The following is a 72,089-nucleotide window of genomic DNA, read 5'->3' on the forward strand; positions in this document are numbered from 1 at the left end:
CTGGGGGCTCTCTCCCTCCCCATCGGGGGGCTGCAAAGGCACAGCAGCCCCCCGATGGGAGAGGGAGGGAGCTCCCTGCGCTGTTAACCTTTTCCATACAGCGGTCCGTACGGACCGCTGTATGGAAAGGGTTAAACGGCTGACATCGCATCGCAGATGTCAGCCGTTTATACCAGGGTGCCAGCAATGTGCTGGCACCCTGGTATCCCCACTAGACACCAACGATTATACAAGGGGAGGCGGGCGGGGGATCGCGATCCCGCCTGCCGCACCGCCCGCCTCCCGCACCGCCCACACCGCCCGCAACCCTCCCCCTGCACCTCCCGCCACCATAAAAATCATTCGGGGGTGCAGGGGGGGGGTGAATAAAACTTTTTTTTTAGGCATATAAAGTTTCTGAAACTTGACCTGCGGTTTGCCGCGATCGCCGACATGGGGGGGTCACGGGACCCCCCCGCGCATTTAGCCTAGGTGCCTGCTCAATGATTTGAGCAGGCACCGGGTTCCGATCACTGCCAGCCGCACGGCAGTGATCGAAAATACACAGGGCGTACATGTACGCCCTGTGTCCTTAAGTACCAGGGCACAAGGGCGTACCTGTACGCCCTATGTCCTTAAGAGGTTAATGTAATGTACAGTAATGTGTTTTAATAGTACACACTTGGGCAAAGTTGGCATGGATCCGCAAAAAACGGATGACATGCGGATGTGTTCCGTACGTATTCCGTATTTTTTGCGGACCCATTGACTTGAATGCAGCCAATGACCGTTATTTGCGGGCAATAATAGGCCAAGTTCTATCCTTCAGGGAACGGATATACGGAAACGGAATGCATATGGAGTACATTCAGTTTTTTTTGCGGTAACATTGAAATGAATGGACCGCAAACGAAATCCGCAGAACCGGAACGGAAACGGAAAAAAAAAACGTTTGTATGCAAGAGGCCTAAGAGAGCTTCCTTGCTGTCTTACATTTAGACCATTTTCTATGCCGGCCCGTCATAGAAAATTATGAATGCCAGCCCGTCCCCTTCCCTGTCCACTTTTAGACTTGGCATGAGTGGGGAAAGGTCGCAGATTGCGATACAAATAACCTTTGCGCCATAATCTGCGCCTGAAATACACCTAATATAGGTGTATTTCTGGATAGTAAATAACCCCCACACTATGGGATTAGATTTGTCTCGGGTGTTTCTTATCATGCTGGAGGATCCAGACATATATACTGGAAGCCTTAGGTATGATCACTGTACCTGAAGTTCTGAGTTTGCTTTTATTCACCCTGAAAAATAGTGTGACCTTGGGCTAAGGTGAAACATTTTCAAAGGTACATCTATCACAGTGACTTGACCCAAACAGGGTGGCTACTTAAAGAGGACCTGTCACATGAATTTTCCACATAATAATAATAATAATAATAATAATAATAATAATAATAATAATTCTGGAACATCTATTTTTATGACTCTGTTATGTGCCATTCCTTTATTACTGCTGCTAGTAGTCCTGAATTAGTTACTATCAGTTTGCAGCGAAGGTCCAGATGGGTGTTACCAGTTGGCGGTGTGTGTCCTTTGACAGTCTCACTGGCAGCACTGATTTCATAGTTTCACACTATGCAGGGACACACTCTCAACTGGTAACACCCATCTGGACCTTCACTGCAATTCATTCACAACTTCTAGCAGGAATAATAAAGGAATGGAAAGTAACAGAGTCATAACAATAGATGAATTGTTATTATAAGAGGAATGCAAGTAGTTACTAAAACAGGCAAGTCGGGAGAGGTGACAGCTCCTATTTAATTACATGGGCACGATTTGGAAAGAGAAGTTTTATTTTCTCACAGCTAAAACTATGAAATGACAATCATTTTACAAATAAGGGCTGCCGGAGTTTTCTATGTGTAGCAGAATCAAGCAATTCTACTAAATAATATGCATGTATTTAAAAGTTCTACATTTAAGTTTTCAGCCCCCTCCTCTCCGGATGACATGTACTTTTTTAATTAATTGGACAGGGAAATTGGAGCTCATTAAATTATACTAGCTCCACTTCATCGATACCAATTAGAGATGAGTGAATTTCATGTGATGAAATTCGTTCACGCTTCGTTTGGTGGTAAAAGCAGAATTGCGTTATGGATTCCGTTACCACGGACTAAAACGCAATTCTATGACGGAATGTGTAGTGTCCACACATATGTGTGTAAGGGCCACTCCAAATTGCTATATGCCCTTTTTTTGCCATATTGCATAAATCACTGTAATTTCCTTTGTAACTGCTGCTAAATTCCTATCACAGGCTGTTAAAATGCATTACACACTACCAACACTAGAGGTCACTATAACATCATATATATATGTCAGCAACAGGAAGTTAGATAGGAGAGGAGTTGAGGGAGGAGAGGAGTGAGGAGTCTAGGAGACAGACTCTGTCTCTGTTCTCCTGGGCCTTGCCCCAGGAATTAATCTACTTGAACTTGTGGAGATTAGAGCAGTCCCAGTTTATGGACTCCACAGCACCAAGTGACCGGGAGAAGCCTAAAAGCACCTGGACACAGCCTGACAACTAAGTACAACGTTGTGAGTTATCATTTCTTTATGGACTATAGTTCAGACAACCCTTTTAAAGAAAGGAGCGGAAGACTGATGCCTGTCATGAGGGAGACCGCCCTTGGGTTGTATACTATTAGTACCAGAGAATCCATAGTATTGCAAGACTAAAAAGCCTCAGCAAGATCAGGAACCAAGTAGAGTATCCCTACCACTCCTGCATAAGTTGAGCTGGAACCTACATATTGCACCTCACAAAGCCTGCTGATTGGGATTTGCAGCTTTATCATCTTTGTCAACTTCATGTAACTCAAAGTACTGTTATCAATTGCCATTTACTGCAAGACTACAACTGACAAGTAAAGTTCCTGTTTGGTTAAACTACTGCCTCCCTCATCATTCCATTTCATCTCCTCATTGCACCTTGCGGTGCTGGCGTCACGAACACAGGGGCCCAGCCGCCAAAGCACCCTAAGCATACACATTACCATCAAGGCCACCTCAACCAACATCTGGCTGGTGTTCCCTGCAATAGAGATTGCCCCGGGGGATTTAGTGTTGTCTTCCTATCCACTGCACGCCGGCCCCAGGGGACAACTGAAATGTGAGTACTACTATCCTCGGCTTATCATCAACAGTACACTCACTCACCACACCATACCCCTAGGGTGTCCGGTTCGCTGCAAATGCATAACGGAATGCCTTTAGAGGCATTCCGTTATTCATTCCTTCATAATAGAAGTCTATGGGCTGCAAAACGGATCCGTCCAGTTTCCGTTATGCAGGGGAGACCTGCGTTATGGTCCGTGGTAATGGAATCCATAACACAATTCTGCTTTTACCAGTAAACGAAGCGTGAACGAATTTCAAAATATGAAATTCGCTCATCTCTAATACCAATATCACTGCTGTTTTGTATGGATGATAATAACAACTTAAATTACCTAGGAGCAAAAGATTCATACAGTTTCCTTGACAACAAAGTATAGAATATAAAAGTAAAGCGATACATTTGTTTAACTATTCTTATGCTTATTTAAACCAGAAATGACAGGACAAACACAATCTTTACTTTGACATGCATGCTTAGTTCTAATCCACACTGGAGATGACGCTTTGTGTAACCGTGTATTTCAATGTACAGTTTTCCTCATGAAACCTATTAGAAGAACTAAGGCAATGTCAGCACGATCCTTGCCAAGATAAATACAGCACTTACAATGCATCAATGGAAGCTTATTTGTCACCTACAAACACAATAAACTTTTGTCATGCCCTATAGATTATTATACTGTAAGTTATTAAGAGTTTATGCAGTGATTCAAATAGTTCTGTCCAACAGTTTTTTGTGTGGCTTCATTAACCCCATTTTAGTTTTTTGCATTTTCATGTTGTACTCCCCACATTCCAATAGCCATGTTTAAAAAATTTCGTTCACATATCCATATTAGGGCTTATTTTCTTCTTATTATTAATAATGATAATAATAATAATAATAATCATAATCATAATAATAATCTTTATTTTTGCAAGATACGTTTTTTTTTAAGACACCATTTAATTTACCATATATTTTAGCGAAAAACTGGAAAAAAATTCTATGTAGGGTGAAATTGAAAGAACACACACACTTTAGACAAGATGTGCTGAAATTGAGATAACGTTCTTATTCTGCAGGTCAATGCGATTAGGGCGATACCAAAACTGTATAGTTTTTATTTTGTTTTACTACTTTTAAAAAATAAAAACCTTTGAAAAAAAAAATCTTTGCATAGCCATTTTCTGACAGCCACATCTATTTTCAATTTCCATCTACAGAGCTGTGTGAGGGCTTGTTTTTTTGTGGGATGAACTGTAGGTTTTTATTGGTATTAAAAAAAAAATTGGGGGGGGGGGGACAAAAGTGAAGAAAAAATGGCAAATCACATGTTTTTATATATTTTTTCTGTTACAGCATACTCCATGCTGGAAAAATATTTTAATATTTCAGACATTTTTGACCATAATAAAGTACTAGTATGGACTATGGGATTCTGAAACTTTCTTGCACGGCTTTACAAGCAGTTAGCCATGACAGCCCTGAGAACCTTCAGCAGGCCTAGGTTTGTCAAGGTAACCGTCCAGAGCCCCGGGATTTTGCTGCAGGGGCACCGGCATCTATTTACCATGGCCTCTGAGGGGTTAAATGACCAGGCTCCGAGTGATTGCCAATCCAGGTCATTGCAGCTGGGTGCCAACTGTATTATACAGCATGCACCCCCCATGTATGGAGTGGGCTCAGCGCAGCAGTGGGGTACAACCGATCGGGGGGGTGGGGTTCCATGCCCACCACCCCTACTTATTAGCTGTTTGAAAAGGCTGGGGGGCTCCAGTGAGCACGGCACAGCTTACAGTACACTGTATAGTGGCTGTGCTTAGAATCGCAGCCCTGGCCCATTACTGAGCTGCACATAGGTCATGTGACCAATGAATGTGACATCACTGGCCTAGGAAGAGGCCGCAGTTCTCAAATTCTGCAGCCTTTTCAAACAGTTGATCGGCAGGGGCACCAGGCTCTTGTTCTATTTTTTTGCAGTGTAGATGGATCACAGACCCTTTCAAGTTGAATTGGTTTGGATCCGTTGTGGCAGCCACACGGATGGTGCCCGTGCATTGCAGTCCCCAATGCACTGAATGGCCGAGCAACGACCGTGTGGAAGAAAGAAGGAGATGCTGTACAAATTCCTTTTCAGCCTAGCAGTGAACGTTGAAAATGGATAACACACAGAGAGCAAAAAATGGATGTACAGACTTAGGCCTCCCACACACGAACGTGTGAACCCCGCGGTCGAGTTGAGGCCCGCAAAATGCGGGCCACAGTGCACGAACACCGACCGTGGGGCAGCCGTGGTGGATCACGGACCCATTCACTTTAATGGGTCCACGATCCGGCCGTTCCGCAAAAAGATAGGACATGTTCTATCTTTTTGCGGAACGGAATTACGGGACGAAACCCCACGGAAGCACTCCGTAGTGCTTCTGTAGGGTTCCGTTCCGTGCTTCCGTTTCGCATCTCCGGATTTGCGGACCCATTGAAGTGAATGGGTCCGCGATCCGGCCGTTCCGCAAAAAGATAGGACATGTTCTATCTTTTTGCGGAACGGAAGTACGGGACAAAACCCCACGGAAGCACTCTGTAGTGCTTCTGTAGGGTTCCGTTCCGCACCATTCCGCATCTCCGGATTTGCGGACCCATTAAAGTGAAGCGGAATGCACACGGAACGGTGCCTGTGTATTTTGGATCCGCAAATGCGGTCCGCAATACGGCAACGGGACACCTACGGTCGTGTGCAGGAGGCCTTACAAAGGACCCTTCACAGACATCTTCATGGATGAAATACTGACTATCTTGTCATGGATGTCATCACTGACACAGACAATTGAAAGAGGCCTTACTGTACTCTCCTAAAAATAGTAGGCACCATTAAAAAAATTTATGCGAGGGGACCTCATTTATCAAAACAGTAAAACTGACCAGGTTGCCCATAGCAACCAATCAGACTTCAGCTTCCATTTCTTAAATTGCTTAGGAAAAATGAAAGCTGCACTGTAATTGGTTACTATAGCTTTACTGTTAAACAGCTTTGATAAATGAGGTCAGCGGCAGGTTTTACATCCAGTGTGTGGAACCGTAAGAGCTCCCAGGCCTACGTATGCTGCCGTGCTGAAGGTGAACAGATGATGATCAGTAAATTGTGAAGAGGGTAATCCAAATTTACGTAAATAAAGCTTAATAGGATATATCAACCTTTAACATTTATGGCATACTGTAGACTATGCTATTATAAGCTGTAAGGCCCTCTGGAGCCTAGAAGTGCAGTTGTCTGAGGGGTTGTCTAAGCACTGGCCCAGGGAAGCAGAGTTACAGAAACTGCAAGCCCCAGGTACTCCGCTGTTTCTGTGAATCCCAAAGCCATGAATGGAGGCTACGCAAACAGGGCAGCACAGTTAGATGCGCCGTTTCTGTAATTCCTTAGGTCTCTTGCACACAAACGTTTTTTTTCCCGTTTATGTTGCGTTTTTTGGCGTTCCGTATACGGACCGTATACAGAACCATTTATTTCAATTGATCTGCAAAAAAAAAAAACGTAAGGTACTCCGTATTCCCTCCGTTTCCATATTTCGGTTTTTTCCGTTCCGTTAAAAGATAGAACATGTCCTATTTATTGTCCGCATAACGGACAAAGATAGTACAGTTCTATCAGGGGCCAGCTGTTCCGTTCCGCAAAAAATGGAATGCACACGAACGTCATCCGTATTTTTTGCGGATCCATTTTTTGAGGACCACAAAATACTGAAAAAGCCATATGGTCATGTGCAAAAGGTCTTAGGCTACTTTCACACTGGCGTTTTGGCTTTCCATTTGTGAGATCCGTTCAGGGCACTCACAAGCGGTCCAAAACGGATCAGTTTTTCCCTAATGCATTCTGAATGGAAAAGCATCCGCTCAGAATGCATCAGTTTGCCTCCGTTCCGTCTACATTCCGCTTTGGAGGCGCTTGCAGCGTTTTGGTGTCCGTCTGACGAAACGGAGCCAAACGAATAGAAAACGGATCCGTCCTCCATTGACTTTCAGTGGTGTTGAAGATGGATCAGTTTTGGCTATGTTAAAGATAATACAAACAGATCCGTTCTGAACAGATGCAGACGGTTGTATTATCTAAACGGATCCATCTGTGCAGATCCATGACGGATCCGCACCAAACGCGAGTGTGAAAGTAGCCTTAGGGTAGCTTGCTGTGTTATACGTTTGTGCAGCTTTCATTCACTACTATAGGAGTTACGGAAACAGAGGAGTGTTGGACACCCGGATGTTTCCGAAATTGCGTCCACCCCAGGCCAGCACTGTGGGTTGTTCCCAGCTCAAGTATGAAAGGCCGAGATGGGACAACCCCTTTAACAATAACGGCAAAACCAGGCTGTTACTTACTGTCTGTTGTTCGCATCTTGACCATAAAAGGCCGGGATGGGACAACCCCTTTAAAGATGTAAAGTAAGTAAAGTAGTAGTGCACATGGCTGGCCTGCTCTCTCATACTTTTCCTTCCTTTTTAGACTCCATTGGCCTGAAGTGAGACCCCACTTGTCAAACATGTATTCTGTATCCTAAAATTAATTTTAAATGGTAAAAAATAGGCAACTTTCTAATATAACATAGTTGTGTTGTTTTTTTTATTCCTTACCATTTAGATAATCTCTGCTTGCTGTGAATGAATGAAAACAATACTTTCCTTTAAAGATCAGGTTTTGGAAATTGTCTAGTTTTTAGTGTTTTTTTTCATCCTATTTTTTGTGTTTTAGTTGAACCCTTTCCTCTTTTGGTATCTACTTGTTTGAGCAATGGACAATATTGTCAAATTTAGCTGAGACCTTTCCTTTAGAAATGTTTGGGTTATAATAAAAATTATTTGACAGTGTTGGTAGGACCACGTCAACATCTTCTGTAAGTACTGTAAGGCCTCATGCACACGACTTTGCTTCAGTTGTGTTTCCTTTTTTTTTGTCTGACAGGGGGAAAAAAACAAAGGTTAATGAAAAGTGTAATTTTATTGCACCAAGGTCTTGTAGAAAAAAACGGACGCGGACACGGATGACATACCAACTGTGCATCCGTTTTTTTGAGTGACCCATTGACTTGAATGGGTCCGTCCTCCGTTTTCCACTGACAAGAATAGGACAGGTTATATTTTTTTGACGGACTGGAATCACGGATCACGGACGCGGAGAAAAATCTATCAGACTATCAGTTTTTTTTCACAGCTCCATAGAAATGAATGGGACCTCCGCTAAACTGTGAAAAATTACGGAACGGACGCGGATGCACACAACGGTCGTGTGCATGAGGCCTAAGACTGTGACACTACACATGCACTTTAGATAGCACTCATTCACTCAGTCCTCTTGACTCAAATAGCATCCTAAAGCATGCTGGGGTCAGCCAAGCATGCATGAGTTTTCAATGGGGAGAAGGGATTATTTTGCTGCCAGACTCCTCTGGCAATGGGTTATCTCTTGCACAAAGGATCAGGCATGTTGGAAATGACCATGCCCGATCCTGCCCCCAACGGGAAAGTCAGTATTAAATCAGAGAAGAGAAAAGTGATCTAGATACCGTTAGAAACTATAGGCATGTGTTCAGCATGGTCATTCTACATAGACTCTAAACTTCATGAAAACATCATCAGTTTTAAACTATTATGTTATAAAAATGTAAATGGAAAAAAGAACAAGACCATTGAGCCTGGCAAGGATTGAGATGTTTGGCAGCCTGAATGTACGTACGTTTATTGATCTGTAATTACTGCAGCCGGCGGCTCTGCCCTATTAAAGAAATATTACCATTTATTTAATATCCACTGGTGAGATGGCCATAAATTCCTTTCCCTCCAGTTTTTGGTCTATGTCTTGCAAGAAAGTAGATACAAGGAAGCGGTTTAGATTTCAGGTTCTTAAAGTGGTTGTTGGATTTCCCCATATTGCGAGCTATCTTCAGGATAGGTCATCAATGTCAGATCAGCAAGGGTCCAACACCCGGCACCCCTGCCGATCAGCTGGTTCAAGTGAACAGGACAAAGCAGCTGTAATTATACTGCAATGTCGAGGGCCTGCAGGTAAACAGTGAACAGAACGCAACGCACCTCAGAACGCCTGATCAGCGGGGGTGCCAGGAGTCCACCCCCCCCACCAATCGGATATTAATGACCTATCCTGATGATGGGAAAACTGGACAACCCCTTTAACCCTTTCAGTACCCGGCCACATTTCACCTTAAATCCCAGGCCGATGTTTTTGCAAATCTGACATGTGTCACTTTATGTGGTAATAACTTTGAAACGCTTTTACTTATCTAAGCCATTCTGAGATTGTTTTCTCATGACACATTGTATTTCGTGACAGTGGTAAATTTGAGTCGATATATTTCACCTTTTTTTATAAAATAATAATTACCAAAAATTTAGAAAAATTCACAATTTTCTAAATTTGAATTTCTCTACTTTTAAGGGATTGTTCACACGACCGTGTGCTGCCCGTGCTGTGGACGCAATGCACGCGCACCGACCGTAGGGCAGCCACATGTGAGTCCGTACGTTACGAAAAAATATATAGCAAGTTCTATCTTTTTGCGGTGCGGAGGCACGGAACGGAACCCACGAAAGCACTCCGTAGTGCTTCCATAGGGTTCGGTTCCGTGGTTTCGTTCCTCACCGCATCTCCGGATTTGCGGACCCATTCAAGTTTTTTGTTAGATTTTTTATGTTAATCCATTTTTTCTTGCAACACAGCAAGGGTTAACAGCAAAATAAACCTCAATATACTGTATATTTCTCTGATTCTGAAGTTTACATAAATACCCCATATGTGGCGGTAAAGTGCTCTATGGGCACGAGACAGGGGGCAGAGGGAAAGGAGCGCCATATGGAGGCAGATTTCGCTAGAATGGTTTTTAGGCACCATTTTGTATTTGAAGAGACCCTGACGTACCCCTACAGTGGAAACCCTCAAAAAGTGACCCCATTTTGGAAACTACACCCCTTAAAAAATATATTAAGGAGGATACTGAGCACTTTGACCCCCTAAGCATTTTATGGAATTTGGAAACACTTGGCTGTAAAAATGAAAAGTTTTGTTTCTTCCAATAAAATGTTGCTTTAGCCCCAAATTTTTCATTTTCAAAAGGGGTAACAGAATAAAAAGCACCCCAATATTTGTTATCCATTTTCTCCTGAATACAGCAACACCCCATATGTGGTGGTAAACTGCTGTGGGGGCACATGGCAGGACTCAGAACAGAAGGAACGCCATATGGCTTTTGAAGTGCAGATTTTGATGGATAGGTTTATGGGTGCCATTGGTTTTTATTTTTTAAGTGATTGTCTTATGTGGGGGCTCAATTTTTGAGGGATGAGGTGACGTTTTCATTGGTACCATTTTGGGGTACATAAGACTTTTTGGCATAGTTTTAAAAAAAAATGTTTTACCGCATTCACCTGAGGGGGCATATAATGTGATATTTTTATAGAACAGGTTGCTACAGACGCGGTGATACCTAATATGACTATCATTTTTATTTTTGTTAAGTTTTACACAGTGAAATCTTTTTTGAACAGAATAAAATCTTGTTTTTGTGTTGCCATTTTCTGAGAGCCCTATTTTTTTCTTTTTTTGGGAGATTGTATTTTGGTAGGGGTTCATTTTTTGTGGTATTACACTTTTTGTTTCCAGTGCCTGGTATCCTACAGGTTAACCACCTCAGGACCGCCGTACGCAGGATTGCGTCTTTGCGGCGGTCCTGTTGTTCTGGGTGGACGCGCCGGTGCGTCCTCTCGCGAGACGCGAGATTTCCTGTGAACGCGCGCACACAGGCGCGCGCGTTCACAGGATCGGAAGGTAAGCGAGTGGATCTCCAGCCTGCCAGCGGCGATCGTTCGCTGGCAGCCTGGAGATGTGATTTTTTTAACCCCTAACAGGTATATTAGACGCTGTTTTGATAACAGCGTCTAATATACCTGCTACCTGGTCCTCTGGTGGTCCCCTTTGTTTGGATCGACCACCAGAGGACACAGGCAGCTCAGTAATATGTTGCACCAAGCACCACTACACTACACCCCCCCCCCCGTCACTTATTAACCCCTTATTAGCCCTTGATCACCCCTGATCACCCCATATAGACTCCCTGATCACCCCCCTGTCATTGATTACCCCCCTGTCATTGATTACCCCCCCTGTAAAGCTCCATTCAGATGTCCGCATGATTTTTACGGATCCACTGATAGACTGATCGGATCCGTAAAAATCATACGGACGTCTGAATGCAGCCTTACAGGGGAGTGATAAATGACGGAGGTGATCACCCCATATAGACTCCCTGATCACCCCCTGTCATTGATCACCCCCCTGTAAAGCTCCATTCAGATGTCCGCATGATTTTTACGGATCCACTGATAGACTGATCGGATCCGTAAAAATCATACGGACGTCTGAATGGAGCCTTACAGGGGAGTGATCAATGACAGGGGGTTGATCACCCCATATAGACTCCCTGATCACCCCCCTGTCATTGATTACCCCTCTGTCATTGATCACCCCCCTGTAAAGCTCCATTCAGATGTCCGCATGATTTTTACGGATCCACTGATAGACTGATCGAATCCGTAAAAATCATACGGACGTCTGAATGGAGCCTTACAGGGGAGTGATCAATGACTGTGGTGATCACCCCATATAGACTCCCTGATCACCCCCCTGTCATTGATTACCCCCCTGTCATTGATCACCCCCCTGTAAAGCTCCATTCAGATGTCCGCATGATTTTTACGGATCCACTGATAGACTGATCGGATCCGTAAAAATCATACGGACGTCTGAATGCAGCCTTACAGGGGAGTGATCAATGACTGTGGTGATCACCCCATATAGACTCCCTGATCACCCCCCTGTCATTGATTACCCCTCTGTCATTGATCACCCCCCTGTAAAGCTCCATTCAGATGTCCGCATGATTTTTACGGATCCACTGATAGACTGATCGGATCCGTAAAAATCATACGGACGTCTGAATGCAGCCTTACAGGGGAGTGATCAATGACTGTGGTGATTACCCCATATAGACTCCCTGATCACCCCCCTGTCATTGATTACCCCTCTGTCATTGATCACCCCCCTGTAAAGCTCCATTCAGATGTCCGCATGATTTTTACGGATCCACTGATAGACTGATCGGATCCGTAAAAATCATACGGACGTCTGAATGCAGCCTTACAGGGGAGTGATCAATGACTGTGGTGATCACCCCATATAGACTCCCTGATCACCCCCCTGTCATTGATTACCCCTCTGTCATTGATCACCCCCCTGTAAAGCTCCATTCAGATGTCCGCATGATTTTTACGGATCCACTGATAGACTGATCGGATCCGTAAAAATCATACGGACGTCTGAATGCAGCCTTACAGGGGCGTGATCAATGACAGTTGGGTGATCACCCCATATAGACTCCCTGATCACCCCCCTGTCATTGATCACCCCCCCTGTCATTGATCACCCCCCTGTCATTGATCCCCCCCCCCCCTCTGTAAGGCTGCATTCAGTCTTTTTTTTGGCCCAAGTTAGCGGAATTTTTTTTTTTTTCTTACAAAGTCACATATTCCACTAACTTGTGACAAAAAATAAAATCTCACATGAACTCACCATACCCCTCACGGAATCCAAATGCGTAAAATTTTTTAGACATTTATATTCCAGACTTCTTCTCACGCTTTAGGACCCCTAGAATGCCAGGGCAGTATAAATACCCCACATGTGACCCCATTTCGGAAAGAAGACACCCCCAGGTATTCCGTGAGGGGCATATTGAGTCCATGAAAGATTGAAATTTTTGTCCCAAGTTAGCGGAACGGGAGACTTTGTGAGAAAAAAATAAAAAATATCAATTTCCGCTAACTTGTGCCAAAAAAAAAAAATTTCTATGAACTCGCCATGCCCCTCATTGAATACCTTGGGGTGTCTTCTTTCCAAAATGGGGTCACATGTGGGGTATTTATACTGCCCTGGCATTCTAGGGGCCCCAAAGCGTGAGAAGAAGTCTGGTATCCAAATGTCTAAAAATGCCCTCCTAAAAGGAATTTGGGCCCCTTTGCGCATCTAGGCTGCAAAAAAGTGTCACACATCTGGTATCGCCGTACTCAGGAGAAGTTGGGGAATGTGTTTTGGGGTGTCATTTTACATATACCCATGCTGGGTGAGATAAATATCTTGGTCAAATGCCAACTTTGTATAAAAAAATGGAAAAAGTTGTCTTTTGCCAAGATATTTCTCTCACCCAGCATGGGTATATGTAAAAAGACACCCCAAAACACATTCCCCAACGTCTCCTGAATACGGCGATACCAGATGTGTGACACTTTTTTGCAGCCTAGGTGGGCAAAGGGGCCCACATTCCAAAGAGCACCTTTCGGATTTCACTGGTCATTTACCTACTTACCACACATTAGGGCCCCTGGAAAATGCCAGGGCAGTATAACTACCCCACAAGTGACCCCATTTTGGAAAGAAGACACCCCAAGGTATTCCGTGAGGGGCATGGCGAGTTCCTCGAATTTTTTATTTTTTGTCACAAGTTAGTGGAAAATGATGATTTTTTTTTTTTTTTTTTTTTTCATACAAAGTCTCATATTCCACTAACTTGTGACAAAAAATAAAAACTTCCATGAACTCACTATGCCCATCAGCGAATACCCTGGGGTCTCTTCTTTCCAAAATGGGGTCACTTGTGGGGTAGTTATACTGCCCTGGCATTCTAGGGGCCCAAATGTGTGGTAAGGAGTTTGAAATCAAATTCTGTAAAAAATGACGAGTGAAATTCGAAAGGTGCTCTTTGGAATGTGGGCCCCTTTGCCCATCTAGGCTGCAAAAAAGTGTCACACATCTGGTATCTCCGTACTCAGGAGAAGGTGGGGAATGTGTTTTGGGTGTCTTTTTACATATACCCATGCTGGGTGAGAGAAATATCTTGGCAAAAGACAACTTTTCCCATTTTTTTATACAAAGTTGGCATTTGACCAAGATATTTATCTCACCCAGCATGGGTATATGTAAAAAGACACCCCAAAACACATTCCCCAACTTCTCCTGAGTACGGAGATACCAGATGTGTGACACTTTTTTGCAGCCTAGGTGGGCAAAGGGGCCCATATTCCAAAGAGCACCTTTCGGATTTCACTCGTCATTTTTTACAGAATTTGATTTCAAACTCCTTACCACACATTTGGGCCCCTAGAATGCCAGGGCAGTATAACTACCCCACAAGTGACCCCATTTTGGAAAGAAGAGACCCCAAGGTATTTCGTGATGGGCATAGTGAGTTCATGGAAGTTTTTATTTTTTGTCACAAGTTAGTGGAATATGAGACTTTGTAAGAAAAAAAAAAAAAAAGAAAAAAATCATCATTTTCCGCTAACTTGTGACAAAAAATAAAAAGTTCTATGAACTCACTATGCCCATCAGCGAATACCTTAGGGTGTGTATTTTCCGAAATGGGGTCATTTGTGGGGTGTTTGTACTGTCTGGCCATTGTAGAACCTCAGGAAACATGACAGGTGCTCAGAAAGTCAGAGCTGCTTCAAAAAGCGGAAATTCACATTTTTGTACCATAGTTTGTAAACGCTATAACTTTTACCCAAACCATTTTTTTTTTACCCAAACATTTTTTTTTAATCAAAGACATGTAGAACAATAAATTTAGAGCAAAATTTATATATGGATGTCGTTTTTTTTGCAAAATTTTACAACTGAAAGTGAAAAATGTCATTTTTTGCAAAAAAATCGTTAAATTTCGATTAATAACAAAAAAAGTAAAAATGTCAGCAGCAATGAAATACCACCAAATGAAAGCTCTATTAGTGAGAAGAAAAGGAGGTAAAATTCATTTGGGTGGTAAGTTGCATGACCGAGCAATAAACGGTGAAAGTAGTGTAGGTCAGAAGTGTAAAAAGTGGCCTGGTCTTTCAGGGTGTTTAAGCACTGGGGGCTGAGGTGGTTAAAGTGTAACTGCCATTTTTTTTTTTTGTTGCAATGTATAGGGGTAGTGATACTGACCATTTTTGTAATATACTTTAATTACTGAAATCGCACATTTCTATTAGAAAAATAGCTGTCAAGTGTCCCATTTTGAGCCTTAGTTAGGGTATTTTCACACTTGCGGCAGGACGGATCCGACAGGCTGTTCACCATGTCGGATCCGTCCTGCGGCTGTTTCGCCGTGCCCCCGGGCCGCCGCTCCGTCCCCATTGACTATAATGGGGATGGGGGCGGAGCTCCGGCGCAGCACGGCGGTGCACGGCTTAAGGCCGCCGGACTAAAATTACTGCATGTCAGGTTTTTTAGTCCGGCGGCTTTCTCCGTGCACCGCCGTGCTGCGCCGGAGCTCCACCCCCGTCCCCATTATAGTCAATGAGGACGGAGCGGGGGCACGGCGAACAGCCACAGGACGGATCCGACATGGTAAACAGCATGTCGGATCCGTCCTGCCGCAAGTGTGAAACTAGCCTTACACTCCTCGTCTTCTGTTTACATAACAGTCAGTGTTGAGCAAGTCTCCACTGTTATGTAAACAGAAGACAGAGGAGCTTTGCTAAGGCTAGTTTCACACTAGCGTTGTTTTAATCCGGCGTTCAATTCCGACACCGGAACTGCCCGCCGGATGCGGAAAAACGTGTGAAAACGGATTACATTTGAATCCTGATCAGGATTTTGATCACAATGAAAAAATGCATTGTAAAAAACGGATCCGCCATTTATGGACTTTAACTTTTTTTTAACATTTTTCGGGTTTAACATGCAAAAGCCAGATCCGGTTTCACTGAACACACAGCGCCAGATCCGGCGTTAATGCAAGTCAATGGGAAAAAGACCGGATCCGGCGTTCAGTCAAAGTGTTCAGGATTTTGGGCTGGAGGTAAAAATACAGCATGCTACGTTTTTCTGAAAAGCCTGATCAGTCAAAAAGACTGAACTGAAGACATCCTGATGCATCCTGAAGGACGGACTCTCCATTCAGAATGCATGGGGATAAAACTGATCAGTTCTTTTCCGGATTTGAGCCCCTAGGACGGAACTCAGCGCCGGAAAAGAAAAACGCTAGTGTGAAAGTGCCCTCAGGCTCAAAATGAGCCACTTTAGGCCTCTTGCACACGAACGTGTGTGCCCCGTGGCCCTGCTGCGGCCCGCAAATTGCAGGCCACAATGCACGAACACCCACCGTGGGGAAGACGCAGTGGATCGCATTCACTTTAATGGGTCCGCGATCCGGCCGTTCCGCAAAAAGATAGGACATGTTCTATCTTTTAGCGGAACGGAAGTACGGGACGAAACCCCACGGAAGCACTCCGTAGTGCTTCCGTAGAGTTCCGTTCCGTGCTTCCGTTCCACACCATTCCACATATCCGGATTTGCGGACCAATTGAAGTGAATGGGTCCGCATCCGTGATGCGGAATGCACATAGAATGGTGCCCGTGTATTGAGGATCCGCAAATGCGGTCCGCAATACGGCCACGGGGCGCACACGTTCGTGTGCAAGAAGCCTTAGGGCTATTTTTCTAATATAAATATATGATTTCAGTCATTAAAGTATATTACAAAAATGGTCAGTATCACTGCCCCTATACATTACACAAATAAAAAAAGACTGACAGTTACACTTAAACCCCTTAAGGACTCGGCCCTATTTCACCTTTTTGCAAATCTGACCAGTGTCACTTTTAAGTGCTGATAACTTTAAAACGCTTTGACTAATCCAGGCCATTCTGAGATTGTTTTTTCGTCACATATTGTACTTCATGACACTGGTAAAATGAAGTAAAAAAAACATTAATTTTTAATTTTTTAAAAAAATACCAAATCTACAAAAAATTTGTAAAAAATTGCAAATTTCCAAGTTTTAATTTCTGTACTTCTATAATACATAGTAATACCTCCAAAAATAGTTATTACTTTACATTCCCCATATGTCTACTTCATGTTTGGATCATTTTGGGAATTAAATTTTATTTTTTGCGGATGTTGCAAGACTTAGGCCCCTTTCACACGAGCGAGTATTCCGCGCGGATGCGATGCGGGAGGTGAACGCATTGCACCCGCACTGAATACCGACCCATTCATTTCTATGGGGCTGTGCACACGAGCAGTGATTTTCACGCATCACTTTTGCGTTGCGTGAAAATCGCAGCATGCTCCTCTTTGTGCGTTTTTCACGTAACGCAGGCCCCATAGAAATGAATGGGGTTGCGTGAAAATCGCAAGCATCCGCAAGCAAGTGCGGATGCGGTGCGATTTTCACGCACGGTTGCTAGGAGACGATCGGGATGGAGACCCGAACCTTATTATTTTCCCTTATAACATGGTTATAAGGGAAAATAATAGCATTCTGAATACAGAATGCTAAGTAAAACAGGGCTGGAGGGGTTAAAAAAAAAAAAAATCATTTAACTCACCTTAATCCACTTGCTCGCGATGCCCGGCATCTCCGTCTGACTCTTTTACTGTATAGGACCTGTGGAGAGCATTAACTATAGTTTAAGGACCTGGGATGACGTCACTCCGGTCATCACATGGTACGTCACATGATCTTTTACCATGGTGATTCACCATGGTAAAAGATCATGTGACGTACCATGTGATGACCGGAGTGACGTCATCGAAGGTCCTTTAGCCAGGTCCTAAAGAAAAGAATACAGAAGCAGATGCCGGCTGCGCTATCAAGTGGATTAAGGTGAGTTAAATTATTTTTTATTTTTTTTAACCCCTCCAGTGCTATTTTACTTTTCATTCTGTATTCAGAATGCTATTATTTTCCCTTATAACCATGTTATAAGGGAAAATAATACAATCCACAGAACACCGATCCCAAGCCCGAACTTCTGTGAAGAAGTTCGGGTTTGGGTACCAAACACGCACAATTTTTCTCACGCGAGTGCAAAACGCATTACAATGTATTGCACTCGCGCGGAAAAATCGCGGGTGTTCCCGCAACGCACCCGCGCATTTTTCAGCAACGCCCGTGTGAAAGAGGCCTTAGAAGTTTAGAAGCAGAAATTTTCAAAAACCCAATTTTTAGGGACCAGTTCAGGTCTGAAGTCACTTTGCGGGGCTTACATAATAGAAACCACCCAACAATGACCCCATTCTATAAACTACACCCCTCAAGGTATTCAAAACTGATTTTACAAACTTTGTTAACCCTTTAGGTGTTCCACAAGAATTAATGGAAAATAGAGATACAATTTAAAAATTTCACTTTTTTGGCAGATTTTCCATTTTTATATTTTTTTTCCAGTTACAAAGCAAGGGTTAACAGCCAAACAAAACTACGGTACGGGCACACGGCAGGGCGCAGAAGGAAAAGAATGCCATACGGTTTTTGGAAGGCAGATTTTGCTGGACTGGTTTTTTTGACACCATGTCCCATTTGAAGCCCCCCTGATGCACCCCTAGAGTAGAAACTCCAAAAAAGTGGCCCCATTTTAGAAACTACGGGATAGGGTGGCAGTATTGTTGGCACTAGTTTAGGGTACATATGATTTTTGGTGGCAAGATAACAAGAAATAGCTGTTTTGGCACCGTTTTTATTTTTTGTTATTTACAACATTCATCTGACAGGTTAGATCATGTGATATTTTTATAGACCAGGTTGTCACGGATGCGGCGATACCTAATATATATACTTTTTTTAAAATTTAAAAGTTTAAAGTTTTACACAATGATTTCTTTTTTGAAGCAAAAAAAAATCATGTTTTAGTGTTTCCATAGTCTGAAAGCCATAATTTTTTCAGCTTTTGGGCGATTAACTTGGGTAGGGTATGAGTTTTGCGGGATGAGATGACGGTTTTATTGGAACACTATTTGGGGGTGCGTGTGACTTTTTGATTGCTTGCTATTACACTTTTTGTGATGTAAGGTTACAAAAAATGGTTTATTTAGCACAGTTTTTATTTTAAAAGTTTTACGGTGTTCATCTGAGGGGTTAGGTCATGTAATATTTTTATAGAGCCGGTCGATACGAACGCGGCGATACCTAATATGTATACTTTTTTTCTATTTATGTACATTTTACACAATGGTTTCATTTTAGAAGAAAAAAAAATCATGTTTTAGTGTCTCCATATTCTGAGAGCCATAGTTTTTTCAGTTTTTGGGCGATTATCTTAGGTAGGGTCTAATTTTTTGCGGGATGAGATGACGGTTTGATTGGCACTATTTTGGGGTGCATATGACTTTTTGATCGCTGGCTATTACACTTTTTGTGATGTAAGGTGACAAAAAATTGTTTATTTAGCACAGTTTTTATTTTTTACGGTGTTCATCTGAGGGGTTAGGTCATGTAATATTTTTATAGAGCCGGTCGATATGAACGCGGCGATACCAAATATGTATACTTTTTTTTTATTTATGTAAGTTTTACACAATAACAGCTTTTTTAAAACAAAAAAAAAGATTTTTTAGTGTCTCCATATTCTGAGCCATAGTTTTTTTTTTTTTGGGTGATTGTCTCAGGTAGGGGCTCATTTTTTGTGGGATGAGGTGACGGTTAGATTAGTACTATTTTGGTGGGCAAACGCCTTTTTGATAGCTTGCTGTTGTACTTTTTGTGATGTAAGGTGACAAAAAAATTGTTTATTTAGCACAGTTTTTTATTTTTTATTTTTTACGGTGTTCATCTGAGGGGTTAGGTCATGTGATATGTTTATAGAGCCGGTCGATATGGACGCGGCGATACCTAATATGTATACTTTTTTTTTTTCCTATTTTTTACAAGAAAATTTTAACTTTATTTGGGGAAAATGAAGTTTTTGTTTATTTTTACTTGAAACTTTTAATATTTTTGGGGGGAAACTTTATTTTTTTAACTTTTTTTTCACTTTATTTTTTGTCCCATTTTGGGACTTGAACTTTTGGGGGTCTAATCCTTTACAATGCATTCCAATACTTCTGTATTGGAATGCATTGGCTGTATGAGTAATACTGTGTTTATTACTCATACAGCTTCTGGGGCCTGTGAGATCCAGGGGGCTGGATCTCACAGGCTCTTCACCGGAAGGCAGCGTGATGCCTCAGGAAGGCATCGCGCTGCCTTCCATGCCATCGGGTCCCCCCTACAACCCCATGGGGACCCGATGGCACCACCGCCACCGCCGCCGCCGCACCAGGTAAAAGCCGCAAACCGCAGGTCAATTCAGACCGCCGACACGGGGGATCATAGGACCCCCCGCGCATTTAGCCAAGGTGCCTGCTCAATGATTTGAGCAGGCGCAGGGTTCCGATCACTGCCCGCCATGCGGCGGTGATCGGAACTATACATGACGTACCGGTATGTCATGGGTCCCTAAGGGGTTAAGCTTATCAAATCTTTCATATGATAATATCTACAAAATTATTTTTATATGGAGAAAGACCATAATACACAACAATAAAAACAAAGCAAACAGATATTGTCATGTACAGTAAGTGGCAGCTCATGAGTCCTCCATTTGATCTCACAGCCCAGATATCAGTCCAGACTGGGACTGTGGTTACACAAACATGACAACCCTAAAATTATAGCTGCAGACTTAGAAGTGAAATTTTTATTTGATATATTGCCTTATGTGTCCACAGCCAATGTAATCTCAAGGGTGCTATATTCATTGACATGATAAAACAAATATAGTTTTTTGAGGCATTACCAAAGAAATATACAAAATTTCACACAGTTTAATGGGAGTCTGTCATCAATAAAAATCAGTTTTAAACCAGTCAAAATGCGAAGCAGGGCTCCCTCTCCATGTTATAACCATAAACCCAAAGAACTGCAACGGGGGTACTGGGGGGCGCCCGGGGGATCCCTTAAAGTGAAAGAGTTTTTTGTCGTGATGCCAGTTGCATTTACGCAACGATGGACTAGGTCCCCCGATGTAGAAGGTGATGGTGGAACCCTTGTAGGAATGCCAGAGTGGTGTGAGGGTGGCCTAAGATGTCCCTCTAGGTGTTGTGGCCTGAACTTGTCACAGTGCTCCTACCTGGATATCCTGGATCCCCAGGCGTTGTAGTCCGAAGCAGAGCAAATAGGGTTGTGGATGAAGTCTGTGTCCAGACTTGTATTGAAGTAGTTAACAGCTTTACTTTGCATAAACTTTCATCAAGGAACAATCTTCCAACTTTATCTTGGTTATCAGCAGGTTTTGGCATTAATTCTGGCAGGCAACCCATTCGGCTCTGCTACACCTGTACTCTTTCAGCTCTGCTATGTTGGCTGGATTAAATAGGAACGTTTCCTTTGCTGCTTTCTGCAGCAACTTAATCTTCTGTAGTCTGACTCTATCTTTATTTTTCTCCTTATCTTTGTCCAGGGAACCTTTCCTCCTGGCTTCTGAGGCTTGTAGCTTGGGCCTATATGCCCAGCAGAGCAGAACAATCTCTGCTGGCTAGAACACAGCCATCCCCTTACAGGAAACTAACACTGAACTCCTCCCTCTCTAGAGAGGGCTAGATTGGAATAGAAGGTTCCACTCCAGGGAAACGACTCTGCCATAATTGCCGCCATCTGCTTGTAAACCAGGCACATTACACTTAAACAGTCATTTGCAAGGAAAGTGAATACACATTGTGCAGAAATGACAAAGGATCAACCATTAAAGATAGTAATGGGCCGAAAAGAGTGGTGATGTCCCCTAGCCGCCTAGAACCTAACCCTGTCCATCAAGAAGGAGAGTCGGTTATCTTTTGGCTTGAATTCAGTCCTGAACATGATTATGACTTCCACAGAAGGGCATTTGGCTCTAAAGTGTTTCAGCATGTTGGCACAAAGCATTGCCGAAAAGAATGCTACCACACCTCACAGCTACCTATATTGTGTTTGAATGGTTGCTTAGAAGGCTGAAAACACATTTCTTGTTGCCATCACATGGTTATTTCTGCAAAAAAAAAATGGAAAAAGCCATAAAAAAAGAAAAAAGTTTTTTTTTTTAGCATGGGCAAAAAAACAAAAACTAACAAAAAAAAGACATTGGATGTCTATGGCATAAAAACACCAGGAAATGAGCCAAAAAACATCATAATCAGAGCATGCTGTGATTTGCAGGCTCCTACATAGTCATCTGCTGGGCTCTGCCAATCCATATAGATAAAAGTACTTTTTCTCTAGAATGAATCCAAGGGATCACTAATGGGCTGATGTTTCAGACAATTATCAGTAGCAAACCAAAAGTAAAGTTCCCAATAATTGCCTTATCATCAGCGGGCGAAGTAGGCTGCATTGACATGCAACAATGACTTTGTCTGTTACGGTGATTGTCCCCATAGAAAATCTTTGTTTCTGGGCAGCAGATCACTATTTTCAAAGCACAATCTTCTGCACAGAAACAATGAGCGACAGCATCACCAGATGCACAAGAGTCATTCATCAGGCGATTGCCAGAACCTTTTACACAGGGTAATTATTGAGAATGAACATTTCTACAAACACCTATCCCTAACAATTGGCCTGATTGTCACTTTGTGGAAAAGAAAGTGAAAGGTATTACATTCAGCTGAACTAGCTATAAAGGTAACATAATTCTGGGTGCCTATTAGGGAACTCTGACCGCAAGATGAATCCCTTATGATGCTACTGCAGGGTAACTGAATGCTTAGTGACAGGTTCCCCTACAGATTACAACTGATTACTTGGGTTTCTGATCCACCCCTTGGCGATGTGACAACATCCTTAGCTACAGGAGGCAATGCTCTGTTTCTCTCCACAGCGGGCATGTGCTGGGAGAGATAGCAGTGGGCTGATTGCTCCGCTGCTCTATTCCTGTGTGCTGGTGTTTCTGACTAATGGAGCGCCGAGTCATGGACTTATCAGGTTCTGATCCTGGAACTCAGTGTTCTATTTAAAACCTTTTCTGGCCATACACCAGTGCCAGTGATAGTCTAACTCAATAGCTGTGTTCCTGGTTCCTGATTGCTGTGCTTATTGGATTGCTTGTTCCTCTGACCCCGGCTTGTCTGCTGAACATTCTCTGTCTATCGTTTGGTACTGCGTTGTCTGTCTGGTTCTGATCTCAGCTTGTCTTCTGACCAGTCTCTTGTTTGGTACTACATAGCCTGTCTGGTCCTATACCATTTACATATGACCCAGTTTTTGTATTGTTGTGTCTCTTGGTGTTTGTCTGTCTTTGCACATAAGTAGCGCAGGGGCTGTCGACCAGTTGCGGGCTTGTACTGCAAGTAGGTATAACAGGCTGGGTTATAGGTCAGGACTCACTGTCCGTGTTTGTCCCTACCTACAGGCATTACAGTAAGCTACACCATGTTATAGAGCAGGAGGAGCTGAGCAGATTGATATATAGTTTATGGGAAAAGATTTAGTAAAACTTTTATTTTACTAATTTAAATTCCTGCTGATTCTAGTCTTTGAAGTCAAGGAGGCGGTCCTATCAGTGATTGACAGCTATCTCTGTATACACAGTCATAGGGGAAAGACTTGCAATCACTGATAGGACCGTCGCCTTGACTTCAAAGGCCAGAATGAAAAGAAATTTAAATGTAAAAAATAACAGGTTTTACTGAAACCTTTCCCGGAAACCACATATCAATCTGCTCAGCTCCTCCTGCTCTATAACTTGCTGCCTGTAGCTCAAACAACATGTTCAACATGACAGGTCCCCTTAAAGAACACATTTGCCTTTGTAGAAATCCATGGAAATGTTAAAGTATACTGTATTTTGCTTTGTAAAAGATTTCCACAATAAAACTTCAATTGTAGGAAAAGTCATTAGCAATCTTGCAACATTTGTCCCAATCCCGCAATTTTACCCTGACCCAAAGCAAAGGACTCAGTTTTTAGGATAAATAAGTAAAATAAATAACGTTATAGTAACAATGTATGCTTGGGCAATTTAATATTAACTTAAGTTCTTTTTACACGGACTGATGATCTGAAAGATTACTGGGATAGGCTTTGTATAAATGCTCGTTCTTGATAAAAGGTGCAGGCGATCACCCGATGTTAAACTGCGAACTGTTGCCCTGGAACAATAATTTTCTATGGGGAGAAGTGATAACTCTGTCGATCGCACGTCCCCATACAGCGGAGGTTACGTAAATGCAGCCCTCATCTCTGCTGACGGTCAGGAAATTATCAGGAACGTCTGCTTTAGGCCTCATGCACACGACCGGACTCTGAACCCGGACAACCCCTTTAAGTAAAAACTATCTAATGAGGTACCATTATCTGCGTAGAAATTCAAATTTAGAAAATTACATTTTTTTTCCAAATTTTCTGTAAATTTGGGATTTTTTATAATATAAAGGTAAAAGTTATCAACCCAAATTTACCCCTAAGGCCCCTTTCACACGGGCGAGAATTCCGCATGGGTGCAATGCGTGAGGTGAACGCATTGCACCCGCATTGAATCCGGACCCATTCACTTTTAATGGGGCTGTGCACATGAGCGGTGATTTTCACGCATCACTTGTGCGTTGTGTGAAAATTGCAGCATGTTCTATATTCTGCGTTTTTCACGCAACGCAGGCCTCATAGAAATGAATGCGATTTTCACGCATGGTTTCTAGGAGATAGGGATGAAAGCAAACCGGGACCCCATTAAAGTGTATTCCATGTATTATTTTCCCTTATAACATGGTTATAAGGGAAAATAATAGCATTCTTAATACAGAATGCTTAGTGAACTGTAGATTGACGTGTTAAAAAAATAATAATAATTAACTCACCTCATCCAATTGATCGCGCAGCCGGTATCCTCTTCTTGCTTCTACTTTCAGGACCTGCAAAAGGACCTTTAGTGACGTAATCGCGCTCACCACGTGGTGAGTGCGGTGACGTCAGCGCAGGTCCTGCTGAATGAAGATAGAAGATTTCTATCTTCATTCAGCAGGACCTGCTCTGACGTCACGTGGTGAGCAGGATTACGTCACCAAAGGTCCTTTTGCAGTTCCTGAAAGTAGAAGCAAGAAGAGAATACCGGCTGCGCGATCAATTGGAACAGGTAAGTAAATTAATTAATTTTTTTTACACCTCAATCTACAGTTCACTAAGCATTCTGTATTCAGAATGCTATTATTTTCCCTTATAACCATGTTATAAGGGAAAATATTAAAATCTACAGAATACCTAACCCAAACCCGAACTTTAGTGAAGAAGTCCGGGTCTGGGTTCCACAGTCAGTTTTTTTATCACGCGCGTGCAAAACGCATTGCACCCGCCCGATAAAAACGGAACATCGGAACGCAATCGCAGTCAAAACTGACTGCAATTGCGTACCTACTCGCACGATTTTCTCTGATCGCAGACGCAACGCATCCGGACCAAATCCGGACACGCTCGTCTGCAAGGGGCCTTACATCAAGTACGAGATGTCACGAGTAAACAGTCTCAGAATGGCTTGAATAAATAAAAGCATTCCAAAGTTATCACCACATAAAGTGACACATGTCAGATTTGCAAAATCAAGCCTGGTCACGAAGGTGAAAAATGGCTTGGTCTTGAAAGGGTTAAACCCCCTATTGCAAGTGATAAGGTTGCTAACTAAATCACAAGCCAATGTGACTGGATAGAATGTGACAGTTTACACAGGCAGGTGTCCTGTCAAATGAAGCAGAACTAAAAGCAATACCTTTCCTTGCTCATTGACATGCTTGTCATTCTTCGTCTGTGTGTAGAAAATGTAAAAATAATATCCTACTTCAAGACGCAGGGAATGAAAACCTTAATGTAGGAATGCAGTCAAACAGTGGCGTACCGTCAGTGGAAGCAGACTAGAGGTGACAATTCTAACAAATTGATTTGTCTCCCTAGCCATACTTCACCTGTGGGGGGGGGGGGGGGGCTGTGTCCACAGGTAAAGACGCACTCACCTGCCCACCTGGCCTTGTCAATCTCCTGCCTGCGCCCCTGCTGCAGTTAAAACTTGGCTACTAGCGCCACTGCCCTTCTGGGCAGTAGCTGCTCCCAAAGCCGAATCTGAGTAGCAGCGCAGGCAGGAGATTTACAGGGCCGTTTTGCACGCGCGTGAGAAAAATCGGCATGTTTGGTACCCAAACCGAACTTTTTCACAGAAGTTTGGGTTAGGTGTTCTGTAGATTGTATTCTGAATACAGAATGCATAGTACAACAGGGCTGGAGGGGTTAAAAAAATAATAATAATAATTTAACTCACCTTAATCCACTTGATCGCGCAGCCGGCATCTCTTCTTCTTTGCTGTGCACAGGAATAGGACCTTTGATGACGTCACTGTGCTCATCACATGGTCCAATCACATGGTTCATCACCATGGTGAGGGACCATGTGATTGGATCATGTGATGTGACGTCACCACAGGTTCTTAGCCGGCAGCTCAACATTACAGAAGAAGACAGAGATCCGCAACTACGCGATCGAGTGGACTCAGTGAGTTAATATTTTTTTTATTTTTAACCCCTCCATCTCTATTTTACTTTGCATTCTGTATTCAGAATGCTATTATTTTCCCTTTTAACCATGTTATAAGGGAAAATAATACAGATCGGGTCCCCAGCCCGATTGTCACCTAGCAACCATGCCTGAAAAATCGCACCACATCCGCACTTGCTTGCGGATGCTTGCGATTTTCACGCGGCCCCATTCACTTCTATGGGGCCTGCGTTGCGTGAAAAACGCAGAATATAGAGCATGCTGCGAAAATGACAGCTCACGTGCACAGCCCCATAGAAATGAATGGGTCAGGATTCAGTGCGGGTGCAATGCGTTCAACTCACACATTGCACCCGCGCGGAATACTCGCCCGTGTGAAAGGGGCCTATGGGTGCCAAGCCAGTGTAGATAGTCCCTGCGCTTCTTTATTGAGTCTTGATCCTACTACTTCTACGTTGCTCCTAGAGGCTCATTTCCATATATTAAAACATCATTTTTCTCAGCTATACAGGCACATATGAACATGGTACCAACACAGATGCCTTCAGCTGCCAAGCGCACATGTAACAGGTCAGCCAGTTTCTTAGGTACAAACCTGCTGACAGATGCTTTTAATATATATATATTTTTTTTTACTTTTTTTTACTTTTATTTTTAGTTTCCCTCATGGAGTTTTTTCATGCGGTTGTTTATTTCAAAGCTTACTATATAGCTTACTATTGACGTCTATGGGGATTCTGTAGTCTTACCACCCATACGTTTTTTTACGGCGGCCCAGTCCAAGCGCTGCACGGTTCCCCCGTGCAGCGGGTGCGGGGACCCGGCTCTCACATGAGAGCCGCGGCCCTGCTCTAACAGCCCGGACCGGCAGAAGAGCTGATCTTAGCTGTTTAACACTTTACATGCCACGGGCAATGGCACCCGCCGCATGTAAAGTGCTGACAGAGGGAGCGGACTCCCTCCAATGTCAGAATAGCATTGCCACTAAAATGCAATGCACTGTAGGGATAATGCATTGCATTTTGAAAGCAATCAAAAAGCTGTCTGTTATAGTCCCATTGTGGGACTATTAAGTGGTAAAAAAAAGTAAAAACAAAAACGCATTTATAAAAAAAAAAAAAAGTACACTTTTTTCAATTGAAAATACACTTTTTTCAATGAAAAAAATAGCAAAAAAAAATCTTTCCCATATGTTTGGTTTTGCCGTGACTACATAAATATCATTGTACCGTAAATTATCCCCTACAGTGAACGCCGTAAAAATTAAAAAAAAAGACTGAATTGCTAATTTATTCTTAGTTGCCACCGAGAAAACTTAATAACAAGTGATTAAAAAGCGCCATTTACTCCAAAATGATACCAAAGAAAAATACAAGTCGTCCCCCAAAAATCAAGACCTCACACAACTCCATATAAAGAAAAATAAAAAAGTTATGGGTCTTGGGAAGTGGCGATGCAAAAACATTTTTTTCTTAAAAAAAAAAGGGGTTTATTGCAAAAAAGTAGTAAAACATATCACTGTAATCGTACTGACCCAGAGAATAAAGATAATATGTTATTTATACCGAAAAATGAACGCCGTAAAATTTATAACGTAAAAACGCAGTGGCAGTATTGCTGTTTTTCCCATCTCTCTCCCAGAAAGAGTTAATAAACGTTAATCAGAAAGTTATGTGTACCCCAAAATGGCGCCATTAAAAACTACAACTTGTCCCGCAAAAAAAAAAAGCCCTCATAAAGCTATATAGATGGAAAAATAAAAAAGTTTTAGCTCTTGGAACGCGACGATGAAAAAAGGAAGAAAGACGCTTGGTCAGTAAGGCCCAAAACAGGCTGATCACTAAGGGGTTAAGCCCTGCTGGAGTTAGGGCTTAGGCTGGATTCACACGTCCGTGGAGCACGGTCCGTGAGATACCGGACTGGCATCCTGCTTAGTGCAGGAGCTGAATATGACGTTGCTGGCCTAGGAAGAAGCAACGGCGTTCAATGGGGCCTCTTCAAACAGCTGATTAAAGGGGGTGCCTGGATTCAGACCCTCCCGACCTAATCTGACAGTTAGCAGAATCTTGGAAAACCCCTTTAAATAATTTAAATTGGGGGAGGGTTATTACCTAATGTGCATAAGGCTACTTTCCCACTAGTGTTTTTACTGGATCTGGCAGGGTTCAACAAAAACTCTTCCGTTCCTGATAATTCAACCATCCTCTTCCGTTATGAACGGATCCTGTTGTATTATCTTTAACATTGCCAAGACGGATCTGTCATGAACTCCATTGAAAGTCAATGGGGGACAGATCCATTTTCTATTGTGACAGATTGTGGCAGAGAAAACTGATCCGTCCCATTGACTTGCATTGTGGGTCTGTCTTCCTCTGCCTCCCAGGAGGGAAAGAAAACCACAGCATTCTGCGGTTTGCTCTCCGGTATCAGAATGGAGCGAAATGCATTTTGGAGCATTCCGTTCTGTTCTGTTACATTTTGTCCCCATTGACAATGAATAGGGCCAAAACTGAAGCGTTTTTTTTCCGGTATTGAGCCCCTATGACAAATCTCAATACCGGAAAATAGAAACGCTAGTGTGAAAGTAGCCTTACACTATACACAGCCTTCTCTCATTTGGGGAGCGGATCGATTCCCTTTAAGGCCATTTACAGTGGCCAATTATTGTAACGTGTCAGTTTCCTCTAGATTTTAATGGTAAATTACCAGTGTGCCTGAAAAAAGCAAAGATGTATTGTTTCTCTACACGGAAAATGACCATTATCAGCCCAATGAACAAATGTTGATGCCTCTAGTAGTGACATTTACATGCAGAGCAGCAATTGCTCAGCATTGAGGATCGTCCAGATGGAAATGTACAGTATATCAGATCATTGAAAGCAGCTTTTCAAACCACAGATCATTCATCAGTGGTCGTGTGAGAAACAGAAGTTATCCTATTTCCTGGGTGTGAGGAGTTTAGATCCTCTGGCCCCTGATTTATACTTTTTATAATTTATGATGCCATTTATTGAGAACAATTACATCCACTAGTTAAGCTTAGGCTACTTTCACACTAGCGTCTTTACTGGATCTGGCAGGGTTCAGCAAAAACGCTTCCGTTACTGATAATACAACCATCTGCATCCGTTATGAACGGATCCGGTTGTATTATCTTTATCATTACCAAGATGGATCAGTCCTGAACTCCATTGAAAGTCAATGGGGGACGGGTCCGTTTTCTATTGTGGCAGAGAAAACAGATTGACTTGCATTGGGGGTCATGCCGGATCCGTCTTGCTCCGCATCACAGGCTGGAAAGCAAACTACAACATGCTGCGGTTTGCTCTCCGGTCTGGGAACGCAACTAAACGGAACGGAATGCATTTTGGAGCATTCCGTTCTGTTCAGTTTTGTCCCCATAAAAACTGAAGAGTTTTTTTTTTTTTTTCCCGGTATGGAGCCCTTATGACGGATCTCAATACCGGAAAACTAAACCCCTAGTGTGAAAGTAGCCTTAGTGTGTAGGGGCTACGTTTCCATGATGTAGTCACAATCAATGCTTAGGGAAGAGTCTGACTGACCTTCAGCTACACTCATTTATAATTTGTTACAATGTATCAGTATAAGCAAAGCATTCCAGTTGGGCCGGCTTCACATATATCAGTCGTGCCCGGCCAGATGTTTTATGCTGGAGCCAGGCACAACTGATATCTGTGTATAACGCTGGACAGAAAAAAACGAAGAACACAGAGTTTTTCTGTTCGGCGCTATTGGACACCCAGCATCAGAACTGGTGCACAACATGTATGAGAACGATCCCACAGAAAACTATGGGATCACTTCTAGCTTCAGCGCCCCCCCCCCCCCCCCCCCATTTTCTGTTTAACCACAGAGGGAACTGAAACGCATCACTGGATATATGTGAAAAGACCCTAAGGAAACTAAAAAATTTTAGATTGTTACCTCGCTACCTATCTATCTAAAGTAGTGCTTTCAACTTGAATATTACCCTACATAAAGTACATACACCTAAGAAGGGGTTAAATACTGTATATGGTCTCCCACGAGTGATCAGATGGATTATCCTGTCTTCTAATTGTCAAAGGTGTAGACAGTAGAGTACGTGTATGATCAGGACCTTCATGAGGGTGTTCAGTCTAGTAGAACTTTGTGGTTACACCAGAGATAAGAAGCTGAGAAGATGAGTGAAGTGTCAGCTCAGCCGCCTTCTCCTGCAAGGTGAGCAGTCTTCTGGAGTAACCAGATCTGCAGACTCTGGAAAGCGTCTATCATTTCTCACGCAAATCACATACTTTTCATATTATGAAGTTTATGGAATTCCCTTCAACCATCACAAAGCAAAGTGCTGAATCACTGCACACGTCACACACAGGAAGGGCTTTTTCTCCATCATTTTATTTGAAAATAAGAGGAATGTCTCAATAAAATACATATAAAACATCATTATAAAAACACAATCTCTGCTCAGTAAGTGGCAGTGCTGGCAACGGCATTGGTACGCCTGGAAGAAGTTGGCTCGATTCGAGCTTTTTTTTTTTTGTCTTGTTTTTTTTTTTTAGAAGCCATCCATTTCATCATTGGCCCACCACAGATCATTAGTGGTGACCTGTCATCACAGAATTAACTATAAATAATTTAAGAAACAACATATTTGGCACAATGGTGGTTATACAGTAGAAATGACCTGGAAATTTATCGCTGCTTGGCATAATGCTAAACGAAGATCAGGATCATAGATATTGCATGTAGGCCACTCAACAGTCAAATTGGCATTTCAGAAATGGCACATAGATTGAAATACAGACAGGTGACAGCCAGAGAGGTGGCCCAGTCGAGGTAATGTCATTACAACGTGGGCCATTGATAACACAATATTGTGTCCTGTCCACAAATACAGTTATAAAAGTTAATTCTAGACTTAAAAAGTGCAGTCTGAAGGTCACTTATAGACATCTTAGAAAATACATATTCCAGTGCAGACTCTGTGGCACAGCCACACTATTACAAGTACAATGGATCTAGACTTTGCTGTAGACCCAGGTCATTGAAAGGACTTACAATCACATTACTAAGGGCTATGGGCCGTATGTCTGGTACAAAAGAGTGTCAAAAGGGTATGGTCTCCCCTGAAGTTGGGGTGGTTATTATAGGCACTTGTCAGTAATAGAACATCAAGGCACTAAAATGGGTGGAATGACCCAAGAAAGACAGAAATGTATTGATGCATTACATGGTAGCCCGATTAATGGAACCCCTTCACGAGAAATTATTTGCAAAGAAATCATGCCTTTTACTGATAAATATAATTGGACGCAGTGGATGCTACAACTAACATACCTTCCCTGGCCCACACCCTCTTCATTGTCATGCTAGCAATGTCTCAGGCTGGTATGGTTGGTATGATCCAGGAGGACGCATGGTGCACAAGATCTCATTACTTCCCAGGTGTTCTGAGTAAGACTTAGCAGAGCTGGGGTGTGGGAAGAGTTGAGGGTGCTGGGAAGGGGCACGCCTGGACTGGGGGTGATCTTCCCTGGGGTCAACAGACAGCTGATGTTCTTCACTTCTGGGATCCACAAAGAGTAGCAGAGCTTCAGGCATGCAATACCTATAGAATGCCTGTAAGTGCAAGGAGGCTCCAGCGCTGCTTAGGGGGTTGAGTGGGAAGAGGGAAGGTGAATGAGGCAGTGAAGATGATGGAGGGTAAGACAGGAGAGGGTAGGGAGGGACTGAAGGGGAGGAGTGCAAAAAAGCACCTGTAGGCCACAGGATCCTTCCACTGGATGATTTGGGGTCTTCTTCTCTCTTCTCTCTCTTGTGGAATGGTTTACTCAGGATGCTGTCAATTGCAAAGGAGCTGGAGAACTTGGTCCCTGGACTGGTCTCCTTGGTGGAGCTGCTGGTGCTGATGGAAGGATGTGCAGAGGAGGAGGCTGAAGGTGGCATTAGCAGTCTGCTGGAGGAAGGGACTGAGCCCTGGATGGCAGCAGGTGATGGCATAAGGGGGTGATCAGAAAGCCCCTGCAGCTCCTGCTCTTTGAGGCACTTGGTGACTCTGTTGAGCCTCTTCCTTCTGCGCCTGAACACACCATCGGCGAAGGTGTACTCACTGTTGGGGTTCAGCATCCAGTAGTTGTCCTTGCCCCATGGCCGTGAGGGGTCTCTCAGCACTTTGACGAAGCAGTCGTTGAGGGAGAGGTTGTGGCGGACAGAGTTCCTCCAGCCGGTGTACTGGCCTCGGAAGAAGGGGAACTTCTTCATCAGGTAGTCGTTGATCTCGGCCAGGGTGAGGCGGCCGCTGGTGGAGTCCCTGATGGCCATGGCTATGAGGGCGATGTAGGAGTAGGGCGGCTTGGGGCGCCGGGTGTAGGTCTTGGCTTTGCCAGCCTCCGGGGCTTGGGTTCTGCAGCCCACAGGTATCTCGGCGTCCTCCTCTTCTCTCTCGGAGCTGGCTCTGCCCTCCTCCTCCTCCTCACCAGCCAGGCTGCCCGTGTCAGTGTCCACCTCCCTGTCTCTGGTGCCCAGGACTGGCGCCGGGCTGTTGGCTACAAAGTCTCCGTCTGAGCCCAGCTCATCGTCCCGGCTGGAGAGCGGGGATGGCATGCTGCCCTCCTGGTCCACATAGGCTGCCCGCGAGAACATCTCCACGCTCATCCCGGCCACGACTCTCCGGCTGTCTTCTGGATGCCCACGTTCACACTGGCTCATGTAGCGGTAGTGGTGTCAGTAACGAGCCCACATGTTCTCTGCACCTGAGCGGCTGGAAGGGGGGACAGCAGGGAGGGAATCGCCACAGCTGTGACTCGTCAAGGGCTGTCACGTCCCTCAGTGCAGAGCAGCGGCCGCCGGCTGCGCTTATTATTATTATTGGACGCTGATCCTTCCCTGTTATAATAGACAGGTGGGCGGGGCCGCTCTGCTCACCTACTCTATCTGCAGCCAATCACAGGCTCGGCCGCCAGCGGGGGGCGGGAAGGTAGTTAGCGCTAATTACCTGACACTCGTGTCACTGCCGCGTACATCACGCAGGTGTCTCCAGGTGTAACGTGCGCCCTCACTAGTAGGGGGCAGAGCTGCTCCAGGTACAGCAGTGTCACCGGCCCTTACCTGTCTGCACGGCGCACTGATAGCAGTGTCAGTGTACTCAGCTGTACATGGATCTATATGTATGCGTATCGCCTAGAAGACGCAAGATAGCAGCACAGAAGGGGCACACCCAAAAAGAGAATGACCCGGAGTCTCCCCAATGTAGACGTCTGTCTTATCTATCATATATCCTATCTATCTAATATCTATCTATCCATCTATTATCTATCTATCTATCTATCTATTTATTATCTATCTATCTATCTATCTATCTATCTATCTATCTATCTATTTATTATCTATCTATCTATCTATCTATCTATCTAATATCTATCTATCTATCTATCTATCATCTATCTATCTATTTATTATCTATCTATCTATCTATCTATCTATCTATCTATCTATCTATTATCTATCTATTTATTATCTATCTATCTATCTATCTATCTATCTATCTATCTCCTATCTATCTATTATCTATCTATCTATCTATCTATCTAATATCTTTCTATTTAATATCTATCTATCTATCTATCTATTTATTATCTATCTATCTATCTATCTATCTATCTATCTATCTATCTATTATCTATCTATCTATTATCTATCTATCTATCTAATATCTATCTATCTATCTATCTATCTATCTATCTATCTATTATGTATCTAATATGTATCTATCTATCTAATATCTATCTATCTATCTATCTATCTATCTATCTAATATCTATCTATCTAATATCTATCTATCTATCTATCTATCTATCTATCTAATATCTATCTATCTAATATCTATCTATCTATCTATCTATCTATCTATCTATTATGTATCTAATATGTATCTATCTATCTATCTATCTATCTATCTATCTATCGAATATCTATCTAATATCTATCTATCTATCTATCTATCTATCTATCTATCTATCTATCTATTATCTATCTATCTATCATCTATCTATCTTTCTATCTATCTATCTATCTATCTATTATCTATCTATCTATCTATCATCTATCTATCTATCTATCTATCTAATATCTATCTATCTATCTATCTATCATCTATCTATCTAATATCTATCTATCTATCTATCTATCTATCTATCTATCATCTATCTATCTATCTATCTATCTATCTATCTATCTATCTAATATCTATCTATCTATCTATCTATCTATCTATCTATCTATGTATTATCTATCTATCTATCTATCTATCTATCATCTATCTATCTATCTAATATCTATCTATCTATCTATCTATCTATCTATCTATTATCTATCTATCTATTTATTATCTATCTATCTAATCTCTATCTATCTAATATCTATCTATCTATCTATCTAATATCTATCTATCTATCTATCTATCTATCTATCTATCTATCTATCTATCTATCTATCTATCTATCTATCTAATCTCTATCTATCTAATATCTATCTATCTATCTATCTATCTAATATCTATCTATCCATCTATCTATAGTATCTATCTATCTAATTCTATTTCTGTCCATGATATCTAATGTCCAGATGCTGCTGACCAGTTGTGGAAGAGGTCTTGGATGTGAGACCTGTAGTGAGTTGAGCCCCAGCCCATGCTTGGGGTAGGTTTCCTGTGCTTCCTGCCTTTGTTGGGAGCTGCAAGGGATAGGGTCGTATCTCCTAATCTACCTTTGATGTTTATTTTATTACCTTTCCAGCATTTGTGTAAAAACTGTGCACATTGTCTCTTATCTTCATTCAAAAGACTTAAAAGTATTTTCTAAACCTGAGAGGTAAACATGTCAGGGATCTATTTCAATGGGAAGGCCTCACGTCAAGACTCCACATGACAGTGCTTCCCAAGTGACAGGGTCAATGGAGACAACAGTCCCTAACCAGGACTAGGACTGACTACACCAGTAAGAGTTCCTCATCTGGTGAAAAAAATACAGAACAGTAATATATACATTACACGTACAATGTGGCTGACATCTGAAGGACAAGTGAGGAAAGAATGAAATAACAACACAAAATAACAAGAGTATACTGAAAAATAATTATACAATGCTGCAAATAATCATCTATCACTCTTTTTCTCTATCAATATAACTATCTATCTATCTATCTATCTATCTATCTATCTATCTATCTATCTATGATCTATCTATCTATCTATCTATCTATCTATCTATCTATCTATCTATGTCATCTATCTATTCTATCTATCTATCTATCTATCTATCTATCTATCTATCTATCTATCTATCTATCTATCTATCTATAATCTGTCTATCCAGTTGAAGAAAACCACAGTTGAAAAAATAAGTTGAATGAATCATATCATTACATTTACTGGAGGCTCTTCTTATGCTCTGGGATTCTAAGCCAGGATCTGACAATACGTTCAACCTAAAAAAAAGATTTCATGGAAGATTTTTACACTATGTACACATGTAGGATACTGTAATGCTGCTGACTGATCTCTATCTATCTATCTATCACTATTTATCATCTATCTATATTCTTCCATTACTTTTATCTATCTATCTATCTATCTATCTATCTATCTATCTATCTATCTATCTATCTATCTATCTATCTATATTTTATGCATATAATAGTATAATAATCTTTATTTTTTCTGTTTTACTGAGTATGTCCCAATAATTTCCCCCAACAGATGATGTCAGGGGAAGAGAAGGATCGGGAGAAAGGAATATTTTCGCCCATCTTTTTGTTCTCTGGGGAGATACACCATTGTCAGAAATGTTTTGCAGCTGCTTTCCCCCCTCTCCCCATAGGATACACATACAGTCAGGTCCATAAATATTGGGACATCGACACAATTCTAACATTTTTGGCTTTATACACCACCACAATGGATTTAAAATGAAACGAACAAGATGTGCTTTAACTGCAGACTGTCAGCTTTAATTTGAGGGTATTTACATCCAAATCAGGTGAACGGTGTAGGAATTACAACAGTTTGCATATGTGCCTCCTACTTGTTAAGGGACCAAAAGTAATGGGACAGAATAATAATCATAAATCAAACTTTCACTTTTTAATACTTGGCTGCAAATCCTTTGCAGTCAATTACAGCCTGAAGTCTGGAACGCATAGACATTACCAGATGCTGGGTTTCATCCCTGGTGGTGCTCTGCCAGGCCTCTACTGCAACTGTCTTCAGTTCCTGCTTGTTCTTGGGGCATTTTCCCTTCAGTTTTCTCTTCAGCAAGTGAAATGCATGCTCAATCGGATTCAGGTCAGGTGATTGACTTGGCCATTGCATAACATCCCACTTCTTTCCCTTAAAAAACAATTTCGTTGCTTTTGTAGTATGCTTTGGGTCATTGTCCATCTGCACTGTGAAACGCCGTCCAATCAGTTCTGAAGCATTTGGCTGAATATGAGCAAATAATATTGCCCAAAACACTTCAGAATTCATCCTGCTACTTTTGTCAGCAGTCACATCACCAATAAATACAAGAGAACCAGTTCCATTGGCAGCCATACATGCCCACGCCATGACACTACCACCACCATGCTTCACTGATGAGGTGGTATGCTTAGGATCATGAGCAGTTCCTTTCCTTCTCCATACTCTTCTCTTCCCATCACTCTGGTACAAGTTGATCTTGGTCTCATCTATCCATAGGATGTTGTTCCAGAACTGTGAAGGCTTTTTTAGATGTCGTTTGGCAAACTCTAATCTGGCCTTTCTGTTTTTGAGGCTCACCAATGGTTTACATCTTGTGGTGAACCCTCTGTATTCACTCTGGTGAAGTCTTCTCTTGATTGTTGACTTTGACACACATACACCTACCTCCTGGAGAGTGTTCTTGATCTGGCCAACTGTTGTGAAGGGTGTTTTCTTCACCAGGGAAAGAATTCTTCGGTCATCCACCACCGTGGTTTTCAGTGGTCTTCCGGGTCTTTTAGTGTTGCTGAGCTCACCAGTGCGTTCCTTCTTTTTAAGAATGTTCCAAACTGTTGTTTTGGCCACGCCTAATGTTTTTGCTATCTCTCTGATGGGTTTGTTTTGTTATTTCAGCCTAATGATGGCTTGCTTCACTGATAGTGACAGCTCTTTGGATCTCATCTTGAGAGTTGACAGCAACAGATTCCAAATGCAAATAGCACACTTGAAATGAACTCTGGACCTTTTATCTGCTCATTGTAATTGGGGTAATGAGGGAATAACACACACCTGGCCATGGAACAGCTGAGAAGCCAATTGTCCCATTACTTTTGGTCCCTTTATAAGTGGGAGGCACATATACAAACTGTTGTAATTCCTACACCGTTCACCTGATTTGGATGTAAATACCATCAAATTAAAGCTAACAGTCTGCAGTTAAAGCACATCTTGTTCGTTTCATTTCAAATCCATTGTGGTGGTTTATAGAGCCAAAAATGCTAGAATTGTGTTGATGTCCCAATATTTATGGACCTGACTGTACATGCTTGGCCGAGGTAAATATAGATGTGTATGGGGAAGCAGGGAAGGATCATTGAGTCTGTATGGCCGCCCTTATCAAACCTTTTTATCATTTAGTGTAAACTCCGACTAAACAGCAGAAGGATGTGCTGGATTTATCACAGCGGCTGATGCTGGATGATAAAGTTAGTGCATCTTCATTAGTAATTTTCCCTGTAAACATTTATAGTATTATAAGACATTACTCGTTATTCTAGTAATAAATGACTAACTATTATTATCACATTATTATTGATTGTCCTTATAGAATGGCAGGAAAAGGCTCAACTACTACAGAGATAGCAGGCAGTCCTCTTGGCTACTCCATCCATTACATAACAGCCCCTCTAGACATTGCTGTGGCTCATTAGCTCAGGCAGTGACAGCAGTCGGAGAGCTCTCCATTGTATGTGCCATGCTGATCTGTTGTCTATTCATCTTAGCTGCAGGAAGTTCTTCTACCACTTTTGTGTCCCTTCTGCCACCTTCATAAGAGAATGCAAGCAGCATGAAGGATGTCCCGGTGACAATGGCAGCTGCTGATGCACCTCCTTATCAGCTCCTGGGCCTTGTCTAGACACCTGCGGAGAAGCTGCTGGCCTTGTTTATACAGTGGAGGTTGTTTTGCTGCATTGGTTGGGACATCATTTTTCATGTTTAGCTGCAGGCAGGAGATGACTCCCTGGGAATGAGGAAGACCAGGGCTCACAATGCATAGCTAATACTTCTTGTAAATGTGAACTCCAGCGCTTAGTATGGCGAACATGGGTGTAGTCCTCAGCTGCACATAGACAGTAATTGGTTTGGATGACATACTGCTGTATTCTGAAATCATGTAAATCGTAAGGGAGAAACAATTTACAATACTTCTAATCCCACAACTCTAATGGCATTTACCTTCTTAGAACACTCCTTCCAGTATAAAGATTTGTCTTCACAAAGGGCTTACACTATGCTCTCTATCTATCTATCTATCTAGAAAAAATACGAGTTGGGCAGCACTGCAAGCTCTTGTATATGGATGGAGTGCCAGCGGCTGAGGAGACGATCCTACTCCAAATGAATAGATAGAAGAAATTCCAAGAAGTAAAATAAGTGTAGTGACTTTATTCACCAGGCATGCAACGTTTCGATCCGCTTTCTGGGATCTTTCTCTATCGATCTATATCTTCCTTCTACCTATATACATAGATAGATATTAGATTGATAGATGGAGTTTGTATGTTCTCCCCATGTCTGCCTGTGTTTCTTCCCACACTCCAAAGACATACTGATAGGGAAGTTACATTTAAAAAGGTGATCGCGCTGCCTTCCACAGACTCCAGCCTCGAAGGGCTGTTTCACACGAGCGAGTCCATTGCGGGAATCACGCTCCGTGTGTGAGTGTGATCCTCCGCTCTGGACTTGCAGGAGCGCACGGCATTATCATGATTTATAATTCTATGTGTCTCTGCTTGACCTTATTTCTACAGAATCATAGTGACATAAAGCTGTCAGTATGATTCTGTAGAAAAAAGGCCATCTCGATTGGGTTCAGGTGACTGTGGAGGCCAGGTCATCTGGCGCAGCACCCCATCACTCTCCTTCATGGTCAAATAGCCCTTACTTTCAAAGTTTTCCCAATTTTTCGGCTGACTGACTGACCTTCATTTCTTAAAGTAATGATGGCCACTCGTTTTTCTTTACTTAGCTGCTTTTTTCTTGCCATAATACAAATTCTAACAGTCTATTCAGTAGGACTATCAGCTGTGTATCCACCTGACTTCTCCTCAACGCCACTGATGGTCCCAACCCCATTTATAAGGCAAGAAATCCCACTTATTAAAACTGACAGGGCACACCTGTGAAGTGAAAACCATTTCAGGGGACTACCTCTTGAAGCTCATCAAGAGAATGCCAAGAGTGTGCAAAGCAGTAACCAAAGCAAAAGGTGGCTACTTTGAAGAACCTAGAATATGACATATTTTCAGTTGTTTCACACTTGTTTGTTATGAATATAATTCCACATGTGTTAATTCATAGTTTTGATGCCTTCAGTGTGACTCTACAATTTTCATAGTCATGAAAATAAAGAAAACTCTGTGTGTCCAAACTTTTGGTCTGTACTGTATTTATTTTTATGATAGGGAAGTTAGATTGTGAGCTCTTCTGTAGCATAAGCTGTATTTCAACAGCTTAGGCTACTTTCACACTAGCGTTCGGAGCGGATCCGTCTGATGTTTCATCAGACGGATCCGCTCCGATAATGCAGACGTTCGCATCCGTTCAGAACGGATCCGTCTGCATTAAAACTTAGAAAATTTTCTAAGTGTGAAAGTTGTCTGAGCGGATCCGTTCAGACTTTACATTGAAAGTCAATGGGGAACGGATCCGCTTGGGACCTTTGTCAAGCAGTAGATAGAAGAAGTAGGTAGATAGATAGATAGATAGATAGATAGATAACGTTGCTACAGGGGTAATAAATGGGTCTGACACCCTTTATTCACGTTGGAGTGCTGCCTCATCATTTGCCTTTTGGAGAATATCTATCTATACATCTATCTATCTATCTATCTATCTATCTATCTATCTATCTATCTATCTATCTATCGTGTTACTTTTGATATTAATCTATTCACACATTTCATACACATTTCTGTTGTTTAGAAAATCCACCGTGCAGAGCTTTGGACGGCAGAGCGCTCATAGTATATTATGTTACAAGCCGAGGAGAACACTTCTGATCCCTGGCCAGGTTACAGTCACATTATATATCTGAAATCAGCCTTAGGGAAACATTTTTGTAACTATGTTCTGTAGTAAAAACAAAGAAAATAAACTATGTGACATGTTCCCCTATGTTATCTCAGTTGCAACAAGTCATGTAAGAGGCAGTATAAAGCATTTGGTTACAAAATAATTGTGCAAGAATTAAATATACAGTATTCAGTATTTAGACCGTGCTATAATTCTAGGTTTGGCTTATGGGGTTTTCCAGAGCATTAATTTATTGATTTGTTCATAGTCTACGGAAACATTGAGAAAACAGGGTGACATGTTGCTTTGATCTGCGGTATACTGTAGGTAGGGAAGGTTAGTACTGATACTGTGAGAATGATGAAGGAGTTTTAAGAGCAATGACATAAAAATTTGTTTAAGGACTCATTCACATGTCCGTAGGCCATCCGTGCTCGTAATGCGTGCCGCAAACAGCAGGCCCATTCAAGTCAATCCGCGAGATGCGGCGCAGTGCAGGATCAGATGCCCACGGAAGCACTATGAAGCGCTTCCATGGGCTTTCAGGTCTGTGCAGCTGCACTGCACTTGTCCTATCTTTTGCCGTATATTGTGGATCGCAGACCCATTCAAGTGAATGGGTCCACACAGCAATACGGGATGAGCCCTAATTCTTTTATTGCTTCAGTTAATGGACTTTTGAGAAATCATGGAGATAATTGTTAACCAGTTATTGACTAGTATTTCATATATGCATCAGCCTCATTTGACACATTAGTAAATTATATTGCACATTGTCTCAGCTTTTTCCTTACATGGTCACATTTGCATATGAATGCTAATTGTAATGTAACTATCTTCAGGTCTTAACAATTGTGTGTTTGGGAGATCATTGGTTTAAAAACCTGTAGCATGTAAATGTACCCTAAAAACATTAGGTTTGGTTGGCCATGTCTCCCATAGTCTTCAATGGAGGAAGGCTTGTCACCTCTTCCATCTTCAAATCTATATAATGATGCAAATAAAATGAAAATAACTAAATAAATAAAGCAGTCGCAGACAGCTGCCTCTACTTAGGGTACACACTAGTCGCAAGAAACTCCGGCAGGCTTTTCCGACGGGTGAACAGCCTGTTACATCCATGCTGACGCTAGTGCACGCGTGCCCCCGGACGACATGTCGTAGTTTTATTCCGGCCGCCTCTCGGCATGTTTGCCGTGCTGCCGCCGGAACTCCAGCCCGCCCCTATTATAGTCAATGGGGCCGGAGCGGTAGTCTGGGTGCACGCGTGCACTAGCGGCAGCACGGATCCGACAGGCTGTTCACCCGCCAGAACAGCCTGCTGGGAGTTCCTTGCCGCTAGTGTGAAACTAAACTTACTGAATAAGGCTCATGAGACCCTCACTCTAAATAGGAAGGAGCTCGTAATTGCAACTCAGGCAATAATGATGAAAGTATACAATCATTTCAGGCTATAACAGGAGGTCAGTTCTGCAAGCACTGCATCCCATTCATTGTTTACACAGGCACAGAGGCACATTTATACATGGCTGTGCCTGGTTCTGTAGCTCATCCCATTCAGATAACAGCCATAGTGACCCAAATGGGCGTGTGTCTGTGCAAACAAAAAAAGGTTGTCTTCTGTTAATCAGTTGGGCTTTGGAGGTTGGACTGTGACCAATATTGATAGTTTACCCCAAAAATAGACAATGAATATTGAGATCCTGGGGAACACTTTAGGGTACTTTCACACTAGCGTTTTTCTTTTCCGGCACTGAGTTCCGTCAAAAGGGCTCAATGCCGGAAAAAAACTGATGAGTTATATCCCCATGCATTCTGAATAGAGAGTGATCTGTTCAGAATGCATAAGGATGTCTTCAGTTCAGTCATTTTGATTGATCAGGCAAAAGATAAAACCGCAGCATGCTACAGTTTTATCTCCGGCAAAAAAAAGACTGAAGACTTGCCTGAATGCTTTTTTCCATAGGTATGTATTAGTGCCGGATCCGGCTTTTTAAAATACCGGAATGCTGGATCCGTACTTCCGGTCTGCGCATGCGCAGACCGTAAAAAAAGTGAAAAAAATAAATGACACCGGAAAGACGGATCCGGCATTTCAATGCATTTTTCTGACTGATCAGGCATTTTTAAGACTGATCAGGATCCTGATCAGTCTTACAAATGCCATCCATTGGCATAAGTTTTGCCGGATCACTGCTTGCCGGATCACTCTGCCTCAAGTGTGAAAGTAGCCTTAAAGGTATAGTACACTCCTTTAAAAGTGATAACCTATCCTCGGGATAAGTCATCACTATCTGATTGGCAGGAGTCTGAAACCCTGCACCCCCACCCATCAGGAGTTCTGCAGTAACTCTGGTATGGGAGGTATGGATGTCACAAGAACTACACAGTGGATGAAGCTTTTTACTGCAGCAATGACTTCAATGGGAGCAGCACTGCAGTAACCAACTCCATCCACAGCACATGGAAAGAGAAGCATGTAGCTCCAGCACCGACTTTCAAGCGCTGCAACTACTGTACAACAGTTGGTCAGTGGGTGTGTGGGTGTCAGACCCTGCAGATCAGATAGATATCCTGAGATTAGGAGGAGGGTGAGGGGACATACCTCACAACACAGCTCTACAATAGATGGTAGTGATGTGATTCTGCCTACCATATGCCATCATGGCTGAGCAGCCTGACAGCAAAACTCAGCAATATGAAGTATATGCAATGCAAGCGTCAGAGCATAATGTTTAGTGAGACCATGCCCCCAAGGCCCCTAGGCAGCTCTGCAGGTGGATGCAACCATTCCTGCTCATATTCTAGGACAGGTTGCTGCCATCCATTTAAAATCATTTTTGGAGAACCTTTTTTAGAGAAGTTTCACACTGACTGTACTTCAGTGTGGAATGGACTGGAGAAGTGACAAACTACAATTCACATATAGATACAATCTGCATAATGAGATTGATGAGTGTGTAAATATATTGTAATACTTTACTGGTCCTAAATTTAATTATCCAGAGATGTATTAATAATTCTGCCACAAGTTTTTGCCAGACACAAGACTCAGAGCACAATCCTCTAGCATTTCCTGGTGGTAACATTGATGCACACATCATAATCTGGTGAATTGCATTGTAGTCTTTACACTATGCAATGCACAGTAAAATGAAGTAGAAGAAAACTGTCATAATGGCTGCTTTATGCTGACATATGTACATTGCATTCCCATAAAATAAAGGTGTGCATGTATGACAGATTAGAGATGTCATATAGATTTTCATCCATTTCAAGTTGCAACAAAGGTTTGTGGGTGTTTACAGAAAGAGAGAACGTAACCTCACAGTATATTGTGTATGTACTCAGTGGTACAATACTACAGAAGGCTGTTCTCCCAAAGATATTTGTTTGACAGATATTGAAAATTATGTAAAAATATATGTACCTTTTTTATTCTTCTTTTCCCAAAAATTCACCCTTTCCCTGCACAGAGAAGCAGAATAAAAGAATTCCCGAGTTAGACCTCATGCACACGGCCGTTGTTCTGGTCCGCATTCGAGCCGCAGTTTTTGCCATTCACTTCAACGGGGCCGCAAAAGATGCGAACAAGAATAGGCAATTATATTAATGGCTGTCCGCGCCGTTCCGCAAATTGCGGAACGCACACGGACGCCATCTGTGTTTTGCGTACCGCAAAACACACAAAGGTCGTGTGCATGTAGCCTTAACTGGATCACTGAAATACAGCTGTACGGACGATTTCAGGATATACCCTTTCAGATCATTTGAGAAATTTTATACAGCAGGTGCATCCTCCTCTTACATGTAGCAGAATCTCTGAAGTCATATATTGGCTACATGACCCTAAAAGGAAGAATCAGGAAATGAAACTATTGGATAAACGTCACTGAAAATAAATTCTGTTGGTTTAATTAACTTTTTTCTCGCTTGCAACTTCTCAGTGTTATGTTACTGTAGGAGTTATTGCAGCAGAAACCCATAGATTATATCATGCAGGGGTAGACTGGGAACATAAGCTAAAAGTGGCTCCATGTCATTGACAGAATGCGGGGCCAATCAAGTAGGCAGGGACAACATACCACAGTGCAGCATAAAATACTGCTGCCCGCATTGCAGCATTCAACTGTATCACTGTCCTTAGTGAGTTCAGGAGGGCACCTGTGGATGGTACTGAGGGGTATGAGTACCCGATGCTCCTAGTATTATTAATACTCAGTGCAACAGATCGTCATATACCCAGGTGGTGGCCATGAAGAGGGCTCAGGCAGCTCCCTGGGCATTGGCCCACTGGGATTTTTTCCCTGCTGGGTCTATGGCCAGTCCGCCCTTGATTTAATGTGATGGTGATTGCACAGATATTACTACTATCATTCTGTGTAGTGGTGAATGTGGATATTGTAGCAAGTTATTAGATTGATATGACATGTCCAGATTAAGGGAAAATTAAGTTATAATTGTGAATGAAAGGTTGTTCTGTACATAACATAGAAGAAGATCTGGCATTCCAAAAACATTCATTTCTTTGTTCTTTTATGGCTTCATAAAGCAGATAAAAAGGATGCATTTCTGCCCATCCCACAAGACTTTCTGCTTTTCTCAAGCCTCCTGGCGAATGTACAAAATGTATCGCCTTTCTGGATACAGTACCTCCCTAAGTTAAATGCCCATATGTCATCCATATATAATTGGTAAATTAAAATTCCAATCAAAATTCTCATCCTCCCTGAGAACACAACGAACCCCAAAATTACTGATTGAAGATAGTGTGGCTGATTATTGTGCCTTCACACGTATCCTGAGATGATGCCAAAATATCCTACATAGCCAGATACAACATGGAGCGTTTCTCTGCTCACAAATGGCATTTATGACTTTCATTCTTTGGAGGAATACAGAAATGCATCTGGTGGCCTCAGTTTGGTTGCCATACATCTCCTTGGGCAGAGAAATCCCACAGGGAATGTTCCTATGTCAGGCTGTGTACACTAGACGTGTGCACAACTTTAATATCAATTATTGTAGGCTCTGACAGAAAACAACTGGTCAGACACAGGTCTTACATGTGAGCCAGTCCGAAGCTAGACGTATGCCACGAAAAACTATACAAAACTATGGTTCCCTTCAGGATTTTTGGAGGCAAATGCATATTTTCGGCGTTTCTTTGGAGTGGTCCATGCAGTCGAGGCACAATGAGATAAGTATAAAATTGTAAAGCAAGACAAGCAGTCCTTGGGAATCTGTTGAAGTTGCACAGAAGAAAGAAGAGTTCATAACTTTTTTGTACAAACAGTAGAATTAATTAGTGTCTTCTTAACAGTGGAAACTGTCTACACAGTTCCACATGCAGTTACTTGCCGCCCTATACATAAAGAGGGACATTGGTGGCACAGTATCATAGACTATGCACATATTCATGGATCAACAAGTTACTTCATCCAGAAAAATTAGGTTTAGGCCTCTTTCACACTACCGTATGGATATTTCAGTGTTTTGCGGTCCGTTTTTCACGGATCTGTTGTTCAGTTTTTTTGTTTTTCCGTTGTGTTTCCATTTCCGTTCCGTTTTTCCGTATGGCATATACAGTATACAGTAATTACATAGAAAAAATTGGGCTGGGCATAACATTTTCAATAGATGGTTCCGCAAAAACGGAACGGATACGGAAGACATACGGATGCATTTCCGTAGGTGTTCAGTTTTTTTTTGCGGACCCATTGACTTGAATGGAGCCACGGAACGTGATTTGCGGGCAATAATAGGACATGTTCTATCTTTCAACGGAATGGAAAAACGGAAATACGGAAACGGAATGCATACGGAGTACATTCCGTTTTTTTTGCGGAACCATTGAAATGAATGGTTTCATATACGGGCCGTATATGGAACGCAAAAAAACGGCCCGCAAAACGAAAAAAAAAAAAAAAACGGTAGTGTGAAAGAGGCCTAAGGGAGTTTTCCAGCTTTACCAACTTTTTTTTAAAATTGGGCCCCTGAATGTGGTTCAACTGCACCTATTCATTATCCGATACTATACCCCAACCGTGGGATGATTACTTGTTCAAGTAATGACTAAGCCTGTGGCAATCATCATATGGTGTGTAGATAGGATACATAGGTCTCCTTGTGAGGCATTGAAATTTAATGAATTATATAATACTTTAATGCACTTATGCACTTTAAATGGTATGACCACTAATGTATGATAATGGGCACATAACACAATCATCATTATTATTAATGAAATTATGACTTGCAGTATCACGTAATTGAGGTATATATACAGTGGGATGCGAAAGTTTGGCCAACCTTGTTAATCGTCATGATTTTCCTGCATAAATCGTTGGTTGTTACGATAAAAAATGTCATTTAAATATATCATATAGGAGACACACACAGCGATATTTGAGAAGTGAAATGAAATTTATTGGATTTACAGAAAGTGTGCTATAATTGTTTAAACAAAATTAGGCAGATGCATAAATTTGGGCACCACAAAAAAGAAATTAAATCAATATTTAGTAGATCCTCCTTTTGCAGAAATTACAGCCTCTAAACGCTTCCTGTAGGTTCCAATGAGAGTCTGGATTCTGGTTGAAGGTATTTTGGACCATTCCTCTTTACAAAACATCTTTAGTTCATTCAGGTTTGATGGCTTCCGAGCATGGACAGCTCTCTTTAAGTCACACCACAGATTTTCAATTATATTCAGGTCTGGGGACTGAGATGGCCATTCCAGAATGTTGTACTTGTTCCTCTGCATAAATGCCTTAGTGGATTTTGAACAGTGTTTAGGGTCGTTGTCTTGTTGAAAGATCCAGCCCTGACGCAGCTTCAGCTTTCTCACTGATTCCTGGACATTGGTCTCCAGAATCTGCTGATACTGAGTGGAATCCATGCGTCCCTCAACTTTGACAAGATTCCCAGTCCCTGCACTGGCCACACAGCCCCACAGCATGATGGAACCACCACCATATTTTACTGTAGGTAGCAGGTGTTTTTCTTGGAATGCTGTGTTCTTTTTCCTCCATGCATAACGCCCCTTGTTATGGCCAAATAACTCAATTTTAGTTTAATCAGTCCACAGCACCTTATTCCAAAATGAAGCTGGCTTGTCCAAATGTGCTTAAGCCCACCTCAAGTGGCACTTTTTGTGCTGTGGGCAGAGAAAAGGCTTCCTCTGCATCACTCTCGCATACAGCATCTCCTTGTGTAAAGTGCTCCGAATGGTTGAACGATGCACAGTGACTCCATCTGCAGCAAGATGATGTTGTAGGTCTTTGGTGCTGGTCTGTGGGTTGACTCTGACTGTTCTCACCATTCGTCGCTTCTGTCTATCCGAGATTTTTCTTGGTCTGCCACTTCGAGCCTTAACTTGAACTGAGCCTGTGGTCTTTCATTTCCTCAATATGTTCCTAACTGTGGAAACAGACAGCTGAAATCTCTGAGACAGCTTTCTGTATCCTTCCCCTAAACCATGATGGTGAACAATCTTTGTGTACAGGTCATTTGGGAGTTGTTTTGAGACCCCCATGTTGCTACTCTTCAGAGAAAATAAAAAGAGGAGGGAAACTTACAATTGACCCCCTTAAATACTCTCTCATAATTGGATTCACCTGTGTATGTAGGTCACGGGTCACTGAGCTTACCAAGCCAATTTGAGTTCCAATAATTAGTTCTAAAGGTTTTGGAATCAATAAAATGACAACAGTGCCCAAATTTATGCATCTGCCTAATTTTGTTTAAACAATTATAGCACACTTTCTGTAAATCCAATAAACTTCATTTCACTTCTCAAATATCACTGTGTGTGTCTCCTATATGATATATTTAACTGACATTTTTTATCGTAACAACCAACGATTTATGCAGAAAAATCATGACGATTAACAAGGTTGCCCAAACTTTCGCATCCCACTGTATATACACTCACCTAAAGATTTATTAGGAACACCTGTTCTATTTCTCATTAATGCAATTATCTAGTCAACCAATCACATGGCAGTTGCTTCAATGCATTTAGGGGTGTGGTCCTGGTCAAGACAATCTCCTGAACTCCAAACTGAATGTCAGAATGGGAAAGAAAGGTGATTTAAGCAATTTTGAGCGTGGCATGGTTGTTGGTGCCAGACGGGCCGGTCTGAGTATTTCACAATCTGCTCAGTTACTGGGATTTTCACGCACAACCATTTCTAGGGTTTACAAAGAATGGTGTGAAAAGGGAAAAACATCCAGTATGCGGCAGTCCTGTGGGCAAAAATGCCTTGTGGATGCTAGAGGTCAGAGGAGAATGGGCCGACTGATTCAAGCTGATAGAAGAGCAACGTTGACTGAAATAACCACTCGTTACAACCGAGGTATGCAGCAAAGCATTTGTGAAGCCACAACACACACAACCTTGAGGCGGATGGGCTACAACAGCAGAAGACCCCACCGGGTACCACTCATCTCCACTACAAATAGGAAAAAGAGGCTACAATTTGCACGAGCTCACCAAAATTGGACTGTTGAAGACTGGAAAAATGTTGCCTGGTCTGATGAGTCTCGATTTCTGTTGAGACATTCAAATGGTAGAGTCCGAATTTGGCGTAAACAGAATGAGAACATGTATCCATCATGCCTTGTTACCACTGTGCAGGCTGCTGGTGGTGGTGTAATGGTGTGGGGGATGTTTTCTGGGCACACTTTAGGCCCCTTAGTGCCAATTGGGCATCGTTTAAATGCCACGGGCTACCTGAGCATTGTTTCTGACCATGTCCATCCCTTCATGACCACCATGTACCCATCCTCTGATGGCTACTTCCAGCGGGATAATGCACCATGTCACAAAGCTCGAATCATTTCAAATTGGTTTCTTGAACATGACAATGAGTTCACTGTACTAAAATGGCCCTCAGTCACCAGATCTCAACCCAATAGAGAATCTTTGGGATGTGGTGGAACGGGAGCTTCGTGCCCTGGATGTGCATCCCTCAAATCTCCATCAACTGCAAGATGCTATCCTATCAATATGGGCCAACATTTCTAAAGAATGCTATCAGCACCTTGTTGAATCAATGCCACATAGAATTAAGGCAGTTCTGAAGGCAAAAGGGGGTCCAACACCATATTAGTATGGTGTTCCTAATAATTCTTTAGGTGAGTGTATATATACTTTTTGAATTGAAACACAATCAGTTTTTTTTCCCCACATTGTGAACAAACTACACGAGATATAGATGTGGATAGTATAAAGAATAATCACGTATTAATTTATAGATGTTTCTCACATGTATGTTTAAGTTTTTTTCCTATGGGGGATATGGGTGACCTATTCTCATGGACCACATCTGAATTAATGTATGTTTCTGCATTGACTCTCACATCTAAACTAAGGTGGCCACCGATCTATGCATCTTTTCTATATACTCCTATAACTTTATCAATTCTATGTATTTGTGTCCCTTCACTATAGAGTATGATAATACGATCGTCCTGCTGTTATTTTGAATTGCATATAATAAGTCAGGATGACGTCGCCGACAGCTTTGTGCGCGTTCAAGTGACGTCATCCGGGGCATGTGACCATACGAGGATCAGGTGATCCAAATAGGTCACGTGCTCCTTTGGATGCCGGCATTTAGTGTCATAGATCAGTTCCGGCGCATTCGCGGTGACGAACAAACCAGCAAGTAATTGGTATGTAGTGATTGGTTGACACCCATATATAAACTATGTCTCCCAGTGATGACGCTACCCCCAGACGAAGGTACGCCGAAACGCGCGTTGAGGTTGGCGCCATCCTGGAGGAGACACAGTATGGGTAATTGTCCTATGTTCCTGTTTTCATTTGAATTCTTATATACATATGCACATTAGTGAATAATCATGTTGGATGAACAAGGACTTGCGCCCACTGTATGTTTCCTCCAGTGATGTCGTTTTTTATCTCCTGCACCAATTTCTTTTAATTATGTATGTATTCAATTGTGATTTTTTTTTGTAATAAAGGATTTAATTAGTATAAGCGGTCTGGCATTTTCTATGTAGGTTATGCACCTATTCATTGGCCTCACCAGTGATTTGTTTCTAAATGGCACATCACTGCTGGGTCATGTACTGCGTGGGAACACGTCACCGCTGAGGCCAATAAATGGCTGCAGAGGCGTACTAGACCCTATTGAGAAGTTTACAGGTTGGGAACCTTTAAGGGGTAAGGATTTATACCCCTTGAAACTGGCTGACCTGTTGCGTGTGTGCTTGGCAACTGAAGGCATCTGTGTAGGTACCATGTATGTATTGCTAAGAAAAATGAAGTTTTAGTATATGCAAATGGACATTACTATTACACCTAGAGGCTCTGCTCTCTCCGAAACTGCCATGCCCTTTGCATTTTGATTGACGGGGCCAGACATGATGATGATTAGACTGCCACCACAGTGCCGTAAAAGTCTTTCAACATAGATGTAGCATAGAATACAATAAGTACCCATGGTTCTTATTACTTGGGTGCCCAGACAATTCTTAGTCTGCCCCTGACAAACAGAAATTTCAGGAGGACCTTGTACATGTATAATGTTGTCTCCTAACTTTAGAACACTTCAGAAGCAGATGTCATGTTATTTTCCTTAGTATGGTAGATGATTGGCCAGCAGATTTCCATGATAATGCTCAAATCAAATGTCAGTTTCATTATACAGTTTGTCTATATTTCACATGACAAAAAACATCAGTCAACTTCAGATTTATGAATAGAGATGTCCCGAACTATTCGCTGGCGAACAGTTCCCGGCGAACATTGCTTGTTCGCGTTCGCCGCGGCGGGCGAACATATGCGATGTTCGGTCCGCCCCCTATACGTCATCATTGAGCAAACTTTGACCCTGTACCTCACAGTCAGCAGACACATTCCAGCCAATCAGCATACCCTCCCTCCCAGACCCTCCCACCTCCTATCAAAAATCAAGGACATCATCCATCTTAGATTCATTCTGAAGCTGCAGTGTTAGTTAGAGCAGGGAGAGTGCTGCTGGTGCTGAATTAATAGGGAAATTGTTAGCTAGGCCAGTGTTCTGTGTCCACTCCAGTCCTCAAAGACTCATCTGCTGTAAGGACAGCGTCCTGCCAGCACCCCAAAAAGCCCTTTTTAGGGCTGGTACATCAGTTTGCTTTTTTTTAAATATATATATATATATATATTGCAGTTGCCTGCCCGTGTGTGAGAGGCCACAGGCCCACAGACTGTACTGTGTGCACACCACTCATATCGGGTGGCACAGTACCTTGCAGATAAAAAAGTCATTTAATTTTTTCTCTGTAATATAATTGCAGTTGCCTGCCAGTGAGTGAGTGTCAGACCCACAGACTGTACTGTGCCCACTGCCCACCACTCATATCGGGTGGCACAGTACCTTGCAGATAAAAAAGTCATTACATTTTTTCTCTGTAATATAATTGCAGTTGCCTGCCAATGAGTGTCAGGCCCACTGACTGTACTGTGCCCACTGCCAGTGCCCACCACTCGGGTGGCACAGTACCTTGCACGCATAGTACCACTAATCTAAAAAAAAATGACAGGCAGAGGCAGGCCACCCCGCAGGGGCCGTCATGGTCATGGTGTTGTGATTTCCTTTGGCCCTAGAATAATGCCCAGTATTCAGAGGCCATGTACCCTGAACTCGAAAAGTTCTGAGGACATAGTTGACTGGCTTACACAGGAAACCCAATCTTCTACAGCTTCCACTCGGAACCTTGACGCACCATCCTCCTCCAGCTCAGCTTCGGGCACCTCTCAAGTTACCACTCGCCCGCCCGCCGCCACCACCAACACTAGCACCACAGCCGCTTCACTTGATCTGTCAGAGGAGTTATTTACACATCAGTTGGAAGAAATGAGTGATGCGCAACCATTATTGCCAGAGGATGTAGATAACAGGGATATGTCTCAGTCAGGCAGCATTACACACATGGACGTACGGTGTGATGATGATGATGTTGTACCCGCTGCTGCTTCCTTTGCTGAGTTGTCAGATACAAGTGAAGCGGTTGATGATGACGATGTGTCCGTGGATGTCACGTGGGTGCCCGCTCGAAGAGAAGAAGAACAGGGGGAAAGTTCAGATGGGGAGACAGAGAGGAGGAGGAGACGAGTTGGAAGCAGGGGGGGGTCGTCGCAAGGAGCTAGTGGCACAGTCAGACAGCATGTATCGGCACCCGGGGTCAGCCAGACAGCACGCCAATCAACGCTTGCTGTTGCCACCACCAGAATGCCGTCATTGCAAAGCTCAGCAGTGTGGCATTTTTTTGTGTGTCTGCCTCTGATAACAGCGATGCCATTTGCAACCTGTGCCAAAAGAAACTGAGTCGTGGGAAGTCCAACAGCCACCTAGGTACAACTGCTTTGCGAAGGCACATGATCTCACATCACAAACGCCAATGGGATCAACACATGATGAGTACAAGCAGCACAGAAACTCAAAGCCACCATCCTCCTTCTGGTCCAGCATCTTCAGCCACGTCAACCACTGCTGTCCTCCTTGCCCCCTCTCAACCACCCGCCACTCCGCCTCTCACCTTCAGAAGTTCCTGCTCATCTGCCCACAGTCAGGTGTCTGTCAAGGAAATGTTTGAGCATAAGAAGCCAATGTCACAGAGTCACCCCCTTGCCCGGCGTCTGACAGCTGGCTTGTCGGAACTCTTAGCCCGCCAGCTTTTACCATACAAGCTGGTGGAGTCTGAGGCCTTCAAAGAATTTGTAGCTATTAGGACACCGCAGTAGAAGGTACCCGGCCAAATTTTTTTTCCACAAAAGGCAATCCCCAATCTGTACTCTATTGTGGAAAAGGAAGTCATGGCATGTCTGGCACACAGTGGTGGGGCAAGGGTCCATCTGACCACTGATACCTGGTCTGCAAAGCATGGTCAGGGCAGGTATATCACGTACACTGTGCATTGGGTAAATCTGCTGACGGCTGCCAAGCATGGAATGCGTGGCTCTGCAGAGGAGTTGGTGACACCGCCACGACTTTCAGGCAGGCCTGCTGCCACCTCCTCTACTCCTCCTACTCCATCCTCTTCGCTAACCTCCTCGGCTGAGTCCTCTTCTGCTGCTGCGTCTTGCTCCACATCAACTGCACCCCCCAGCTCCCCAGGGGCTATTCCACATCCCAGATACGACATTGTCACGCCGTCATGGGGTTGACTTGCCTGAGTCACACCGGACCAGCACTCCTGTCCGCCCTGAACGCACAGGTGGATCAGTGGCTGACCCCGCACCAACTGGAGATTGCCAAAGTGGTGTGTGACAACGGAAGCAATTTGTTGGCGGCATTGAATTTGGGCAAGTTGACACATGTGCCGTGCATGGCACATGTGTTGAATCTGATCGTACAACGCTTTGTGCATAAGTACCCAGGCTTACAGGACGTCCTCAAGCAGGCCAGGAAGGTGTGTGGCCATTTCAGGCGTTCCTACACGGCCATGGCGCACTTTTCCGATATTCAGCGGCGAAACATGCCAGTGAGGCGCTTGATTTGCGACAGCCCAACATGTTGGAATTCAACACTCAATAATGTTCGACCGCCTGCTCCAACAAGAAAAAGCCGTCAACGAGTATTTGTATGACCGGGGTGCTAGGACAGCCTCTGCAGAGCTGGGTATTTTTTTGCCACGTTACTGGACGCTCATGCGCAATGCCTGTAGGCTCATGCGTCCTTTTGAGGAGGTGACAAACCTAGTCAGCCGCACTGAAGGCACCATCAGCGACATCATCCCATTTGTTTTCTTCCTGGAGTGTGCCCTGCAAAGAGTGCTGGATCAGGCCATAGATGAGCGTGAAGAGGAAGAGGAAGAGTTGTGGTCACCATTACCACCAGAAACAGCTTTATTATCATAGCTTGCTGGACCTGCGGCAACGCTGGAAGAGGAGTCTGAGGAAGAGGAGTCAGAGGAGGAATGTGGCTTTGAGGAGGAGGAAGACCAACCACAGCAGGCATCCCAGGGTGCTCGTTGTCACCTATCTGGTACCCGTGGTGTTGTATGTGGCTGGGGGGAAGAACAGACCTTCAATGAGATCAGTGAGGATGAGGAACGGGACATGAGTAGCTCGGCATCCAACCTTGTGCAAATGGGGTCTTTCATGCTGTCATGCCTGTTGAGGGACCCTCGTATAAAAAGGCTGAAGGAGAATGACCTGTACTGGGTGGCCACGCTACTAGACCCCCGGTATAAGCAGAAAGTGGCTGAAATGTTACCGAATTACCGGAAGTCGGAAAGGATGCAGCAGTTCCAAAACAAGTTAAAAAGTATGCTTTACACAGCGTATAAGGGTGATGTCACAGCACAACGGGAATCTAACAGGGGAAGAGGTGAAAGTAATCCTCCTCCTACCACGACCACGCCGGCAAGGACAGGACGATTTACAGACGTGTTGTTGATGGAGGACATGCAGAGCTTTTTAAGTCCTACACATCGCCACAGCCCTTCGGGGTCCACCCACAGAGAACGACTCGACCGACAGGTAGCAGACTACCTCGCCTTAACTGCATATATCGACACTCTGAGGAGCGATGAACCCCTTGACTACTGGGTGTGCAGGCTTGACCTGTGGCCTGAGCTATCCCAATTTGCGATAGAACTTCCGGCCTGCCCCGCTTCAAGTGTCCTGTCAGAAAGGACCTTCAGCACAGCAGGAGGTATTGTCACTGAGAAGAGAAGTCGCCTAGGTCAAAAAAGTCTAGATTACCTCACCTTTATTAAGATCAATGAGGCATGGATCCCGAAGGGACTGACAGTGGGGGATGCATTTGACAAAAGGCCTGATGAGATGCCTTGGGCTAAAAATGGTCCACACGCTGCTGTATTTAATCTCTGCATGCCGGATGACTTGCGTGACTTCTCCGCCACCAACTAGGGTTCAAGCCGAAATGTTTTAGTGCACTTTCTGCCTGGAAAACATAAATTTTTCCGGCCGCTGCTACAGCAGCGGCTGCAACAATACCTAGTTTTTCAGGCATGTGTACATGCCAAATTTTCTGGCCTCTGGTGCTGCACTGTGGCTGCAAAAGCAAAACAAAAAAAAAAGGCACATATATGTGTCAATTCCCCTTCGTGATCGTTACCTTGTTGTGGTGAAGGGGCTTGCGTATCACAATGAAGCGATCACCTCTATGAATGTGTTGGCAATGTTGGCACACCCCAGATGATAAGGTCGTTGCTTCATTGTGAACAGACCAAAAGCGATCGGCTGGATAATTTTGCATAGAAAAAACATAAATTTTCTTTGTGATCATCTAAGGTGATCATTAAAGCCTACTAGGCCAACAATGGGCCCACACTGCAGAATCATTGTTTTCTGGGTCACTTAACTGTCACTGAACTACCTCAGCACGACCATAGGCTTTGAAAAACCGCCATCGCCTGCAATCTCCCGAACGTGCGCACGAGCACAGTCATCACTACACCAAGATTGACACATAGAGGAATAAAATGTATGTCATGAGTGTGTCAACTATTGACAACTCTTTGCGGTTGTTTGCAGTGCGTTAAACGGGGAGTTTGGTCTGTCAGAGTTTGGTCTGTCACTGTGAAGCGGGCGTAACCCTTACACTACCTGATCGATACAACATCATACCTGATCGTATACACACACTGGATGTTTTAAAGCACGTTATTCCAAACAATTTAGGAATGTTAGGTGATTTATGCCCTTTATGGATTAAAACCAGACTCTGCGTCAACTACGTAATTTTCCATGGGAGTTTTGCCATGGATCCCCCTCCGGCATGCCACAGTCCAGGTGTTAGTCCCCTTGAAACAACTTTTCCATCACTATTGTGGCCAGAAAGAGTCCCTGTGGGTTTTAAAATTCGCCTGCCTATTGAAGTCTATGGCGGTTCGCCCGGTTCGCCCGTTCGCGAACATTTGCGGAAATTCGCGTTCGCCGTTTGCGAACGGAAAATTTTATGTTCGCGACATCTCTATTAATGAACTGATAACATATAATGCCCACACAATATCCTTCTCCTATTGACTGAGGCCAACACTTTTGTCCATCTTTTGGTCTCTTTTCTGATCCATGACCCTGGTTTATTTGTTGTCCTAGGATAAAACCCTCTTGAGTTTGAGACTGCTCCGACCTAAAATCTTTATTCACTGTGTATATGTCAATATGCATGTCTATTGAAACACACTGCCTACAGCATTTTCTAAAGAATAGCACAAGTATTATATTCATATCTGTAGCACATAAATCCTTATACCTTTTTTTCTTTTTATGCTATAAAAAGAACATTGACAAGCGAGGAACATGCAGAGAGGAACATTTCATTCCTGTAGTGAGATACTTTTTAATGAGTGTCTTCTAGTTATTAACTACAAAGTCATCTGGAATATAATATTGAACTCCAATTACTTATGTTAGGAATTTCTCATTCTGCCATATTTTCTGTATGACAGCCTTTAATTTAAGGTTCCATTACTCGCTGTAAAACGTGCTATTAGGATAATATAAACCATGACACATGTTTTGTGCTTGCTCTTTACTCTTTCCAAGCTCTGTACTTTCAGCAATATAAGCGATTGTTTCAACTCTACTTAGCAAAATGTTGGCAATAGATTAGGAAAGGAAAAATCACTCAGTTTACTTTATATTATAACATTGTTCTGAGAACCTGAAGTATCCAGCATGTTATGTCCAGAAAGCTCCAATGGTTCTAATATTCTGTCATTTCTCGGACACGTTTCTTAGAAAATGATAAAATATTGTTATTTTTATAACAAGTTGTTTAAACGTTTTTGAGGAAAATAATGATAAGAACCGAATAATACTAAATGCTAGGTATGTAAATTAGGTTATTTTTTGAATCACTTTCACCTAATTACTGGCAATAATGAGTTTATAAAATGTGCTTTTACTGTATATACTAAGGGAAATCTATGTCAAATCTCAGTTGGATTCAGTTTATGATGTGATCAGGCTCTTGGCTGAGGATGACTTTCTGCCATTACTTTTCTATTTTTCTATTGGAAGGGCATCTCTCGTTTGGCTGATATTCTTACTCATCTTTCAAAGCTTTTTAATAGGCCAGCCATTGTCTTACAGGTTAGGTACCTATAGATGGAAAGAGAGAAAGTATAGTTCCCTCTGGAGGAGAGGTAGTTTGTATGTTTTTCACAGGGAGGATTGCCTATAAGAATCCCTATGCCAGCTGGATCTCCTCAAGGAGAGCCAGTACCCCCGGAAAGCTTTAAAAGTTTACAAAATGCAAAGCTCATATTTCCTTTAAATAGTCAACGTCAAAGATAATATAACAGTAGGTATTACAGCTATATAATCGAAGCCCTTTGTGAAAATAGGAAGCAGATTTGTACCTATGAATAGAGATGGCCTTGCGGTTCGCCAGGCGCTCGTTTCGTGGCAAACTTTGGGCGTTCGCCATTTGCCAAACATGCGAACATATGGCGATGTCCTCCGGCGCCATATTCTTTTGCATTGTGCCGAACTTTGATCCATGACACACACATCAGGTGGGACAGAACAGCCAATTGAGATGTTTCAGCACATGGACACACCCCCACCCTATAACAGAACCCGATCTGGCAGCTATTTTACATTCTGTGTTTTGCCAGTGTAGGAAGAGGTTGCTTTGTGGAGCAGGGACAGACTGATAGGGACACCAAACGCTAGCTAATAGGGCCAAAAAACTCCTTTTATGGACTGGTATAGGTGTACTATCGATAGGTGTGATATACTGAGGGGTGTGATATACGTATAATATACTTTCTAACATAGAAAGTATATTATAGTGCATTTGTATTGTGCAGCAGTTGTGTGAGGTTCTGCTGCGATAACGCAGCTATATAGAGGGACAAAAGCTATTGGAATAACTAATTGCAACTGGTATGATATACCTGTTGCCTCCAAAAAAACTGATTGAGGAGTGTAATATACCTATAATATACTTTCTAACATAGAAAGTATATAGTGCATTTGTATTGTGCAGCAGTTGTGTGCAGACCTGCTGTGGTACCACAGGTATATAGAGGGACAAGCGCTATTGGAACAACTATTTGAAACGGGTGTGATATACCTATTGCCCCAAAAAAAAACTGATTGAGGGGTGAAATATACCTGCTTCCATAAAATACTGATTAAGGGTTTTATTCACCTGCTTCCACAAAATACTGATTGAGGGGTGCAATATACCTGCTTCCACCAAATATTGATTGAGGCCTGCAATATACTTGCTTCCACAAAATACTGATTGAGGGGTGCAATATACCTGCTTCCACCAAATATTGATTAAGGGGTTCTATATAACTGCTTCCACAAAATACTGTTTGAGGGGTGCGATATACCTGCTTCCACAAAATACTGATTAAGGGGTTTTATATACCTGCATCCGCAAAATACTGATTGAGGCCTGCGATATACCTGCTTCCAACAAATATTGATTAAGGGGTTCTATATACCTGCTTCCACAAAATACTGATTAAGGTGTTTTATATACCTGCTTCCACCAAATACTGATTGAGGCCTGCGATACACCTGCTTCCACAAAATACTGATTAAGGGGATTGATATACCTGCTTCCACCAAATATTGATAGAGGCCTGCGATATACCTGCTTCCACAAAACACTGATTAAGGGGTTTGATATACCTGCTTCCACAAAATACAGATTGAGGGGTGTGATGTACCTGCTTCCACCAAATATTGATTAAGAGGTTCTATATACATGTTTCCACAAAATACTGATTGAGGGGTGCGATATACCTGCTTCCGCAAAATACAGATTAAGGGTTTGATATACCTGCTTCCACCAAATATTGAGGCCTGCGATACTCCTGCTTCCACAAAATACTGATTAAGGGGTTTGATATACCAGCTTCCACCAAATACTGATTGAGGCCTGCAATATACCTGCTTCCACAAATACTGCTCTTCTCTAGGGACTTTGGCACAGGGTCATTTTGAAAATGACAGGCTGAGGAAGAGGCAGGCCGTTCCGCAGGGTTGGTAGGGGTCGGGCAGGTGCACCAGGCCGGAGCCTAAGTGGGAAGTTGGAGAAGGTGCGTGCGATTACGTCAAAGGACGCACCAGAGTTGGTTGAGTGGCTCACTAAGCCTTCCGATTCTGCACCCTCCTCGTCCTCTATATCTGCACCCTCCTCACGCTCTGCTGTGTGCACCCCCAAAGACACTACCACCATGACCACCATAGCCCCTCCACTCGAGTCAGAGAAATTATTTTTGCATCCATTCCCAAACCTTACTGATACGCAGCCATTCTGGGCATTGGATGAGGAAGAGGAGGTAGCAACAGCCGCCACCCAGCGGTCTGACGACAGTACCCAGATCAGCCGAAGAAGGGTGGTCCCTGCTGTTACTGCCTACTCTGAGATCTCTAATGTCGGTGGTGGTGAAGGTGACGATGATGACGTGTCGATGGACGTCACGTGGGTGCCCACAAGAGAGGAAGAGGAGGGGAGTTCAGAGGGAGAGACGGAGCAGCAGATAGGGAGAAGGAGGAGAAGCAGGCAGAACTCGCAGTGCACAGGAGGCAAAAAGCAGACTGCAAGTGTACCTAGAGCGAGCCATTCACCATGCACGGTCACGTCTTGCGCTCCCAGGACGCCGGCACATGTCTCCGTAGTGTGGGCTTTTTTTAACGTGTCAGCTGCTGACAATAGTGTTGCCATCTGCAGCCTTTGCTGTCAATGCATAAGTCACGGTAAGCCCAACACTCACCTAGGGACGACCGCCTTAAGAAGGCACCTGGCCTCCCATCACCAAGCCCAGTGGGAGCAACGCTGTTAGAACCCACAAAGCCACACTCCCGTCACTCCATGTCCTGCCTCCTCTCCTTCTCTCTCCTCCCATTTGTCCTCCACCTTTCACCGTGCCGTCGTCGCGTTCATCTGGCAGAAGGCAGACTTCCCTGGCCCAAATTTTCGAGCGTAAAAAGTTGATGACGCCGGATAACCCTCTTGCCCAACGGCTGACCGCTGGCTTGTCAGAACTGCTAGCCTGCCAGCTACTGCCATATAAACTAGTGGACTCGGAGGCCTTTAGAAAATTTGTGGCCACTGGCACACAGCAATGGAAATTCCCTGGAGGGAAATTTTTCTCCCAGAAGGGCATCCCACAGCTATATGGCCACGTTCAGCGGCAAGTTAATATATCTCTGGCACACAGTGTCGGTGCCAAGATACATCTGACCACAGACACATGGTCTAGCAAGCAGATTCAGGGAAGGTACATAACTTTTACTGCCCACTGGGTGAATCTTCTGACGGCGGTCAAGCATGTAACCCGTGGCACACGTTTGGATTTGGTGCTACCGCCACGGATTGCATGCAGGCCTGCCTATTCTTCTCCTCCTCCTACTCCATCCTCATCTCCTCCTCAGCTGACTCCTCCTTTTCCACTGCTACTGCCTCTTTCGCTGCACCTCCCAAGCTCCCTAGAACCTATTCAACGTGCCAGGTGAGAGATTGCCATGCTGTGCTGCGGCTGTTGTGCATGGAAGCCAAAAGCCACACCGGTCCTGCACTACTTTTAGTTCTGCAGTCACAGGCTGATCAGTGGCTAACCCCGCCCAATTTGACAGCTGGTGTGCGACAACGGTGCCAATCTGCTGAGTGCACTGAAACAGGGCAAAATGACACACATCCTGAACTTAGTTGTGCAGCGATTCGTTGCCAAATACCCTGGGGTCCAGGACGTTTTGCGGCAGGCCAGGAAAATCTCTGGCCATTTTAGAAGATCTTACACGGCCATGGCTCGCCTTGCTGATGTTCAGCGGCGACACCACCTGCCTGTCAGAATTCTGATATGTGATAGCCCGACACGCTGGAACTCCACCTTGTATATGCTTGATAGGCTGCTCCAGCAGCCACATGGTGCCGTTAATGACTACCTGTACGAACTCTGCAGCAGGACAGGTTCTCGGGAGCTTGGTTTCTTTTCACCGCGCCAGTGGCTGCTCATGCAGACTTCTGCGGCCATTTGATGAGATCACCAAACTGGTCAGTCACAGCCAGGGCACCATCAGTGACATCGTACCTTACACCTTCTTTCTGGAGCATGCATTGTGTTGTGCCATTGATCAAGCCGTTGAGGAGCAGGAGCTGAAAGATGAGGAAGTCGCAATGCTTAATGAATTCCCAGGGGGGGCTACTCCAGTCAACAGGAGTCTGGAGAGGAATCAGAGGGGGGGTGGTGGCTGGGGGGAGGAGGAGGAGCAAGAAGAGCGGGCTTGGAGGGGGACTTTAAACTTTTCTGCGATCCCTGGTGTTGTCCGTGGCTGGGAGGAGGAGACCGCGAATGACATTCTCCTGGGCGATGAGCAGGAGCCAGGGCGCTAGACCACTTCAATTTAGTGCAAATGGGGGCCTTCATGCTCCAGTGTTTAACCACTTCAGCCCCCCTAGCTTAAACACCCTTAATGACCAGGCCACTTTTTACACTTCTGACCTACCCTACTTTCACCGTTTATTGCTCGGTCATGCAACTTACCACCCAAATGAATTTTACCTCCTTTTATTCTCACTAATAGAGCTTTCATTTGGTGGTATTTTTATTGCTGCTGACATTTTTACTTTTTTTGTTATTAATCGAAATGTAACGATTTTTTTGCAAAAAAATGACATTTTTCACTTTCAGTTGTAAAATTTTGCAAAAAAAAACGACATCCATATATAAATTTTTCTCTAAATTTATTGTTCTACATGTCTTTGATAAAAAAAAATGTTTGGATAAAAAAAAAATGGTTTGGGTAAAAGTTATAGCGTTTACAAACTATGGTACAAAAATGTGAATTTCCGCTTTTTGAAGCAGCTCTGACTTTCTGAGCACCTGTCATGTTTCCTGAGGTTCTACAATTTCCAGACAGTACAAACACCCCACAAATGACCCTCGCTGATGGGCATAGTGAGTTCATAGAACTTTTTATTTTTTGTCACAAGTTAGCGGAAAATGATGATTTTTTTTTTTCTTACAAAGTCTCATATTCCACTAACTTGTGCCAAAAAATAAAAACTTCTATGAACTCACTATGCCCATCAGCGAATACCTTGGGGTGTCTTCTTTCCAAAATGGGGTCACTTGTGGGGTAGTTATACTGCCCTGGCATTCTAGGGGCCCAAATGTGTGGTAAGTAGTTTGAAATCAAAATCTGTAAAAAATGGCCGGTGAAATCCGAAAGATGCTCTTTGGAATGTGTGATAGCCCGACACGCTGGAACTCCACCTTGTATATGCTTGATAGGCTGCTCCAGCAGCCACATGGTGCCGTTAATGATTACCTGTACGAACTCTGCAGCAGGACAGGTTCTCGGGAGCTTGGTTTCTTTTCACCGCGCCAGTGGCTGCTCATGCAGACTTCTGCGGCCATTTGATGAGATCACCAAACTGGTCAGTCACAGCCAGGGCACCATCAGTGACATCGTACCTTACACCTTCTTTCTGGAGCATGCATTGTGTTGTGTCATTGATCAAGCCGTTGAGGAGCAGGAGCTGAAAGATGAGGAAGTCGCAATGCTTAATGAATTCCCAGGGGGGGCTACTCCAGTCAACAGGAGTCTGGAGAGGAATCAGAGGGGGGGTGGTGGCTGGGGGGAGGAGGAGGAGCAAGAAGAGCGGGCTTGGAGGGGGACTTTAAACTTTTCTGCGATCCCTGGTGTTGTCCGTGGCTGGGAGGAGGAGACCGCGAATGACATTCTCCTGGGCGATGAGCAGGAGCCAGGGCGCTAGACCACTTCAATTTAGTGCAAATGGGGGCCTTCATGCTCCAGTGTTTAACCACTTCAGCCCCCCTAGCTTAAACACCCTTAATGACCAGGCCACTTTTTACACTTCTGACCTACCCTACTTTCACCGTTTATTGCTCGGTCATGCAACTTACCACCCAAATGAATTTTACCTCCTTTTCTTCTCACTAATAGAGCTTTCATTTGGTGGTATTTTTATTGCTGCTGACATTTTTATTTTTTTTGTTATTAATCGAAATGTAACGATTTTTTTGCAAAAAAATGACATTTTTCACTTTCAGTTGTAAAATTTTGCAAAAAAAACGACATCCATATATAAATTTTTCTCTAAATTTATTGTTCTACATGTCTTTGATAAAAAAAAATGTTTGGATAAAAAAAAAATGGTTTGGGTAAAAGTTATAGCGTTTACAAACTATGGTACAAAAATGTGAATTTCCGCTTTTTGAAGCAGCTCTGACTTTCTGAGCACCTGTCATGTTTCCTGAGGTTCTACAATTGCCAGACAGTACAAACACCCCACAAATGACCCTCGCTGATGGGCATAGTGAGTTCATAGAACTTTTTATTTTTTGTCACAAGTTAGCGGAAAATGATGATTTTTTTTTTCTTACAAAGTCTCATATTCCACTAACTTGTGCCAAAAAATAAAAACTTCTATGAACTCACTATGCCCATCAGCGAATACCTTGGGGTGTCTTCTTTCCAAAATGGGGTCACTTGTGGGGTAGTTATACTGCCCTGGCATTCTAGGGGCCCAAATGTGTGGTAAGTAGTTTGAAATCAAAATCTGTAAAAAATGGCCGGTGAAATCCGAAAGATGCTCTTTGGAATGTGTGCCCCTTTGCCCACCTAGGCTGCAAAAAAGTGTCACACATCTGGTATCACCGTACTCAGGAGAAGTTGGGCAATGTGTTTTGGGGTGTCATTTTACATATACCCATACAGGGGGGTGATCAATGACAAGGGGGTGATCAGGGAGTCTATATGGGGTGATGTCACGGCCATGGCTATGACCGTGACTCCTGAACCGCATGCGGTTGTCAGCGGTTTTCTTTGGTGTTCAATCACAGGTGAGGGCTGTGGTATTTGCCTCACCTGTGGTTGCCGCTGGCAACAGTGTGTATGTGGCAGCGTAGCAGGCTGAGCTGTGCCATTGCAGCTCGCTACGTTGTGCATGCGGTTTTGTGTTATGTGTGTATGTGTGCACTTTCCTTTTTATGTTATTGTGTGCACATCTCCTTTAAGTGGTGTTTTCCCTTCCCTGGTGTTGGAAGGGTTAATCTCCTTCCTAGTGTGTGTGTGCACTGGGTGTGTCCGACTGTGGGGTGTGGCTTCTTGGCCTATAAAGCCTCACTGCTTTTGCAGGCCTGCAGGTTGCTTCAGCCATGCTTAGCTGAGAGCAGCCTCATGTCTTTATTACCTGCCAGTAAGAGCCACCCCTGTGGTCATAACCATAATGTCGCTTTAAGTTATTTCTAGTTATGTGTGATGTCCGTGTGATGTTTTATATGTGATTTTGTGCAGCTATGGATCTGGGTCCCTGTGTGGGGATGCGTTTGTGATCTGCACCCTGCTAACACAGGGATCCAGTCAGCAAGGCTGTGGCAGGTAGGTGGAACTCTTTGTTCACCCGCCATATCCATAGAGCTGTTTATGTCTCCCCTTTTCCTGCAGCTTGGCCGTTGAGACTCCTGCTCCTCCGTGTCTAGGAGGAGTGGGCTTGTCTTACTCAGCTCCTAGGTGAGGGTCATCTTGAGGGCTAGCAGGGACTTTTAGGTTCCGGAGCATGGGCCCTCCTACCATCAAGGTTGGCTCATGTAGCTAGGAGCCAGGGTCAGGTTAGGGATGCGTTTAGGAGGTGACCTGCTCCCTAATCCTGTCTTCATGGCCAAGCAGCCGTAACATCACCGGGCTTCACACGGCTGAGGATTTCCCCCATCCTCAGCCGTGACAGGTGATCACCCCCCTGTCATTGATCACCTCCCTATAAGGCTCCATTCAGATGTCCGTATGTGTTTTGCGGATCCGATCTATGTATCCGCTGATGACTATAAACTCATGCAAGAAGGACTAAATAAGGCCAGGAACTGGCTAGCACATAACCACCTCAAACTCAACCCGACCAAGACTGAGCTTATTGCACTACATAAAACACCTGAGGCTGCCTCCCCGTCTATCTTTGGGGAAAACGTTGCCATCGCCACACAAGGAAAGAGTCTGGGGATAATTTTGGATCAAGAAATGAGCCTCCGTCCCCAGATTAAAGAAGTAATACGGAAAGCAAACTTCGCCCTATTCCTTCTAAAAAAAGCCCTACCGTTTCTCCCCAACACATACAGACAGGTCGTGGTGGGAGCGCTAGTCAACTCCCACCTGGACTACGGCAATGCAATGTATGCGGGGCTACCAGAGAAAGATCTGAGAGCTCTGCAACTCTGTCAAAACAGAGCCATCCGGCTCATCAAGAAACTAGACTGGACAGACTCTGTTACAAAAGCACGCAGGGAACTCCACTGGCTCCCAGTGAAAGAGAGAGTGCAGTTTAAGCTGTGCTGCTTAACACACAAAGCCCTCCACAAAACAGGCCCCATCTATCTGCAAAAAAAATAACTCGGTACCATCCGCCTAGAGAACTAAGATCCACCTCAGCCTCCCTTCTGTCGGTGCCAAGAACCCGCCTCAAGACAAGGGGGGACAGACGTTTCTCAGCATTAGCCCCCAAGATCTGGAACTCCCTCCCAGAACATATCAGAACAACATCAGATTACCTGGAATTTAGGAAGCTGGTTAAGACCTGGCGATTTGTGTAGGATGACGTAGGGGCTCACAAATATAGCCGTCCACAAGCGCTTCGATCGGATTGAGTTCCTCTAGAGCGCTATACAAGGACTTAGTAACATAACATAACATCCGTAAAAAACATACGGACATCTAAATGCAGCCTTACAGGGGGGTGATCAATGACAGGGGGGTGATCAATGACAGGGGGGTGATCAGGGAGTCTATATGGGGTGATCACCCCCCTGTCATTGATCACCCCCCTATAAGGCTCCATTCAGATGTCCGTATGTGTTTTGCGGATCCGATCCATGTATCCGTGGATCCGTAAAAAACATACGGACATCTGAATGCAGCCTTACAGGGGGGTGATCAATGACAGGGGGGTGATCAATGACAGGGGGGTGATCAATGACAGGGGGATGATCAGGGAGTCTATATGGGGTGATCACCCCCCTGTCATTGATCACCCCACTATAAGGTTCCATTCAGATGTCCGTATGTGTTTGCGGATCCGATACATGTATCCGTGGATCCGTAAAAAACATACGGACATCTGAATGCAGCCTTACAGGGGGGTGATCAATGACAGGGGGGTGATCAATGACAGGGGGGTGATCAGGGAGTCTATATGGGGTGATCACCCCCCTGTCATTGATCACCCCCCTATAAGGCTCCATTCAGATGTCCGTATGTGTTTTGCGGATCCGATCCATGTATCCGTGGATCCGTAAAAATCATACGGACGTCTGAATGGAGCCTTACAGGGGTATGATCAATGACAGGGGGGTGATCAATGACAGGGGGGTGATCAGGAAGTCTATATGGGGTGATCAGGGGTGATCAGTGGTTCATAAGGGGTTAATAAGTGACAGGGGGGGTGTAGTGTAGTGGTGTTTGGTGCTACTTTACTGAGCTACCTTTGTCCTCTGGTGGTCGATCCAAGCAAAAGGGACCACCAGAGGACCAGGTAGCAGGTATATTAGACGCTGTTATCAAAACAGCGTCTAATATACCTGTTAGGGGTTAAAAAAATCGCATCTCCAGCCTGCCAGCGAACGATCGCCGCTGGCAGGCTGGAGATCCACTCTCTTACCTTTCGATCCTGTGAACGCGCGCGCCTGTATGCGCGCGTTCACAGGAAATCTCGGCTCACGCGAGATGACGCGTACATGAATCGCTGAGCGCAGGGCTGCCGCCTCTGGACCGCAATCCTGCGTTAGGCGGTCCGGAGGCGGTTAAAGAGGGACCCCCGTAAAAAAAGCATAAAGGGCAATGACCAGTACTGGATGGCAACGTACTTAGACCCCCGGTATAAACACAAAATGGTGGACATGTTACCAGCATCACAGAGGGCTGTCAGAATGCAGCATTTCCAGGCCTTGCTGCGAGAGATGCTGCATTCTGCTGTTGCGGGTGCTGGCAGAGGAATTTCCACCCCACAGCGAAACAGGTGCGGGTACCAGTCCTACCGCGGCTGCAAGAAGACGGCAGTTTGAAGATGTGTTGGTCACTCCAAATATGAGATCATTCTTGCAGCCAACCCATAGGCAGCCGCCCTCCGGATGCAGCCTCAGGGAATCCCTAGACCGACAGGTGTCCGACTACATCGGGTTAACGGCCGATGTGGACGCTCTGAGAAGCGAGGAACCCCTGGACTACTGAGTGTGCAGGCTTGACCTGTGGCCAGAGCTGGCACAATTTGCCATGAAACTCTTTGCTTGCCCCTCGTCGATTGTCCTGTCCGAAAAGACATTCAGCGCAGCAGGGGGGATCGTGACCGATAAGCACACTCGTCTAGCTCACAACAGTGTGGACTACCTCACATTTCTAAAAATGAATGAGGCATGCATCCCAGAGGAATTCAACACCTGTGACGACCACGTGTAATTGAATTTCCTCATGCCATCCCACACATATCAGCCACCACCCAGAACAAAGAATGGTCCTTGTCTTATGTATATACAGCGGCATAAAAGGCCTTTTCTGTCAGGTGAATGCCTAATTTTTGGGGCCTGTACTCCACTGGCCTACAGTAAAATTGTTATTCAGTGACCGCCTAATGTACCTCCAGCCACATAATCACTTGTTCTTTTCTGTCAGGTGAATGCCTAATTTTTGGGGCCTGTACTGGCCTACAGTAAAATTGTTATCCAGTGACCGCCTATTGTACCTCCAGCCACATGATCACATGTTCTTTTCTGTCCAGTGAATGCATAATTTTTAGGGACTGTACTCCACTGGCCTACAGTAAAATTGTTATCCAGTGACCGTCTAATATGCCTCCAGCCACATAATCACTTGTTCTTTTCTGTCCAGTGAATGCATATTTTTTGGGGCCTGTACTCCACTGGCCTGCAGTAAAATTGATATCCAATGACCGTCTAATATACTTCCAGCAACATAATCACTTGTTCTTTTCTGTCAGGTGAATGCCTAATTTTTGGGGCCTGTACTCCTGTGGCCTAAAATAAAATATTTCTATGCTCCTGCAGGGCACAGTTTTGAGAGTTTCCCTTTAGGACGCATAAAAATGGCCCCTGATTTAAATACATATTTTTGTGGTAATGTTTGCCATCGATCCCACTCTGGTATGTCACTCTCCATGTTGGGGGACTATTTGTGCACTTCTAGTAAGTATTTGGTGGCTGCAAATATGACCTGAAGGTTTTTCAAGTTTTCCTGCCATTAAGGTCAATGGGGTCCTCCGCAAACGCTCTCTCTGCAACTGCCACACCTTCTCTACTTTAATTGACAGGGTTAGTTAGGTTAGGTGGTGAAAATGTCTTCACCCCTGTCTTGCCCTGTCAATGAAAGTTCAGAGAGTGCAGAAGTTGCAGAGAGAGCTGAGTCTCTAGGTGCAACAGGAAATACAAAGTAAGGCAATTTACCAATTGTCACAGTGCACCGATGGTGTACATAGCACAATGTACATGTCCAAAGAATTATGTAGGTAAAACCAAACAAGAACTTAGATGACTTATCTCCAAGAATTTGAGTACTATAAATACAAAAGTCAATACTACGCTATAGCAACATGTAGGGCACGTATTTACATGAAGGGCATGTCAAGTATCTCAAATTTTGGGCAGTGACTCAGAGAAGACTAGGCCCAAGACGAGGAAAAATTGATACAATTCTCTTGCAAAAAGAAGCCAGATAGATATTTATATTGGAGAGCTTGGGTTTCTACCACCTCATTTGGACCTAATTAGCTGTCAGACACTAGCAGCGATCTGCTAGTGTCTGCTCTACCTAACCATGCTATTCTAAGACCTTTCTCTGCAGCCGTTACACTAAAAAACCAACTTTTATTGGTATGCAAATGAGCCTCTAGGTGCTATGGGGGCGTCTTTTCAGCACCTAGAGGCTCCGTCTACTCACCCTGTATTCCGCCCCGCTCGTCCCTCCAGCCCGCCCATCTCTAGATTGCCAGCCTCCATCTCATCCATCGGCCTTATTCTCGCGCCTGCGCCGTGTGCATCTGTATTCGGCGCAGGCGCAGTGACTGTCTGACCGGCCGGGCGTCGTCTGTTCAGGAGCGGTCAGACAGTCACTGCGCCTGCGCCGAATACAGACGCACACGGCGCAGGCGCGAGAATAAGGCCGATGGATGAGATAGAGGCTGGCACTCTAGAGATGGGCGGGCTGGAGGGACGAGCGGGGCGGAATACAGGATGAGTAGACGGAGCCTCTAGGTGCTGAAAAGACGCCCCCATAGCACCTAGAGGCTCATTTGCAGATCGCAGTGTCTGACAACTAAATAGGTGAAAATGAGGTGGTAGAAACCCTTTAAGGACGTAATGAGGGCTTTTCATTTCCATCATTTTTGTAAATAGTCCAATAATAATCAATATTGATCTGGGAAGATAAAAACTAAGGAGAACTCTTGATCACTGGAGCTGGAGCTTGGTGATTGAATAGAAAATTTTTCCAATCTATATAATTGTCATTGTGACAAAATAAGAATAATAAACAAAAATTGTAATAGAATAAGACTACTTACATGATATTGGTAAATGGTGGCACATCCTAGAGATAAAAGAATATAAACAGTTGAAAAACAAAAACTACAAAATAGATAACATATGAGGCTACTTTCACACTCGCTTTGGTGCGGATCCGTCATGGATCTGCACAGACGGATCCGCACCGATAATACAACTGCATGCATCCGTTCAGAACGGATCAGTTTGTATTATCTTTACCATTGCCAAAACAAATCCATCTTGAGCACCATTTAAAGTCAATGTGGGACGGATCCGTTTTCTATTGTGCCAGATTGTGTCAGTGAAAACTGATCCATCCCTTACATTGTGTGTCAGGACTGATTAGTTTGCGTTTTGGCATCTCCAGAGCGGAATGGTGACTGAACTGAGGCAAACTGATGCATTCTGAGCGGATCCTTTTCCATTCAGAATGCAATAGGGCAAAACCTTTTTGGACCGCTTGTGAGAGCCCTGAACGGATCTCACAAACAGAAACCAAAACGCCAGTGTGAAAGTAGCCTGAGTCAGGTTTCATACACCTATATAGAAAAAAATTAATAGGAGCATGGGTTCCTATGCATCCAAGACATAAGTAAAAATGTAAAATAGTTGGATACTCATAAACCGTGTATATAATTGCTACATTCAATGAAACAATAGAGAAACAGTGTTACTAAATTGCAAGCTGGTTATAATATTACAAGTGGTAACAGATTAACATCATAATGTTACAAGGTTTCCGAGGATAGCAATGTAAACAACTAGAAGTATTAAAGCATCAAAATATAAGAATAGCATTACCATAAAAACTAGAATCAAATAACCCATAAACCTATTTAGAGACTAAGGGGGGCATTTAATATGCCATATAGCTGGCGGTGGATCCGCCAGAGTTATGTAGAGGAGTTGGATGTGTAATTTCTTTATTATTCCTGCTTGAAATTATAACTAAATTGGCAGTCTGCAGTGAAGGTCCAGATGGGTGTTACCAGTTGGGAGTGTGTTCCTGCACAAACTGACAGTATCCAATCAGTGCTGCCAGTGTCAAACTGTACTGGTAGCACCCATTTAAACCCTCATTGCAAGCTGCTGGCAATTCATTCATAACTTCTAGCAGGAATAATAAGGGAATAGTACGCTATAGAGCTATAAGAATATATGCTCCTGAATTGTTATAACATGGGGAATGCAAGTAGTTACTAAGACAGACATTTCAGAAGAAGGAAATGTACCACCAAAAATGTTATCTGCCAGTTAAAACCAGATAGCGACACATATCGTTTTTTATAACATGATTTTATTCTCTTCCCTGGACATGATTATGGGGGTGGCCATCTTGCCTTAGCATTTACACAGCATTAAAATAATTAGCTTTACAGCAGCCCCAGGGTCCATAGACACAATGGTCAGGAGGGGACCTCAGTCACTTCTATGGGATAGTTTTCTAGACTTGCTCTGTGACCTGTGCAGAGGTAATTGTACAAGGAAAGAATAGAAAAGATCTGACAATCACCTATTGTGAATGGTGGATCCTTTCTTATCTGCCATTCTAATCCTGCCTGTAATTATATCACCTCTGTGTACAGCTAAGCAGGTAACTGCAGTAAAGTGATCTGTACAGACCAAGAAGTAACACCTATTATTAGGCTTAGTGGCCAGTGCGCAAACTGCAGGAATTTATGGTTTTTGTTTAAATATAGATGTTGACATGGAAAAAAAAACAAACCATCATCAAGAATTCTTTAAAAATATGTT

At 43.5% G+C, this 72,089-nt stretch overlaps 1 protein-coding gene across 1 annotated transcript; it reads right to left on the reverse strand.

Annotated features, from left to right (window-relative positions):
* Positions 1-30,897: 30,897 nt before the first annotated feature.
* Positions 30,898-33,367, reverse strand: FOXQ1 (forkhead box Q1). The gene has a single exon (XM_040433059.1). It carries the CDS (start codon positions 33,227-33,229, stop codon positions 31,886-31,888), a length of 1,344 nt encoding a protein of 447 aa, XP_040288993.1. The 5' UTR covers positions 33,230-33,367; the 3' UTR covers positions 30,898-31,885.
* Positions 33,368-72,089: the final 38,722 nt, after the last annotated feature.

This window comes from Bufo bufo, chromosome 5 (assembly GCF_905171765.1).
Source record: "Bufo bufo chromosome 5, aBufBuf1.1, whole genome shotgun sequence".
Taxonomy (NCBI): domain Eukaryota; kingdom Metazoa; phylum Chordata; class Amphibia; order Anura; family Bufonidae; genus Bufo; species Bufo bufo.

What these genes read in the sequence shown, in the direction of transcription:
- FOXQ1 (XM_040433059.1), bottom strand. Translation starts at nt 33,229, where the DNA reads ATGAGCCAGTGTGAACGTGGGCATCCAGAAGACAGCCGGAGAGTCGTG.